The sequence below is a fragment of the Symsagittifera roscoffensis genome, chromosome 3, assembly GCF_963678635.1.
Source record: "Symsagittifera roscoffensis chromosome 3, txSymRosc1.1, whole genome shotgun sequence".
Lineage (NCBI taxonomy): Eukaryota > Metazoa > Xenacoelomorpha > Acoela > Convolutidae > Symsagittifera > Symsagittifera roscoffensis.
The window spans coordinates 69,536,370-69,605,159 of NC_087064.1; the positions used below are offsets into that span (position 1 = coordinate 69,536,370).

Genomic DNA, 68,790 nt, shown 5'->3' on the forward strand with positions numbered 1-68,790 from the left:
CGCTTTGTGACCACACTCCTATTTTTAATAAGAGGTACTCAAGGGTGAGTAACTCTTTAAAATAACCAAACTAAAACAAAACGCTTTTGTGAAAACGACTAACTAAAATCATGATTAAAAAATTGAATTAACATAATTTTATAGAATGTAAATCATTCTTTGCAGTATATAGATCAATACACAACAACAAAGACGAACATCCAAAGACTAGATGATCCCATCACACTCGAACAAAAGAATGGCTAAGCACAACCGACATGCCGTCCACAATCACAACTCAACGGATTTAGAGTACGACTTGACTTCGCAGAAAAGGACTTCATTGAACTAGAACAATGACCACCTCGATGTTCAAGTATACGTACAGATCCGAGTTACAAGGCATCCCTTCCACACACGATCTTCACGCCATTCCCAGACGAGGTTGCACACAAAATAAGTTCTCTATATAATACAGAAAAACCTGTCATAGCAAACCATTTTGAAATCGGATAGCAAACCATAACTATAACAATATAACCCGGCCATCGGAAACATCAGTAGACAATTATCTGCGGCGCAGTATGAGGGACGTCATTGATAGAATAAAAGAGCTTACAATCCAAAACAAAACAACTCAAATATAAGTACATGAGATTGAATTAGTGCAGTTTATTTGAGAGTTTTTTGCGCCAAATCATAATAAAACTACTGGAGAGGGCGTGCTAGATTCATGCTCAACGACGATCCGGTTTAAGAAAAAAGCCAGTTATCAGGGGCTGATTTAGTGGGGGGCGGGGGGGGGGGGTTTCGGGCGGTTTAAGGCGGACGCTTACTTTCTTGTACTATTTTGAAATATCCATTTTTGACGACGGTCCCTAAATTTTATTAAGGACGCCTTTTTTGGCTGTTTTTTCAAAATTTTCTGCGGCGCAGAAAATTTGGCCAAAACAGGGACTTTTTAGTGCTTTAGGAGAGCTCGAAAAATCAATTTGGTCGACCCAAAAAAAACGTCGACAAAATTTTCGAAAATTTTTTGAAACTCCGCCAACCCTTCTCGAGAAAATCCTCGATCCGCCCGTGCCAGTTATATCACAAAACGCTCACGACTCTGAACTGTAAGCGTGTAACGCTTTTCAATAAAAAGATTTTATTATGTACTGTTTTTTTGCAATAACTCTAATTTTAATGATAAAAAATAAACTTCAATGCTACAATGATAAAAAATAACCTTATTATAATAAGAAATAACACTGAAATAAAGTTGAAAAATATAATTATTGAAATTTGACATCTTTTTTATCTCCAGATCTTCACGGCTACAGTTTTATCTTCTGTCAGACTGACTAAAATGATGAAAAACATGGCGTCAAGTCGCTTAAAACTTGCTCGTTTCTCAAAATTGATTCAAATTACTTTCGAATCCCGAAAACGAAGTTTGTTGCCAATTCATGAGTTTTAATAGATAGTCTGCCACTCACAGAAACTACTTTTAATGTGCTAAAACAATATGCACATTAAAACTCGTTTCCTAGAGCTCGCTTAAAATTGTTCAATTTTACTACACTTTTTCAAGCTTCGAACACTTTTCAATCAGATTAGGACGTTTTATTGTCAAAGGAAAGGACCAACATAGAAACTGTCCAAACCATCCCGGAAAACTGATTGTGCCCCAGCTTAAGAACTACAAGCACGTTTTTTTGGCTGGGTAAGGTTTCCTTAACCTCGAGCAGGGAAAACCTTATGCTTTGGTATCTTTATAAACGACATATTTGGTGGATTAATTAGCAATTTGCATCTTTTTACAGTCTTGAGAGCAGTGAAAGGCATTGCAATTTAAGTTCACTTCAACTCCTGATTGGACACTGTTCGAAACATGATTCGAACTTGTTCGACTGTGTGTACCCTGATAGCCCAGCCATCGGAAAAGTCAGTAGATTTTTATCTGCGGCGCAGTATATTGGATGACATTCATAGAATGAAAAAAAATTTACAATCCAAATTGATATAATGTAATAAAAGTACATGAGATTTAATCAGTTCCGAATACAGTGCTGATTTAAATTAACCGGACAAAACGAGCTAAACTTGAAATTTAAAACGCGTTTTTCTCTAATTGGGTTGAGTTTAGGTGAAAAATTATGAAGACAAAACTTGCTTAAAATTTTAGCAAAATTTAATATGGTGTAATTTGTTTTGCGAAATTCGGGCCCAACATTTTACCCCAAAAATGGGTCATTTTGGTTTTTCGTAGTTAATCAAAAATTACGCCAAAAACACCCAATCGATCACAGACTTAGTTATATCAAAGTGAGCCCCTTGTGTAGCCCCACAAAGTTCAAGAAGGGTATATTCTTCAGAAAAATTGCAAACTGTTTAAAAATAGTTTTTAAATAAAAAAGTTGGTATTTTATAAAGTAAAAACGACCTTTTTTGTCTATCAAACAAAAATAAATTAACTTAAACAATGTTTTGGAGAATATACCCTTCTTAAAGTTTGTTGGGCTACGTAAGGGGCTCACTTTGGTAGATATAATTATGTCTGAGATCAACCGGGTATTTTTGGCGTAATTTTTGATTAACTAAGAAAAGCCAAAATGACCCATTTTTGTGGTAAAATTTTGGGCCCGAATTTCGCAAAACAAATAACACCATATTAATTCTGCTAAAATTTTAAGCAAGTTTTGTCTTCATAAGTTTTCACCTAAACTCAACCCAATTAGAGAAAAACGCGTTTTAAATTTCAAGTTTAACACGTTTTGTCCGGTTAATTTAAATCAGCACTGTATTTACCCCAAAAAATGTTTATGATATAGGTTTGATGTTTGGTTATTCGCATTTTGATAGCAAGAAAAAATTTAAAACTCAAGCTCGCAAATTCAAACTTTTCTGTCAATGTCATTTCTTTTCTGAAATTTTTTAAAAAGTTATTTAGGTTAGGCGCTTCTTGAACGCAGAGTTTTTTCGGGTTTAGTGTGGAAAGATACATTCATGTTTTTAAGTTGATGAACATTTGTAAAACATTCAGAGGATAATTTTTCAGCCAATCAAAGTCATATTCAATTAATTTTTATAGCGAGAAATTCTATAGATTAAAATACAAGGCGCTACTCCAAATGCAGATTATTTGAGAGATTAATGACCGTTTACGTGGTTAAACTTTCTGAAGAGGGCGTGCTTGATTCATGATCATCGACGTTCTGCGCTAAAAAAACACCAGGAATATCAGAAGCCGTTTTTGTCTCTGAACTCTCAAGCTCGAAACGCTTTTCAAATAAAATATTCCATTAAGTGTTGATTTTGCATTAGAGCAACAATGATTTTGCCTGGATTCAATGTGTTTTTTTGTCACTATTCAGCTATGTTTTCAGTTTCATCAATACTAAAGTCTGATCGATCTTTTAAAACTTTCAATCAATTTTTGTCTTCATCGAGGTTACTTTCTTCGAGATTTTCAGTTTTTACCGCTACGATACTTCTTCTATTTGACTTCAGCTTCAATCAAAAGTTTTTTGTAAGAAACTCAACTTGAAAAAAGTAAACCGCTTTAGCTAGTTCGAGATGTAACTATAAAAACATAATTTTGGCCCAAAAATCTTTATCATACAGCTTTTGTTTATAGTTTTTCATGTTTTTTAGCAGAAATTTTTTTCTCTTTTTTGCTTGCTTATTACAAAAAATTTGTCGATATCGTAATCAATAAGAAATCAAGCCAGAGAGTTTTTCTTTTTGAGTAGTAATAAATTTTCATGTTGTTAGATAACTAAGTCTTTTCCATCATTTGGTCGCAGCATCATGAGAGGCGATGCTTAAGATATATCTGGTTTCTTTATAACTGTGAGACTGGTTTCGGCTGCAATAAAAAAAAACATGGCGTCTACTCGCATAAAATGTGCTCGTTTATCAGAAAAGTCCGAAATACTGTAGATTCCCAAAGTAGGGGTTTCTTGACTATATCAGGAGTTTTTAGTTGACAATCTGCAATTTACTGAAACTATTCTTAATGTACTTGAAACATTATAAAACTCAAAACAGCTGCTTCAAACTTCTGACACTCTTGCATCAGGTTAAAAAGTTTAATTAAAAAGTATATGAGAAAGGACCAGCATAGGAGCTGTTCCGAACATCTGAAAAGCAACTGTTCGTCTCGAGTACTGTAAAATATATTTGGATTTTCAATGCATGTCTTTGTGGCTAAAAAGGTGAATCCATGTTGAAGTTTAATTGTGTTTAAAAAAACTTTTTCGACCAAAAACAATCAAGTTATTATGCTTGAGTTCAGCTCCAGCTTTTTCCTAGCTTCAACTCTTAACTGTTCTAACTTGCTTGCTCCCGCTCACTCAAAATTAAGTACTTTGCTGATTTAATTTACTTGCGGAACACACTATGAATTGCGGGATCCAATTAAAAATGTTGATTCTCCCTACGAATTTATGGAATCCATTGCGGATTCGGTAATAATTTGCTTTACTCGATCGTTGCAGTGATCCGCGAAACAAAAATGAGCCCACTAAATTTACGTTACAAGCATTTGTTAAGAGTTTTCTAATGATTTGGTAGTTCCATCTGCAATTTTTGACATATTTGAAAGCTTATAGCTGAATCCAGAGACATACATAACAAACTGAGCAAATTATGAGAGCATAGTTTGGCCTAGTAATGATTTTTTGCCCGTCTATCAAAATTTCAAACCAACTAAGTTTTATTTCGAAGTGTCGAGAAAAATAGGTTAAAAAATGAAGCTTCTGAGAACAATTTACAAGGAAGAGTTGATCTTCATTTTATTTTAAGTTAAAGAAACGCTATCGTTTTAAAAATAATGAAGCCATTGGTAGTTTGTTCTGGGCTACTGTTTGCTCCTTTACTTCATACGCACAAGAACTACAAAAATCTAAAGGCAAAACTGACCAGAGTCGAATTTGTTTTTTTTGTCGATTTTTTTTCTTGACAAAAAAATTGTAGTCGGATCTTTTTGTCTTTTGCAGTACCTGATTTACGGCTGAAAAGTTTTTTTAATGTACCTGCCATTTTTAATCAAACTCGAAACAAATCATGAAATTTTGGCCAGTTTGAAAACAACTGATGATAACAATTTTTATTTATCAACTGCAGCCAAATGATTATCACAAACTGCGCTGATTATAACTATCAAATCGGCATCCAATTGCGTCGTCATTTATGTTTTGTTATCTCATAAGTAATGACACGTGGTTAGTTAACTTTGTTGTTAGTATTTGTAAGTTCTCTGATATGGGTGACTATAGTGATGTCGTTTCTCGGCTAGAGTCGTGTTGTGTTGTGTTGCTTGATTGAATTAGAAATTGAGTCTACAATTGAAAACAATTGAATCTAAGGATTCGACCCACTGACCACCCAACTGGTCCCCACTTTAGTACTATTATAGTAAAACGTTTTTTAAAAATTCTGCTGATCGACCCTGAAAACCCTTTGGCGCCAATTTATACTACTATTAAAACGCAATTGTTTGACTTAAAACCTTCCAAAAAGTGCCTAAAAGCGTCTTTTTTGGCCCGTTTTTTCAAGATTTGCCTCCAGCGCAAAAAGTTTAGTCAAATTAGGGCTTTAGTGTGACAAGGGAGAGTTCAGTAAATCAATTTAGTCGATCTAAAAAAAAGATCAAAAAAGTTCTTTTTTAAAATCCGCCCCTACCCCTGAGAAAATGCGACATTCACTCCTGATTATATTTCTAGTATATTTACAATTTTCGCAAAACCAAAATTATTAATTGCCTTTGAACATTCAAGAAATTCTCTGCCGAAATTTTTTTAAAATCGTTATTACTGAACTATCCTGAATCTACTGAGCCGAAAACAATTTCTTATTTTTTATAATTGATCAAAAAGATAATCATCATTAATTGTTAACATTGTAGACTCATCAACCGATTTGCTTTTTATGCAGCTTCAGTAAGGTCTGGGCTGAGTCTGCTGGCCGAATATCTTGAGTCGCTTGTAGACCAGCGGCATCTTCAGTCTCTTCTGGCTCGGTTCAAATTCTTCTTCGTAAGTTGGATATACCCATTCTACGCCCCCATATGATGACTCTCTCTTCCCAATCCCTCTGTACATGCGCTTGTTGTCCTCGGGGTCTGAAAAAAAGAAAGGAATAAAATTAGCGCAGGTATCTGTTGGCTTCGTGTAGTAGCTAGAACATAGTTAGAACATAGTTGAAAGTAGAGAGGGAAAAAGAGCCCGGCCTGAGGGCACGAAGTGCCCGAGTGCGGCTCTTTTGCCCGAGGCCATCTTCAACTATGTTCTAACTGTTGATGAGTATGTTTTTTTGCTCTTTCTCTTTGTTTTTGGTTTTTCAATTGTTATAATCGTGCTTCTTTCAAAAAAAGAGCCCGGTAAATTGTGAAAAGTGTGCGAAACTATGCAAATGATTTCTTTTTTCGTTGATGCGTTCCAATATTTCATTTTTCATTCATGCCTTGTCGTGAAAGAACACGTGTGAAAGAGCAAAAACATACTGTTCTCTGTTAAACGCCCCAAAAACTGATTTTTGCCGTTGATTAAAACATTCAATCTTAATAAAAGATGAAACTCAATCTTCGATTTCGTTTTTTTTGCGACGAAAAAAGAAAAGTCAGCATTCAAAAAGACACCACTTTTGCTTGCTTCTAGAAATGAAAAAGCATAGAGTCGGAAAAGATTTGATTTTAAAAAATTGGAGAAAACCTCACAGTGGACGTCCTAGATTGCATTTTACCGTTTTTTATTTTGCATTTTTGTCATAATCTGAGAACGATAAAAACTATCAAAAACTTCCTGGACGAGGGTAACTTTTATGCTTTAAACTTTGAATTCTTTTTCTTTTTGTTCCGACTTTCGATACGAAAGTAACGGAATATTTGTGCTCGGGGTGGGTTTTTTTTTTCTTCAGACAAATTTCGACTTTTTAACTAGCCATTTTTGACGGAATTTTTCTATATCATTCGAAAGGTATTGTTGTCTTGAGCTCAAATTTGAAAAGATATTTCACCTGTGATCATTTTTCGTAAAGTTATGGGGGTTTAAAGATTGCCATTTTGGCCAATTTGGGACAATTAACGCGCGATATATTTCGCGCTATTAACGCGTAAGCGGAGAGTTAATCCGTCTTAGAAATCGTTTCAAATTGGTTAAAAGAAGCTTATTCGCCATAATTGGTTTGTTACAAGGAGCAAAATTTATCCTTTTGTACTTTATATGGCGTGTGGGGGGATGATTTTCATAAAAAATTTCAAATTTTAGAGAAAAAAAATTTTCATTTTATTTTTTCTTACATTTAATTTTTTAATGTTATTACTGCTCCATAAACCTTAAAAGGCAGTCAGAACATTCAGGGCTTTGCCCTGATACGAGCAGTCTTGTTATGTTTTCAATTGTATTTTTTAAAATCTGTCATGAATTTTTCTTTTTAATTCTGAAAAATTTACTCTCATTCTAGAATATTCTAGATTTTTTAGAACATCTTACTGACCAAATCTGGAAGATGAGACGGTTGCAGCGAGGAGGATCATCACTGCTACGAATAGCCACATGGCTGAACAGAAGTTCACAGGAGAGGACATCACTGATGAAGAGAGTGTCGTCGGCTTCATGGCTTTTAGGCTCTCTGCAAAATTGGCTGAATTTTGATGCAAATTGCTCTTTTTTGTTGCTTTTTTGAAGCTAGTGAGAGATTTCGAGAACTGTAAACTCTATTTCAGTTCTTTGACTTTAGACAACTTCTGAAGCAGATTTCTAAAATATGAAATTTGGAAATTTTATAAGGAATCTTTTAAGATGCATTTAAGGAAATGATCCTGACTTTCTTTAATTTTGTTTTTCAGATTTGAAACCAACTCCTGTTTTTAAAAATCAATCCCTTGCTCGATGTTCCTAAATTCAAGTTTTAGCACGGCTTCTCTGTCTCCCCTTTCCGTTTTTGCTAAGTTATTGCGCACGACTATCAAATTGTGATGAAGTCAAGAGTTGCATAAGCTATTTGGAAAAATTGTTTCGGTATGAAACAACAGAAAAACCAGGTTGTTTAATATACAACGCTCCAAGTTTTCGCAACTAAGCCATTTATGGCCGGGAACCTAATCTTGTCAGTCAAAACGCGTTTCATGTTTTGTTTCCTATTCATGCTTAAAATAAACAATAATAATTTATCTATTTTGCTAATGAATACAGCTAGTAACAAACCTTCAATCATTATAAATGCAGCAAACTCTATAACTGCAAAACGAAATTCCGTTTAAAAATCTTAAGTTTATGCTTTGAATAAGCTTGTTACGAACTCAGCGATCAACGTGTATCTCAGTTTCAGTGCTTGCAGTTTTCAGTAAAAAAAATTTTGGGGCTCTTAATAAACAAAAAAGAAATAAGTTACTCATTAAAGATGCACGGGTAAAGTTTGATACTTTTAATAGAAAATAGAATGCTCAAGAATTGTAAAACCCGTATCGAACTTTTCTCACAATTTCACGTCTGATCATACAATTGTCAGACACTAGCTTTTTCCAGCTCTGTGCATATCTCTTTTACATGTGATCACTTCTGCCGTTTGCATACTATACCTGAGTCATACATGACTGTACCTGAACAGATATGACATGACTATAACTGGTCAGACATGACTATACCTGGTCAGACATGACTATACCTGGTCAAATATGACTATACCTGGTCAGATATGACTATACCTGAGTCAGACATGACTATACCTGGTCAGACATGACTATACCTGGTCAGACATGACTATACCTGGTCAGACATGGCTATACCTGCTTCAGGTCTGATCATGTAGAAAACTTAGCGCCATGTAACGGCAGTAATACAGATGGTTATAATGTAGTCCACTGTAGTCTTACGATAAAATTACAAGCCGGCAGGGTATTTTGATAAAGCAAAGAATCATAATGACTGCCTATTTTTAACTATTTACCTTGATCTTGTATGAATTGTTTCGGGAGCGACCTAGCTCCCAATCCAATCGGATAGTTTAAAAAAGTCCAAGCTGTTGTTTCTTTGTTGTGTCTGAGGCATGTAGAAAAAAGATCTTTTGTTTCAGTTATCGCTTCTCGGTCTTTTGGCTAAGATCATGTGTGGTATCTGTTTTTGTTAGCTTAATATCTGGCATGCTGGGCATTGCCTGGCACCAATATAAAACTGATTTTTGCTTCTCGATTTAACACCGAAACTTGCTTCGGTTGACTCATGGATTGCCCCGGTCTTATGCTAACATAATGATATGACTGCTTCAGGTCTTATCATGCAACTTCAGGCATGATTATGTCTGGTCCAGGTATGATCATGTAAAGTCAGGTATGATAATGTCTGCTTCAGGTTTGATCATGTTAAGTCGGTTTTGATCATGTAAAGTCAGCTATGATCATGTCTGGTCCAGTTATGATCATGATAAGTCAGATCTGAAATATGCCTGGGACAGGCCTGATCATACCTGGGCCAGACGTGAAGCAGACATGATCATACCTGACTTTTTCCATAGTTATCATATCTGTACACGTCTGATTCAGACATGTACAGCGAAAAAAGAGACATGCCACAGGACTGATACAGATCTCAAAATTGTATGAATTTTCGATGTCCAGATGTGATTTTAACAAAAAAGTTCAGTACGGGAAGTCACTTGATTCCATTTTAGCCACATTTTGCTTTTTTCTTCCCCAATTTTTGAGCAAATTTTAAGCCAATATCGCTCCTAACTTTCGAATGAACAACAATTAAAGGTTTTCGGATAAGCAAAATGAAATAACAATTAAAAGTTTTCGGTTGAATCCTAAAATTTAGGGTTAGGAGGAGTTTGATAACTCGCACGCACGCATCCACACACAAACGGTTACATATACACTGACACATACGAATTTCTCTATTTTTTGTTTTGTTTTGTTTGCACAATTTTCTCGGTTTTGAAGCTTCAGACAAGCATCTGTATGATTGGAATATTTGGTCAACTTGAAATTTTTATGCAACTGTTTTGATTTTTTTTAAATATGTCATTTTGCATGTTTTTTTTGCAAGGAAAATGTGAAAACTTAACTAAAAAATATCTAAATAATTTAACAAAAAATAAGTAAATACAGAAAAGTTGGTTTAATGGTAGAACTAAATTGCTCTGCAAACGGAGAAAATGGGACTATTCGAGATCAAAACCTAATAGCTTGATATTTCTTTTATTTACTTTCTTAATGCGGATTTGATTAGCAAAAACGTATCATTGTAGATTTTTAGGCATTTATTTCAATAATTTTGGTTTCAAAAAAATCACTTAAACAAAACTTGGATTGATGATCAGCAAATAACAAAGAGCGTTTTGAAATGAGTAGTCAACGCATTGAAAAACAGTAAAATCAAATTTGCAGTTTTTGACTAGCAAAAAAAGATTTTATCAGATACAATTTTCTTGCAAAAATAATTTAGATTAATAACAATAAAATTAGATTAAATAAGAAATGAAATACTCCTCTCTACCCTGACTAAAATCGGGAAAACGAAACATTCAGAAACGTGTTTCTTTACAACTATAAGTACAGTGCTGATTTAAATTATCTGGACACAACAAACAAAATTTGCTAAATCAATCCCATTTTTCTCAATTTGTGTTTAGATTACACAAAAGGTGAACAAAACAAAAATTGCATAAAGTTTCAACAGAACTAATATGGTGCATTTTTTTTCTCCGAAATACCGAACCAGCATTTTACACCAAAACAATGTCATTTTAGTTTTTGTTAGTCAGTCAAAAAACAAGCTGAAACTACCATGTTTATTGATAAGAAAATATTATCAAAAGAAACCTCTTACACAGATCAACAAAGCTTTGGAAGGGGAATTCTGTCAAAAATTTGCAAAAAAAAAACTATTGAAATTTGTTTTTACCCAAAGACTTTGATTTGTATAAAGTAAATATGATCTTTTATTCTCATATAAACATTTCTGAAAGTTGTACCCTTCTAACTTTTTGTTGAGCTGTGTAGAAGATTTCTTTTGACATAAATGTTTTATCAATTAACTTGGTAGTTTCAAAGTAATTCTTGATCAGCTAAAAATCCAAAATGACCTTTCAACTTTAGTTCTTTTATTTGCTGACAAAACTGCACCATAATATTTCTTGTGAAGTTCTCAACAACTTTTGTTCTCTCCACTTTTTGTCTAATCCTAACCAAATTTGAGAAAAAAGCGCTTAAATTTTTCAATGTTATTTGTTGTGTCCGGTTAATTTAAATCAGCACTGTATTTTGAAATAGCTTTAAGAGTTCTAACCATAACTCAAAAGTGGTCATATTTGACATCACACTCGAAATAATTCACGCACGTTTCGTGGTACAGGACATTTTGAAATGAAAAATCCAATTTTGCGCTCAATTCCTTTACATCCCCAGGCTCAGTCGCAAAAAGTGGTATTTTTATCCCTTCAACTTAAAATTACATAAGTTTTAAACCATGCCCTTATCAAAGTGATTTTTCCGAAGCTTAGTAAGTTCAAAAATTGAGTGTAAAAAGGTTTAAAAGTAATTTTTTTTATCAATTTAAGTTTAAACATTTGTTGTTATTTCAGCAGGAATTACTTCAGGATTTTTTAATGTTCAGAAATCTGGAAAACGAAAAATTTCAAAATTGTTGAAAGTCACACGACTATCACAAAAACTTTTCATTTTTCAAATTTCCTAAAATTACTCTTCGAATCATTTTTTGGAACTGACAATCTAAAAAACTTTAATTCAAAAACAAATAAAAATTTAATATTTTCATTGAAATGAAAAGAAGTCAAATGGCAAAACTTCTGAAAAAACTTTCTAGTTTTGTTATCAGTAAACGATAAACTCAAAAAACTTAAGTAAAAATATCAAAAATCTGAAAAAAACCTAAATTATCTAGGCTAAGAGTGAAAAAGTAGATTGAAGTTTTTTCAAATTTGACAAGAAAAAATGGGACAAAAATTATTTTCAACATATTTATCAGAATTGCATAAAAACTATTTTCAAAGAAGAAAAATTTTACGCTACCTCATTTTTTTTAATTTCAAAATTTCTATTTAAATTTCATAAGCACATACATAATTAATTTTTTGACAGAAAAATGTAAGACTTTCAAATGCCAGAAAAGCAAAATTCATATGTTATACTAGTTTTTGCTGTTGGCGCGATCATCAAAAAATACTTGCCAGATATGCGTTCAGTGATATTTTGGTAGGCAATAATTAATCAAAATAAATTAAGACTAAAATCAAAAACAAACCAATTTTTTTCAGACAAAGCGCTTCTGTTTTCTAAACAGTCTATCAAATTAAGTGGATTGTTAACACAAGGTAATTGATTTTCCATTTGCTTTGATTGCCTTTCAGCTTGGTTAATTTTTTTCAGTTAAACTACATATGGACTAATTGGAATATACTTCAAAAATCATTTGGCACACTAGAATCAATTACGTTTTTAAGCTGAGAGTTATTTTTGTCCTGCAGTAACATAATGTCAGTATGATAACAGAAATCAGTGCTAGAACAAAAAAAACATTTTGACAGTTATATCTATGGTTACTAAGCAACTACCACAGAAATTTCCGACCTGTTTTATTGCAAAGTCCAATGAAATACAGGGATAGCCGGTTACTATGCAAGTAGCACAGATAGTTTTGACCTTAGTCTTAAAAATTTAAATTTTAGTAGCTTTTTGCTTGGTGAACAAAAAATCTGAACAAAAAATTAGAGCCTAGGCATATTCGGCAGTCAGTTTATAAAAAAAATTGGAAAAAGAATTCAACGCTTAAATTAAGCTATTAAAACAAGCTATTGTAAGCCTGCTGGCTTACTCGAAAAAAGATAAAAAATCAAAAATTCCAAACCGATTTTTCTCCACACAGAGAAGTTTTTAAAAACTTTTTACTGAGCTATTTATCACTCAACTCTCAACTATGTATCACTGAACTCTTTCCGATGATAACGCGTGGTAGCTGATTTTGCATGGAAAACAAAAAATGGAAAAAAAAAAGAAAAAAATTAAGCAGATTCGAGTTGTCGGAACAATTATAAATATAAACTTAGCCGAGTACGCGCCGACATAAGTCAAATCGAAGAATTCTTAGAAGCCTCCAAATTGTATAAATCAAATAAAAAAAAATAAAAGTCAATAAAAATTCTTCAGTAAGATGAAGCGCGACTCAACTTGATAATCCTTGCTCGCAATTTGTCTAACACGCTTTGTTGTCACAGGGATTTTTTCAATCCTAATCGAATCACGAGTGAAAAGGATTTCAGATATGTATATCAATCGAACTATTGTTACAATTTGTGTAAAACACGCACACTAATACTAAGTTTTTTTCTACCTTAAGTGGTTTGAATAGTTATGTGGAAAATCAATTTCGACTTAATTCGTTTTTTTTTAAATTACTTGGAGGAGGAAGGGTCCGATAGATGTGTTTTTTCTTCAATTTAAACGTGTGCCATGAAATTGTCACGGTGTTTTGTGGTATCTGGTAATTGAACGGATTATTATGTTACCAAATTTTACCTTTTAATCATATGAACTCTATGAGATAATTGATTGTAAGTAAAAAGCTTCTGCTCTAGCTATTTTGCAGTTTTTTTCTAAAAGAATTGAACAATTTTTTTGCCACTTTTTTAACGTATCTTCAAACTGAGTTTTTCTGTTTTTTTTCTTTTGTGTGGCATTTTTTTCTTATAGTAATTAAGAGATTTTTTTCTGATGAAAAGACTGCTTCGAATATTTTGCAAAGCACTATGATGTAGTGCACTATGATGTAGTGTTCGCTCTAAAAAAATCTATGCATTTTTTAAAAATTTTTGTTTGAAAACCATCCCGCTTCACGCTATGTCAAGTACAAAGTGATTAATTCGGCATCTATCAAAGTATTAAATAAATCAAGTAGCATGCCCGTACCTAGGGGATTTTCTGTGCAAGATCTGAAATTTTTTATTTCTTACACAAGTTGATTCTCAGATCTTAAATTATTTATTTCAGATCTTGATAAGAAATTAAATTTTTTAGATCTGAAATAACCTTGAAAAACAAAAATTCAGATCTGAAATCAGTTCTGAAAAATCCTTTGTTAAATTATAATTTATGCATTTCGAGCAAAAAATGGATTTTTTTTTATTTTTTGATGTTTCTGCAATACACAATTATGTTTAGATTAACTAGCGGTCAGAAAACTTCCCAATATTTTTGCAAACAGTTTGACAAATATTTTCACAAACAGTTTCCGAATATTTTCACAAACAAACTTCCTGCTCAACTGTGTTAAAAAGTTTTTAAAAACTGTTAGAAAACTGTTTTTAAAATTTTTGTTTTTTATGCGCTACTTATGCGTTTCCAATGTTTACCTTTTAATTGGGTTAACTTGCTTCGGCAGTCTCCAGCTTGAGACTTTGCTGAGTACCTGCTGGTAGCTAGCAGAAGCTAAGAAAAATCAAAAATAGCAAAAACTGTGTCCGAATCATTGATTTTTCAGATCTGAAGTAACCAAGAAAAAACAAAATTTCAGACCTGAAATTAGATCTGAAATAACCAATCCTTAAAGTATCCAAGCGTTATTTAAACATTTCACAACCTATTTCAGACCTGAAAATTAGATCTGAAAATTTCAGATCTGTTTCAGAAAACTTACTGGATACGGAGGCCCCAATATATTTGGAACAATTTCTAAGATTAACTGAACCTCCACTAACGCGTTAAGATTATAAACTAAATCCCTTGTGTTGATTACCGCATGTGTTGATTACCTCAAAACTGAAACCCGTCATAAAATTTCAAAAAATGATCACAGGTAACATATTCATGTTTCAAATTGAACTCAAGGCAACAATATCTTTCGAGTTATAATTCAAAAACCCGTCAAAAAACTCTAAATAAAAAATATAAACTTATGTGAAAAAAAAAACACCCCGAACACAAATGTTCCCTCATTGTCTTCCGATTACAATCTAAATTCAATCTAAATAAATTATAACGGTTTTAGCCAAGGATTCATTTGTATCATTTTTTCATTACCTTTGAACTCGTCGCAAAGGATTTTCACGATGATAGGTTCGTTTTTTAAGGTGCACAATTTATTTTGCGAACTAACATTACTCCAACGACATGCACATTCCTCGTGATGAGTTCAATACAAAAGTTTTGAAATAAATTCACTCATGAAATATTAATTACTTTTTACTTAGATTGATGTTGTTATCTAAAACATAACCATAATCACTCAAAAAATTATAATCATTTAAACCTTAAATTTTTTAGATAAATCTTTCCTTATGGTAATGTTTTAGATGAAGAAAGAAAGAAACATGATTGGTGAGAGGGTATGAGTTTTTGAGAAGCAATGAACTTTTTTATGAGTTTGATAAAAACAACTTTAAAATATTTTACTAACTATTTTTTGTATTTTTCATTCAATTATTTTTAAAACTTAAAAAAGTTGTTACTGCAGATTGTTGGGAATGAACGACGTTTGTTCTTTTTTATCAGTCGTTAATTTATTATATATTATTAGTTATACATCATTGAGACGTGTATAGCTTGGAAATAAATCTTGCTGCCCCAAGTAGTTTATTTCATATAAGTGAAAGAAAATGTACTGCATTGATAATTGATAATCTTGTAGAAAAGTAGTTGTTGCAGTCTGCTCCTTTGTTTCAGGAGGTAGAAGCTCGGTCCGTTGTTTAGGTTTTGATCTGGTGTAAGCTTGAATACTCGTTGGTATTGATAAGACTTATTGAGACATGGAGGTAAGTTTTCAAAATTTCTTATTATTTTTGGGTTGTGTTTAGATCTTAGACCTTAGGTCTATTTTGACTTTACTAAATCTAAATTAGCTGATGTCTTGCTCGACCCTCTTGGTCGCACAAGATGAGTTATGTCCGGGGTGGCTCACTCATAGAGTAATTTCAGATAAGGTGCACCGTCTGTTTGTCACGCTATCTTATTTTCGGTCGGATAGATTCGTGCAACTTCTTTGTCTAATACCAATCTTAATCTTACTCTTATATTTCCTAGTCTCAATAAGTCTAGTGTATAGTGGTATTTGCGAGGTAAGATATCGAAAACTCTGCTAGAGAAGAGCAACTGTTTGTTAAGTTATTTTTCTTCTGTTCTGTTGCTGAAACTATGAATAGTTTCAGCCTTACAAATTATTGTAAGTGTTAGTTATGTATTATGATTGGTTAGTTAGAAATCTTTTACAGAGATAGTTCTATCAATAAAATACTTGGGTTTAATTACTTGTTTACTTGACTTTACTTGAAATGTTAGCCTGCAATGAATTAAGAAAGTCGAGAAATAAACAAAAATTTCATGCGAAGTATGAAAAAAAGTTGCGAAACCTAGTACGTTGCAATGAAACTAACCAGCAACTGGATTGATTTTGATGCAAGTTTATTTATTTCATCTACAATGTATCAAAAAATCGATTTTAATTTATTATGATCAGTTATAAAAGATAACATTGACGTTTTAAGTGGAATATAATTCATTATCTTGCAATTTTAAAATATTGCCTCCAAAAAAATACAAAATATTTTATAATGATCCACGATAGGGGGCGCGGGTTCCGGACCAGTTTTGCACCGCACAAAAACAAAATTTCATTGAAATTTTCTGGTAAGAAATACACAATTTTCACAAAACTGATTTTCACAAATTGGACAAAAAAAAACGATTTATAAAAAAAATGAGTTTCCGATGGGGAACACTATGAATAGTCAAGTAATTATAAGTGATTTTTCGACAAAGGAGTTCGTCGTATACAATTCAAAAATGCCTGAAAAAATGACGCTTTTAATTCTTCTACTTTCTGCCTAAAGATGATGTGGAACAGCGGCGTAAGTGTTTTTTAGCCAAGAACGCTTGTAGAGGGCAAATTTGTTGTCCTATTAACGCTTTTTTTCATAAGGCGACATTTCGTAACAGGCGACAATTCGAAACAAGCGACAATTGGTAAGAAGCGACAATTCGTAACAAGCGACAATTGGTAAGAGGCGACAATTGGTAAGAAGCGACAATTCGTAACAATAGATTAAGCGAGAAACACTGGTTCACTTTGCCAATGCCTTGTTACGATTGGTTGTCCGATTGAAAATTGTCGCCGTAACTCGTTTTTCACGTGATTTGGATTCTCAAAAAAAAATCTTCAGAAATGGAATGAGAAAAAGGCTCTGAATTTTTCTGTTTTTCAAGCTATCATTGACGAGATTTTTTTTTATATCTCTCTTGCTGTTTTTTCACCTACTTCAATGGCTAATTAACGAAAACCAACTAAATATTAAGAAAAAAATCTGATTTTTCTTCAAAAAGTTCGGAGGCCTAACGGGCTATCCTTGTCAGCCAATGCATTTTTAAAAAATAACTACTAAGTATAACTGGATGTAAAAGTGATCTTAAACTCACCGTTTTTTATGATACACACGAGATCATAAAGTGAACTTGAAAAATTCTGCGCCCAAAAATAGGTCACTGACAACTGGCAATTTGGGATAAAAATAATGCTAATGGACACAATTTTTAAGAGATGACCAGCTGTAAACTACTTTTTGAGCTAATAAACACACTTTTGCAGCCAAATTATTTAATTCTACGAAGACATTTTACTGATGGCCGAATTAGAGTCAGACTGGGCTTCCTGTAGGATGTAGAGAGGGTTTGAATAAATTATGGGGGATTGTGAAGAACGGAAGCTATGTCAGTCTATAAGGAGTGATGAAGAACTACTTGTGCTGATCTGACCAGGCTAATTTAGATCTACTTTACTATCCTCGGATCCACTTAACAAGTGCAGATCCCCCCTCCCCCCTATGGTGTCTACTAAACAATTATTGCCACCCCTATAATAAAAGCAAATTAGCACCAAATCGTTGTATCTAAAATTCGATTTTTACTGCATATACTAACTTAAATCTACTTAACAATTCCCCCTTTCTTGGAACGGGTAATTGTTTTGAAGATACCAAACTCTTTGGCCTTATTTGATAATTCTTGTTGGCTACTAACTTTTTCCCGATTTAATTTTTGCCGGGGGACGCTTAAAAAAACTTCGTTACAGGATACGCAAATAGACGCATTTTTTGAATGATGCATTGATAACTAAGACTGTCTAAGTTACTTATTCAACATGCGTAATAGTAAAATTTGAATTTTCTTTAACGCTTACAAGAACTCGGAAAGCAAGAAACAGAATGAAAAAATCAAAAAACGTTAAAAACGAGTGCTAAAAACGATCCAAATAAAGATGTTTTATTACTCGTCTTCAGTCTGAATTTCAATCAGTGTCAGCGCAAAATTATAGTAAGCTTATTGAAACACTTCACTATCAGCATATCAAGATTTGAATTGCATATATTATACTGATTAGACCATCAATTGAACCGTTTTCAAGAATGCGAAAACCGTTCTCAAACTAAAATGAGATTTGAACGTCAATTAGTAGTTAAATGTGATTTTAAAAAATATATATATTTCTTCCGGCAGTTACAAACGTATTAACAATGTTAACCATAATTGTTGTATTCGTCTATGATCATACAAGCAAACCAAAATACCTCTCGCAATTTTTTTTTGTATTTTTTAATAATGAGTTTAGATAAGTTGCCTTTCGAGAAATTTTACTAATTCAAATTATTTGCGTGTTTGACAGGTGCTATTACTTTTAATTTTCAGAAACGCTCTTGAATCGATATCATCGTAAGAAAATTTTTTTTGAGGTAAATCCTCATATTTGTTTTTGAAAAAAGATATCTTAAATCTAAAAAAAGCTCATATCAAGGCAAAACCTTGAATGCTAGCAATGGCATTTGATCAGTTTGCCCGAATTTGGTTTAAAAATTCGCTGATTAAAAAAGTTGAAAATTTTTCCATTCTGAATGTTAACTGCAAAGCGTTAGATTTTGCTTTATTAACGCATCTATTAGCTAGCCTCAATTCAATCTGGAACGGTTTCTCAGCTGGATAAACTCGCCATGATACATAATGATACACAACTATTGGGAACAAGATTGCTCGTATATCAGGACAAAACCCTGAATGATCCGACTGCCCCCTAACCAATATTAATTAATTGTTGGCAGAAAACAAATTGAAAACCAACAATTTTAAATAATATCAAACAACAAGTGTGAGTTTGAGTAGTACAAAAATAATACGAATGATTAGCTTGCCTCAAATCAAATTGCAACAATTTTGTAGTGTAGAATTATTCGGCTCAGATCAATAAATAGCGCATTGCCTTCAGCATCACAAATGAAATTTTAACAGCGCGCATAAATTAATCCGAAGCATGGCCAAATTGGTACTTTCAACCCCCGAGAACTTTTCAAAAATAATTGAAGTAAAATATCATTTTTTTAACTATGGGAATTGAATTTTTTAATTCAAGAAAAAACTATTATTTCGATCATCGAAATATGACTGATTAAAAAAAGTACCCAAAGCATAAATATTCCGTAATTCCTGGAAAGCCCGAACAAAAAATGGAGTCACAAAACTACACAAAAGGTATCTGCCTTTTATGGTTTAAAATGATAATAGTTCAAACCCACTCTTTTATCAAAATGGAAACTATTGTCTTAAATTTGAGCGCAAGGCATCGATGTGTTTCTGATGGTGGAAAAAAAAACTCGTAACAACCTCAAAAATTGGTGCTCGTATTAGATTAAAGTCCCAAATAATGCAACCGCATTTTTTCTTGTTTTGAAAGATTAGAAGGCTATGGCACAAAATGCTTGGCAAATCTTCTGTTTTTTTGAAAATACTCCCCCCATATACTATTTAAATGTCAAGTACACAATTGAATAATGACAGCTTTTGGATATAATTAGAAACAAAATTTCTGTTACAATTTGTTTTCAGCATTTTTTTACCCAGTTATAGGACCAAATGAACAGCATTAAAAACTTGCCTTGATTGAATTTTTTTACGCTTTTTAAGCCAGATTATTCCCCTATCAAGAAATGATTACAGCTGAAATAATTTGTTAAAATTATGGTAATATTAGGGTATTTATAACTCTCACATTGTACGGAAGATCTTTCAAATGTTTTTGACAAGTCAAAACTGGCTTAATTCATAAACCAGTTCAAGCATGAATAATCCTTTATTTTCTTCGAAAATCACAACAATGTATTAACCTAGCATGGCATAATCTACCTAGGCGTCACAAAGTAGGTAATTCGAAGGCGCAAAAAACAACCAAACAAGAGATTTTTTCGCTTTAAATCCGTTGATAATCAATCAAAACCAAAACGAAAATTCTACAAGCTAGCGTAAATACCAAACTGCAAAAAAAAACAAGACGCAATAATTAATTTGATAAGAACTATTTCATTTTAAAAATATTTTTTAAATCCAAAAAAAGTTTCACTAGACAAAAGTTTCTGCTCTATTTCATTTTAGCGTACGATCAACCATTGTGTTTTGAATTTCCGTCTCCTTCAGCTTGTTAATTTTCCTTGAACTGTTATTTATGGCCAATTTAAAAATTTTTGGGTTTAAAAATTGATGAACACGTTGCAAAACAAAATGTTTTATTTTTTTTTTAAATTTCAGTTTATCCCCCTCACGCCAAAATAAACTACAAAAAGATGTACTTAGAGTTTTGTATCCTGATATTTCGAACAAATGACTTGCCTCAATTCAATTTAGCGAACTCATTAATGCGCCGCTTGCGCGTGATATAAGATTGCAAGATAAAAATGTCTCCAGGCAGCAATACCTTTCAAGTGGAATGTAAACGTTTTTTCAAAATATTGTAAATTGACTGAAAAAAACATCCCAAACATTCTAAAAATTGGAACATAAGTACCTAGTCTCTATTGGCAAAAATAGAGTAAAGTTTTTGTTTAAAAAGAAACTTGATATACGTAAGAACTTGCAGAAATCAACCAATACTGAAAACAGAAAATAACAAAATATCTATTTCCGATCAGATAACATTTTTTTGATAGTCACCTTTTTCATCGATGATATCATTAGAAAGTGCAACGAAAAATTAAAAAAATTAGCACACATGATGACACTTAACTAATGTAACTGTCATGTATGCTTGTTTGTTATGGTAAGGGTATAGCATTCATTAATGTTTAACCGTTGATTTAGTTATTCATAAGGGTGACAAGTTTACGAAGCAACATAAAGGGGGAAAGTTAAGAGATTCAAAACTGGATGAAAAGGCTCAAAAAGATACAGGGAAACTTCCAGTTTTCGTTCATAACGAAGTTGTAACAAATGTCGATCGCGATAACAATACCAGATGCTGACACGCAATCAGTACACAGAGGCGAAGCGGAGCTTCGCCTTATTTTTGATGGAAATAAAGCATCAGTAAAACATCAGAAGCACAAAAAAATTTAATCTCCGAAAAAGAGATGAGAAATACAAGCACTAGCACTAAATAGGCTTTCAATATTTTCCGAGCTTTCGCTGAGCCAAAACCTTTGGTTGTACAAAAATTAATCCGAAAAGCCAAAGAAAATTGTTGACGTGAAAAACTTGAAAAAAAATTCAACAATTTTTTTGGACCTACTAAAAACTCAATCTTAGAAAACCCGACCAGCAAAACATCCACCATCAAAATTTTTTTTTATTTTGCTGCAAAATTATTGAATTTTCAAGACAACAATTTCCTTTGGCTTTTTTTGAATCATTTGTCTTCAACACGTGGTTAATTCGTAAACAAAAAAGCCAAAGAATTTTTTAGATTTAAAAAGTATGAAAAAATCAAATCAACCGTTTTTTTGGAAATACGAAAAAAATCAATCTCAAAAAGAAAATGCAAAACACAATCACTAGCATTAAACACGTTTTTAGTATTTATCGTGGGTTCACTAAGCTGACCACCAGTGCTTAAAAACCAATTGATCCAGAAACAAAAAAATGCTCATGACGAAAATTATTAAATTTTCATGACAAAAATTACTTTGGATTTTTTTCGAATAATTTGGCTTCATTACGTTGTTTAAAAACTAATTGATTGGAAAACAAAAAAAGCCGAAAAAAATTTTAAATATAAAAAGAAACTTGAAAAACCAAACGTTTTTTTGGAAATATGAAACGTTCAATCTCATAAAAAATATGATGAACACAATCACTAGCATTAAACAAGCTTTTAGTATTTATCGATAGTTCACTAAGCCCACCATAAGTGACAACAATTTCCTTTAGCGTTTTTTGTTTTTGATTCAATTGGTGTCTAATCACTTTTGGTCGGCTTAGTGAACCCTCGATAATTACTAAAAGCTTGTTCAATGCTAGTGATAATCTTTTGTTTGAGATTGGACTTTTCGTATTTTTAAAAAATGTTTGATTTTTTCAAGTTTTTAAATCTACAATATTTTTTGATTTTTTTAATTACAATCAATTGGCTTCTAACCACGTGTTGAAGCCAAATGATTCGAAAAAAAACATCCACCTTCAATAAACTGATTTTTAATTTTTCTCGATCTTTCGCAACAAAATTATTGAGTTTTTTTTACGATAATTTCCTTTGGCATTTTTGTTCGAATCGTTTGGCTTCAATACTTAGTTTGAAACCAATGAATTTGAAAACAAAACCAAAAAAATATTTGTCGTAAAAAACCAAACGTTTTTCGGAAAAACGAAAAATTCAATCTCAGGAAAATAGACGAGATACGCAAACACTAACATTAGAAGAGCTTTCATTCTTTTAGATTTTCTTAATTGATACAAATGGGTATCCTCAATTGATCCAGAAACAAAAAACACGAAAGAAAAATGTGGACATAAAGTTTTTTTCGATTTTTTGCTAAGCCAAAAACCCGTGGTTATACATCAATTGATCCAAAAAACAAAAAATGCAAAAAAATAAGGTTTACAAAAATTTTGACAATATCAACACTTTTTTGGAAAAACTAAAAATTCAATCATAAAAAAACCGACGAGAGACCAAGCACCAGCATTAAGCCAGCTTTCAATTTTTTTAAAATAATTTAAATTTACTTTTTGAACGACATAATTTTTTTTGGCATTTCTTTTAAACTAATTGGCTTCAACACATGGATAGAAGCCATTTAATTCGTAAGCAAAAAAGCCAAAGATAATTTTAGATAGAAAAAACTTTAAAATCAACCGTTTTTTGAAAATACCAAAAATTCAATCTCAAAAAAAGATGAAAAACAATCACTAGCCTTAAACAAGCTTTTAGTGTTTATTGAGGGTTCACTAAACCGACCACAAGTGGTTGGGCACCAAATGATCCAAAAACAAAAAGCGCTATAGGAAACGGTTGTCATAGAAAGTTAGGGTAATTAAAACTTTGAATTTTAAATATTACACTACCAACCGACTTAATTATTTGAAAACAATACTAATCAATTTTCAAGCGTAAACCGATGGAAATTTTCAAAGAAGCAACAAAAAATGAGCTGAAACCATTAGAACAGAACAAAACGTCTGAACGATAAAAATAACAAATCAGAAGCGGAAAACTAACTTCGCAGGTAAACTAAAGTTTGAAAATTACAGGAACTAATCAACGATATTTGAGACTACGACAAAAAAGGCATACGGCGCAAAAAAACTGTGGTGTGGCAACTAAGCCAACAAACCTTAAGCCGACAAACTGTAGTCCAGTTAATCAATTTCTTTGAAAAAAGACCCTGAAAAAAACAAGATCCGGCGCGACTGAAACTCGATACCCAGACCATCGGCTGCAACTGCAGTCGCATTGCCTCCAGGCCAAGTGAAAAATGGAAGTTGCAAATGTCTAGTTCACGATTACAAGTATATTTCCCGTTCTTGTAAGTGCATTAACAATCAGAGGAACCAAAACCCAAGCAGTGCTAGAGCAATGCAGTGCTAGAGTGCTAAGGAAAGATGTGCTAAATTTTCGAAAGTTATTAATTACATCATTTGGAGGTTTCTAGAAGAATAAATTGAAATCATTAAAAATGAAATTCATTAAATTAGGTTTTTTCAGTGCTTTCAATTTTACGAGACTCAAAGTTTGGCAAAAAAGTAATAAAAATTTGAAAACTATAACCTTCTCCGAGAAAAATTTCAACAGCAACATTAAATTCAATAAATATAAAGTTTCCAATGCAAATCAGCTAGGAATTTCGGCGTGAATTATTGTCTAGAATTATTGGCTAAGATTATTGGCTTGGATTATCGGCTAGAGTTAATGGTTCAGATTATAGGCTAGAAATATCGTCTAGAATTATTGGCTAGAATTATCGGGTAAGATTATCGATAGGATTATTAATGAGAAAAATCAGCTATAAATATCGATTAGAACTATTGGCTAGAAATATTGGCTAGGATAATCGGCAAGGGTTATCCTCAAGAATTGTCGGCAAATATAAACTGCTACTATTATCGGCTAGAGTTTTTAGCTGGAAAAATTAGCCCGGTTTATCGGTTAGCTTTATTGCCTACAATTATTGTTTGCTTTGATTATCGGCATGATTTATTGGCTAGTATTACTGGCTAAGTTTATCGGCTAGAATTATCATCTAGAGTAATCGGTTACGATTATCGGCTAGTGTTATTGACTAGGTTAATCGGGTAGGATTATCGGCTTGGGCAATCTGTTAGGATTATCGGCTGAGATAATCGGCTAGAATTATCGGCTAGAAACATCGGTTAGGGTAAGCTGTCGAATTTATTGGTTAGAATTTTTGCCCAGGATCATCGGCTGGGACTTTCAGCCAGTATTATTGGCTAAAATTAACAGTTAGAGTTATTGATTAGAATTTTGGCTAGGGTTCTTGTCTAGGATTATCGGCTAGGATTATTCGCTAAGATTAGCGGCTAGGATTATTGGCTAGGTTTATCACCTATGATTATTGGCTAAGATTAGCGGCTAGGATTATTGACAAAAATATTGGCTCAAGTTATTGGCTAGGATTATTGGCTAGAGTTTTTGGCTAGAGTAAACGGTTAAGGTTATCGGCTAGTGTTATTGACTTGAAATATCAGTTAGGTTTATCGCATGGATGATTGGCTGGGGTTATCAGCTAAGATAATTGGCTAAAAATATTGGCTAGAAATATCGGTAAGGGTAATTTGTTACCTTAATTGGCTAAGATTATCGACCAGGATTATCGGCTAGGATTATAGGCTAGGATTATATGCTAGGATTGTTGGTTAAGATTATCGGGTAGGATAATTGGCTAAGTTTTTAGGTTAGGATAACCGGCTAGAATTATCGGCTAGCATTATCGGCTAAGATAATTCGCTAAGGTTTTTGGCTAGGAGTATAAGCTAGTATTGCTGGCTGAAAATATTAGCAAGGGTTATTGGCTTAAGTTTTCGGCTGGATTCATTAACTAGAATTATCGGCTGGGATTATCGGCTAGAATCATCGGCTAGAAGTCTCGGGTAAGAATATTGGCTACGATTATCGGTTAGAGTTATTGGCTAGAATTATCTGTTCAGATTATCGGCTACGATTATTGGCTGAGATTATTGGCTAGGATTATCGACCAGGATTATCAGCTAGGATTATAGGCTAGGCTTATAAGCTAGGATTGTTGGTTAAGATTATCGGGTAGGATAATTGGCTAGGTTTTTCGGCTAGGATAACCGGCTAGAACTATTGGTTAGCATTATCGGCTATGATTATTGGCTAAGGTTTTTGGCTAGGATTATTGGCTAGACTTTTGGCTAGGAGAATAAGCTATGATTGATGGCTGAAATTATCGGCTAGGATTATTGGCTAGTATTATTGACTAGAATTGTTGGCTAGGGTTATCGGATGGAACAGTAAGCTAGTATTTATCGGCCAGGATTATCGGCCAGGATTATTGGCTTGAATTTTCGGCTAAGATTTTAAGATTTACGGCTAGATTTAACAAACTAGAAATATTGGTTAGGATTATTGGCGCGGGTCGATGGCTAAGTTATTGGCTAGGGATATTGACTAAAATCAACAGCTAGAGTTATTGTTTAGATTTTAGGCTAGGGTTTTTGTCTTGGATTATCGGCTAAGTTTGGTGAGAAGATTTATCGGCTAAAATTATTGAATAGGAAAATCGGCTAGCGTTATTGGCTGTCATTGTTGGCTAGGATTATTGGACTAGATTATCGGCTAGGATTATTGACTAGAACTATCAGCCAGGATCGTCTAGAGTTATTGCCTATAACCATTGGTTAAGTTTATCGGCTACAATTTTTGGCTAGGATGATCGACCAGGCTTATCGGCTAGGATTATAGGCTAGGATTATAAGCTAGGATTGTTGGTTAGGATTATCGGTTAGCATTATCGGCTGTGATTGTTGGCTAACGTTTTTGCATAGGATTATCGGCTAGAGATTATTGGCTAGGATGATCGACCAGGCTTATCGGCTAGGATTATAGGCTAGGATTATAAGCTAGGATTGTTGGTTAGGATTATCGGTTAGCATTATCGGCTGTGATTGTTGGCTAACGTTTTTGCATAGGATTATCGGCTAGACTTTTGGCTAGGATTATAAGCTAGGATTGCTGGCTGAAATTATTGGCTAGGATTATTGGCTAGTATTGTTGGCTAGAATTATTGGCTTAAGTTTTCGGCTGGATTTATTAACTAGAACTATCGGTTAGGATTATCGGCAAGGGTTGATGGCTAAGTTATTGGCTAGGATTATTGCCTAGATTTTCGGCTAGGACTGTAAGCTAGGATTGCTAGCCTAGGTTCTCCGCTAAGATTATCGGCTAGGATTATTGGCTCGGCTTTTTGGCTAAGATTTTCGGCTAGATTTTTTGACAAGAATTATTGGTTAGGATTATCGGCAAGGGTTGATGGCTAAGTTTTTGGCTAGGAGTATCGAGTTGGATTATCTATTAGGGTTATCGGTTACGATCATAAGCTAGGATTGTTTGCTTAGATTATCGGCTATGATTGTCGGCTAGTCTTATCGGCTAGGATTATCTTCTAGAATTCTCGGTTACGGTTATCGGCTAGAATTGTCGGTTAAGATTATCGGCTAACAGTTATTGGTTGAGGTTATTGGCTAGGATTATCGGCTAGTAGTTTTGGTTAGGATTATCGGCTACGGTTATTGGCTAAGTTATTGGCCAGGATTATCGGCTAGAATTGTGACTAGGATATTCGGCTAGAAATTATCGGTTTGAGAAGCGAGGGAAGAAAATGGAGCAAAGAAAAGGAGGCTTCTCTGCAAGTGGGACAAATTTTTCAGAACGGAGTTATCAACTTAAAATCAAACGACAAAAAAAACAAAAGTTTACTAAAAAAGAGCTAGGGCGTGGGGTTGGATTACGACAGGACTGACCCTAAGTTTACTGCATTTTTGAAATCTTAATGTAATTAAGTTTGTTGAACCATCTTAAATCACATTTATCATTAAGAAAAAAAAATTGCTAATTGCCTGAAAAAATGGCTTCTCTCTTGCTTATTAAAAAATAAATAAGCCTTATGAAGCATTTCTAACAGATTTACTTTGATTGATGGTATTTCTATCACTTACCTGTCGCGTATAGCTTGTTTTTTCCCCAAAAAACTGATTCGAAAGAAATCGAGGAGTGGGAAGGTCTCCAAATTAATTGGCACCATTTCTATTTCAGACGCCTTTTTACAATTATTTGTCAGCGAATAAATTATACATTATGCCTTCAAAAAAGCTCTTGGTCATCGCTTCTAAAATGATGTTAAATTTTCCATTTACAAATTTGCTGAAATTTCTATAAATTCATTTATTTAATTAGTAACATCTTAGTAAAAGATATTGTTCGTTTTTGGTCATAAGATGCAATGATTAAAAAAAAAACACTTTGGCCCGGAAAAAAACCAATATGCAGAAAATGAAATAACTGTGTAAAGAGCCTTTTCATAATTTTTTATCTCGCCAATCTAAGTTTTTTTGATGATTTAAAAAAGTTCCAGAGAGCTAAAGGAAAAATTAAATTCCATAAAAAAGAACACCGCCGTCTGAATTTGTGATGAAAAAGTTATTCTAAAGGCAAGTTTTATTTAAAACCTTTAGTAAAAATTAATGTTATACTGTTCTTGAGCTTCGGTTGGCATTTTTAAAATTTCCGATTAATACCTTACCTGATGGGAATGAATCACCGACCTAATTCCGGTAAAGCAGAAAAAATTTCCGAAATTATTGGCTTTTTAAGGATACTTAGAGATCAATTGTTTGTTAGTAAAGCGACTAAACCTTCTATACCGATCGATCTATTGGCTTTATTGTTTTTTGCCCACTTTTTCAGCGAAACCAAACAAAAACTACCTTTTCTACAATTGGCAGATTGCCCATTTATGTTGTGAGTGTATATGTTCCCTTTTAGTTAATTATTATTTACTTTTTTTGATCAGTTTTTAGTTAAATTTTAAATCAGTTTCTAACGAACCTTAGTTTTTTTATGATTAAGTTTGCTTTGAAGTGATTCGAGTCTTTGAAGTAATTCGCTAATTGCGGATTTTTCCCGAAATCTGACAAAAATGGAGCCTTTTTGAAAATAAATTGATGTTGAACAACAGGAAATTTGTAAATTTAAGATAAAAAATGATAAAAACTTAATTGAAAGTAAAAGGATAAAAGCAATCAAAAATAATGAAAATGTTTTTCTATCACTGATTGCTTTGAAAAAAAAACTTCAATTGGTGAGGACAAAAAAATTTATGAATCAATTAGCTAATATTTCTGCAAGAACAATCAGCTTTGCTGAAAAAACACAAAGAACTTTTAAATATACAAATTATGGACAGCTTTTTTGAGTTCCTAAGTCCTAGAGAGTTTTCCCACCGCAGCTGTTTGACAAAAAAAGGAAATGATAGCGTGGGAATTTTTAAAATGAGATTTTCTGTCTTGATATCACACAAAGCTTAAAAATCCTTCAAAAATATTTTAAAAGTAAAAAAACCACAACGACTAATAGTCGAAATTTAAAATAGAAGCTGGTATCAATCACCAAAAAGCGGAAACAGATTTTAAAATTCTTTCAAGTTGTTTCTTCTTTTTTGCTCCTAATTTTTTTAAAGAGACACAAACTGGAGTTTGTGATGGGAAAACCAGCCAAATTCTATCCTGCGCTGGTCAAGTCCTCTAAAATTAAAAAAAAAATTTGTAGCGTTTTGAAGCAAAAACTACAAAATTGTTGCAAAAAAACTGATAAAAAACGGGAAAAATGTTGGTTTGTGGGTTTATAAGGCAAACTTTGAAGATTTCTGTACTTAATTTTTTGGTCAAAAAAGTTTAAAATGTAACCTACCTTTTCCTGCTCCCTGTCAATCAATATCTTTTGTAAAATCATATTTGAAAAATGACCTGCAAAAAGTGCCTCAAATGACAGTTATGATGATCATTGCAAAGAAAAAATGGTCCATGTGATCAATGATCCTCCGAAAACGGGTTGAGGTGCTCGACTTATGTTTCGACTTTGAAAATCGACAAGATGCAGTTTTTCGACTATTTATAACATGCAAAATGACAAAACTTAGTCGATTTTGGTCGAAAAGTCAAGTCATAGGTCAACCACAGTCAAAGCGTACCCAATTTTGATTGAGAATGTCGAAGCAAAGATCAACCACAGTCGAAAAATATCTGATTTTGGTCGAGGGAGTCAAACATGCCAATTTTGGCTGAGAAATTTGAAACACGACTGAATAGTGTCAACCAAATACGAAAAATTTATGATTGATCGTGTTTGCTTTGAAGTGATTCGAGTCTTTGAAGTAGTTCGCTAGGTAAGGAATTTTCCCAAAATCTGACAAAAATGGAGCCTTTTTACAAGAAAAAGTTGATGTTGAACAACAGGAAATTTGTAAATTTAAGATAAGAAGAGAAAGAAACTTAATTGAAAATAAAATGATAAAAGCAATCAAAAATAACGAAAAAACTTTTCTATCACTGAGTGGTTGCGAAAAAAATTCAATTGTTGAAAACAAAAAAATTAAAGAATCAATTTTCTAATATTTCTGCAAGAAAATTCAAATTTGCTGAAAAAACACAAAGAACTTTTAAATATACATATAATGGACAGCTTTTTTGCGTTCCTAAGTCTTACAGAGGTTTACCACCGCAGCTGGTGTTGACAACAAAAAGGAAATGATAGCGTGGGGTTTTAAAAAATGAGATGTTCTGTCTTCATATCATACAAAGCTTAAGAATCCTCTGAAAAACTTGACAGGTAAATGAAACCACAACGATTAACAGTGAAAAAATAAAATAGAAGCTGGTATCAATCACCAAAAAGCGGAAACAAATTTGAAAATTCTTTCAATTTTTCTCTTATTTTTTGCTCCTAATTTTTTTTTAAGAGCCACAAAGTGGAGTTTGTGATGGGAAAACCAGGCAAATTCTATCCTGCGCTGATCAAATCCTCTAAAATTAAAAAAAAAATTTTGTAGCGTTTTGAAGCAAAAACTACATGATTGTTGCAAAAAAAAACAGATAAAAACGGGAAAAATATTGGTTTGTTGGTTTATAAGGCAAAATTTGAATGTTTCTGAACTTAATTTTTTGGTCAAAAAATTTTAAAATGTAATTTTCATGCCAGAAACTTCCCTTTTTCCCCTCCCTGTCAATTAATATCTCTTGTAAAAGTCATATTTCAAAACAGACCGGCAAAAAGTGCCCTAAGTGACGGTTATGATGATCATTGCAAGTTATCCTCAGAAAACGGGTTGAGGTGCTCGACTTATGTTTCGACTTTGAAAATCGACAAGATACAGTTTTTCGACCATTCATAACATGCAAAACGTCAAAACTTAGTAGATTTTGGCCAAAAAAGTCTAGACATAGGCCAACCACAGTCGAAGCGTACCCAATTTTGTTTGAGAATGTCGAAGCAAAGATCAACCACAGTCGAAACTTATCTGATTTTGATCGAGGGAGTCAAAGATGAAAGTTTGGCCGAGAAATGTGAAACACATCTGAACAGTGTCTGCCAAATACGAACAATTTTTTGTTGAGTCGAGAAAGTCGAAGCACACAAAAATTTGTTCGAGAAAGTCGAAAAATACTCGAAGTTAGTCGAAGAGGTCGAAACATACAAAAATTGGCCGAGAACGTCAAAAAACTTAAAGATAGTCAAGAAAGCGGATACGACCAAAATTTAGTCAAAACGGTCGAAACATGCCATTTTTTGATCGAAAACGTCGAAATATAAATCATGCTCTTTGACTCGGTAACTGAAAAACAAAAAATAAAATTAAAAAATTTAATTTGAAGAAAACTCAAATTTTTTGAGATAATTGTTTGTAGTTTTTTTGAAGGAGAAATTTTGGCCCACCAAAATTTTTATGCTTTGAATTTTTACCTATTTGAACAATTAAAATACCAACTAGTCCAGAAACCGTTGAGTGAATTTTATTTATCGATTGATTTTGTCTGCATAGCCAAAAGTTCGGATCGTTTTTGTTCGACACTGAGTAACTTTTGGACTTGTTTAGAAGCAGAATTGGATCAACTATACATTCCTTGCCCTAAATGATTGACCGTAGAATATTCTATCTAGCCACGTTTTAAGTTTGAAAACTTAATTCTGCAAAAAGTACGCATGTCGAAAGACGGACTAATGAAAGAAGCATTTGCGATTCTTATGTGAGATTGCATTTGATTGCTGTTTTTTACCTAAATTAATACTCAATCTTTCAAAAACTTTTTTAAAATACCTACAAAACAACCTTATCTCATTGTTCCATCCTGCGACTTCCTGATTTGGTCAGAACAATGAAAACGATCATGGCTTTAAAGGACGGCAATATGCCTCGCCTAGCAAAGAAAACCACATCTTTTTAACGAATCCCTTTTGCTACCTTAGAGCGAATTGCCACCCGTATAAGGGAACAAGACTGCTCGTATCAGGGCAAAGCCCTCAATGTTCCCACTGCCGTTTAAGGTTTATGGAGCAGCAATAACATAGAAAAAATAAATGTAATAAAATAAAATGAAAAATTTTTTATGAAAACCATCCCCCCACACGCCATATAAAATACAAAAGAATAAATTTTGCTCCTTGTAACAAATCAATTATGGCAATTAAGCTTCTTTCTACCAATTTGGAACGATTTCTAAGACGGACTAAATCTTCGCTCACGCGTTAATAGCGCGAAACACATCGCGCGTTAATTGTCCCAAATTGGCCAAAATCGCAGTTTTTAAACCCCCATAACTTTGCGAAAGTTGATCCCAGTTGAAATATCTTTTCAAATTTGAGCTCAAGATAACAATACTTTTTGAATGATATTTAAAAATTCCGTCAAAAATGGTTAGTTAAAAAGTCGAAACTTGTCTGAAGAAAAAAAAACCCACCTCGAGCACAAATATTCCGTTACTTTCGTATCGAAAGTCGGAAAAATAATTCAACAATTACGCATATACAAGTTTTGTATGTACCTAAAAATGAATCTTCTCCCCTTCCCCTTTGCATTGTAAAAGGGAGGAATTAATTGAAGGTATCCAAATAGGATCAAGTTAACACCCTACCTACCCCCTCCATATAATGGACCAAGTTAAGTTCTCCCAGCGTTTAGATTGAACTAAATTAGCTAAGCGCTGCGTGTAAAATGCTCAATTTTAATTGGCTGAAGTTTCCAAATCAGAACCAAGTTAACATCTTACCTTCTAACCGGATTTAGGGGAGAGGATGTTAACTTGGTCCTCCAAATAACCTAGAAGACAACGATAATTACTAAAACAAGTAGCAGATAGCAGTACATCAATAGGAAGTGAGTTACAACTTCGTGGGTATCGCGACATCTCGCAACAAAAGACAACTGCAAAAAAGACAACTTGAAAAATTGAAGGAATACCCGACAACTCGTAATTTAAGTTTGAAATCTAGTTTTAAAGGCGGCACTATCAAGTAGTGACCGCTTTGTTTGATGGGAAAAAGTGGTGTTATAGGACATGCATCAGTGTTTGTCGTTAATCTAGATTGTTGTCAAAGAGATTGTTGTCAAAGATCTAGATTGTTGTCAGAGATTTGTTCAAATAGGGGGCTAGGAAATCAGACATCAATATCTGAATTTAGACAATAACTTTTTCTTTCTCTCGGTTCCTAGCTCGGAAAATATAAAAACAGAGAGCAAAAACGAAAAGCGAAGATAACGTTTTAAGTTATCAAACCATTTAGATTTTTCTGCAGAATATTTCCAGAGAACTAAATGAAATTAGCAACGCCATTTAAACTAGACCAATTGAAGATCTTCCACCCCAGTGTTCAATTCAAATTAAATTAGCATAGCGCTCTATGTAAAGTGCTGTGATGTAAAATGCTATATTCTGAGTGGCTGAAAATTTGAACTCAGAACCAAGTTAACATCCTCCCCCTAAACGTGTTGGTTGGGGGGGGGGGGGGGAGGGGGGAGGTTAACTTGGCTTACACCACAGAGGTTTTTAAGGCTGTACGATTTAAGTTATGAAGTTTTGGCGCTGTGTCGTCAAGTGTTAAACACCGTCGACTGCAGCCAATTAAGGGTCTAGCGGGCCTACGGGGAAAATATCGAACAGAACATACACAACAGGCTTCTGACATGCGTCTTTTCACTTGAAAAAAATTAACGTCGAATTAGAGGAGCAAAAATATTTTATTTGAAACAAAAAGCTTTCACTTAAAAAGCTGAAGACTAAACAAATATCAGTTTAAAAGTTCAAAATTTTTTGAAAACGCGCAGGTTATCACATACTCACCGAATTGATTGGAAAGATACCGCACCTCAGTTTGGGCGGCAATCAAAATGAAAAATGAGGTCTATCATAAAAGTGAAATAATTTGAAATATTTTTCGATCGAAAATTTCCGAAGATATAGCTATCAAAAAAATGTCAGGCATATTTCAAATCCAGTTGGTTTTCAAAAGCTCTTCAAAAGAAATTAAGTTAGAGATCAACCTCAGAAAAACTGATAAGACTATCTTAAGAGCTATCTTACCTACTTAAGTAGCTTCGGGCTCCAAACAAGAATATCCGGTCGCTCTGCAAGTAGCGCAAAAAGTTGTGATCACGGTAATAAATGCAAAAAAGTGATTTTTTTTCGATCTAAAAGTTTTGTCATATTTTTCAAAGAAGGCGTTGATAGAGAATTAAGAAATTGTATTAAAACGCGCTCAAATATAAAATTTCTCCGATTTTCAGTGGCTGGAACAAAAAGAGTTCATTTTAAAATTAGAGTTGAGATAAAAATGCGATGAAGTCCTGACAAGACGATGTCAATGCAAAAGCGAAACCTAACGACACATGTTTTTATTAAGACTTCTTATTTGACTTAGATCTGTAGACAGCAATCAGCAGTACCTCAATGAAATTTTTGAGTTATGAAATTCAACCAAAACTTGAAAACGAATGTTTTGTAAGCGACTCAAAAATTTCTAACGATTAGAAACTTTTGAGTCGCTTTCAAAACATTCGTTTTCAAGTTTTGGTTTTTCAAAATAAGTGCATATGATACCCTAGGTGCCCAAAGAAGCAAATCAGTGTCCTCTGGCTGATAAAAATATTAATTTGTATAATAGTAGCAAAGAGGTACTTTTTGGGTGGTGGGGTTGTCAAATCCGTTGAAAGGGTCCAACATTATTTTTGTTTGTTATACTTTGAGAAAAAAATCTACACTATCCTAGTCGATCAAGGGAGGTTATCTTGCAAGATCTTAACTCTGGAAATTAACTCTGGAAAAAAGCACTCTTCCGACCAGATTTGTTTTAGAAGCAGAATCTTACTTTCAACGGCTCTAACACGATGCTTCTCTTGGCTACTAGCGAGCAACTTTGATATATCCAAAATAGCTTGGCAAAAATTCAAGCTAGGTTGGGTTTTCTTGTCAGCAATGGATGCAAAATTCTTCAATAACGCTTATATAAGCAAAAAAGTTAGGCTTGTTCTGAATCAAACTTCTAGCTAAATTTGTAAAATATGTAAAACTTTTTTTTGACACTTACTGACTTACCGTAGTTTTCACTATTATAATAAAATTTTAATAAGAAACTAAAACTGAACGACAAAAAACAATTGTAATTTTAATTCCTGAAGTTTCCATCAAAAGACACCATCAAACGACACCATCAAAACTTTCACTGACGGCTTTTTTGCAGGCTGAAAGGCGCTCTAACTTACTTGAAACGCTTTTAATCATCTCTTAGAAATACGTGGGTTCTTTCAACCCCTTCAATTAGCTTTGGCATGAAATGGTTTGATTAAATATATTAGAGTGGAAAAAAATCACTTATCTTTGTAGAGAAAAAAGTAAGCTGAGTCGTTAGCTTTACTTGGTTTTACTCGGAGTTTCAGAAGTAAGAAAGAGTGAATGTATTCAAGTCGATTTTTTTGAAAATTTAAAAGAATATAACAATATTATTGAGCTAAATCTGACGAATTTTACAAATAAAAAAAAGGGCAGAAGTGACATTTAGCGCTCTTTTTGAACAGTTAAAAAATGTTGATTAAAAACTCCCATTTTTGCCATTTTTTGCAAGCTCTCTTCTCTCAAACTATATTGGTATATTGGCACCAAATATTCGGATAGGAAACAATTAAATTCGATGATGTTCCAGAAGAGTACCAAACTAAAGGGTGGCTAGGTTGTCGAATCTCTGAGAATAAGCGTAACACGACAACTCGCAACAAACGACAGCCCGCATGCAATGACACATTCACAATGTACTCACAGCCTCAGTCTTGACTCACAATGTACTCACAGCCTCAGTCATTGCGTTGCGGTTTTCCACGAGAGGGTAATATTTTATACAAAATCTAGAGTCGGCGAGTTTAAACCATAAGTCTAAGGATTTTACATTAATTTAAGATGATTTTTAAACGTTGCGAGTTGTCTTTTGTTACAAGTTGCCTTTTTTGAGAGCCAGAAATGAAGCAGCCAAATGTCCAAATTCTCCTTTGACGCAGACCCCATTAGTCTAAACCGTCAATCTTTTGAAAGACGCAACTATAATCGAAATGATTTCACTGATGAAAAAGCAACAAACTGAGAAAATATATTACGGAAATTTTTGCATCGTGGAAACAGTTAATCAAAACAGTCAAAATTTATATTACGACTGCTACTATATCGATGATGCCACTTTCCCGGAAGGTGACTTTTTACCAGAGCGACGTTTTACCAGCAAATTTTAAAAAAAATGGGCTTGTTACGAGACTTGATAAACACATTTGGTAGAAAGAGTTGATGACACCGTTTAGTCTGAGTAAATACAAAAACGCGCTCGCTTTTAAGAAAAAATTGCTCGGACCATTTGAAAAATGGGGAGGAATTTTGTACTCCGGTGTGTTTTAGCTTTTATTTTTTTCCACGCAAAATCAGGTACCATAAAAAATCATTGGAATGGGTCCAGTGATATATCATATCAAAGCCTATTCAGTCGTAATCCGACGGAATTAAGAATTTTTTTTAAGAAAACTTTTTGTGCCTAGTTTCAATTTTACACAAATAAAATTAGTTTTTGGAATTTTTTAGCGCCATTTGCGCCATTTGAGGAATCGAAGTCTTCAAAAGTTTAAAACTTGTTTGCAAAAAAAAACATTTTGAAGAATTTTTGAAAAATTTTTATGATTTTTTCGAGCAAATAAAGTGAGCTAGCAGGCTTATTTAATTTCAATTTGAGCAGTTTACAATGACTTTTTGTGCCCAAACTTAATTTTTGCACAGCCATTTACGCCATTTTTAACGCCATTTACACTATTTGAGGAATCGAAATCTTCAAAGTTTTAATAGTAATAAAAGTTGTTAGCATAAAAAAACAGTCAAAAATTTTTATGATCTTTTTGGAAATTTTTGTTCGCTTTTCTAGTCAGTTTTCTAAAAAAATATATTTCGTCCATTTTGCTTATTTTGCCCATTTTGCTTTTCTTTCGTCCATTTTGTTTTTCTTACTATTGCTGTCGAATAAACCTAAGCTCTAGTTTTTTTTGGTCAGAACTTTTTATCACACCAGGTAGAAAGAAATTACCCTAATTTGAAATAAAGTTTGTTGTATTTTCTAAGACTATGGTCGGAACATTTTGTTCTACTTGCAAAGCAGCCGGCTATTCTTGTTGTTATTTATAATTACTCGCTACCCTTAAGCAAACAGTCCAAAATTTAGAAAACAAAAACAACTCGTATAGATCAAAACATATAGGTAAACCAAAACAAAATTGACAATTTTTCAATGAAAAATTTTTTGAAAAAAAAAGAGATAAATGGCATTTCTATCGGTGCAGACAGTAAAAGTTTCAGAATACAGTGCGTCTTTGTAAAAAAAATTGACATGTTCTGCATTCATTTTATGGGTTTTTTGTGAATGTTTTTGTTAATGACAAAACCACCTACAGTGCTGATTTAAAATATCCAGAAAAAGAACTCATTTTTTGAAAAAATTGGGTTATTTTTAGACAAAAAAGATGAGGACAAAAGTTCCTTAATATTTTAGCAAAATTGCAATTGCACTTTTTATATATCGAAATTCGGGCCCAAAATGCTAACCCAAAAGCTGATAGTTTTTGAGGTTTTAGTTAATCAAAATTTATTCTAAAACTACTGATTCGATTTCTGACAATTTATACTAAAAAGAAAATTTTTGAAGGCCAGCACAGTTTAAGAATGGTATAATATCTATAAAAATGTCCAAAAAGTTCAAAAATAGTCCAAAAAGTCCAAAAATTAAAAAAAAAACGTAATTTTTTATAGTGAAAATGACATTTTTTGTCTTCCAAACGAAAAAATACTGACCTAACTATACTGAGAAAGTTAGAAGTTGCTTAAACTTTGTTCGGCTGCGTAGAAAGAACATTTTTCAGCAATTGAATCTACAGTTTTTTCGTAAATTTTGATTGACTAAATAAACTCAAAAATTATCTTTTTTTTCGGTAAGAACTTGAACCTGATTGTAGCAAAACAAATTCAACTACATTAATTCTGCTATACTCTAAGCACGCTTTGTCTTCATCATGTTGTCTACAGTCACCCGCATTTGAAGAAAATGCGGTTTAAAAAGTTTTATTGTTTTGTCTGAGTAATTTAAATCAAAACTTTGAGTAATTTAAATTAGCCCTGTTTTATATATACGTTAAAGCCTAACTTCTAAAAAATCAAAAAGTGAGTTTATCCAAATAAATCAAATACATATACTTACCGATGGTTTCTGAGTTGGGGTTGCCAAATATGACTAAATTGACAATTTGCTATAAATTTTGCGTGTTTATTAGCTTTGCTTCCAAATTCATAAATCAGACAGAGATGATAATTCCGATCCAAAAAAAGAAGCAGTTTTTTGTTTCAGTAGGTAAAAAACTGTGAATTGTGAAATGAACTTGCCAACGGTGCCCAACTTTTATGCTAATCAGGATCAAAACCCAATCATAGAGTTATATCTAGCTCGACTAGTTAGTTATTACAGACTGGGCTTAAAAGTGCCAGCGACTAATTAAGTCGACAACAATCAGTCACTGAAGATTGTCAGCCAAGATCTTCAAAGAATGTCAGCTTTAATTGACTTTAACATCGCTTGTCAAAACATACAACTGGTGCTGCACCCACAACCCTTCAAATAACCACTGATAAAAATTGCAAGCCAGGAATATTACAATTTATAAGATTATATTTGTTAACTTGCGTTGTCATTGGTTCGATGCGATTTAATGATCCATCAATTTAAAACAGATCAGTTTATCATTAATTATCTTACATTTTCACCGTTTTCAGCAGTTCTGAAAATGCATAATTGGAATAAATTGCTGACGCACAAAACAATTTTTTGATAGGTTGTTATTAAAAAACTGCGTTCCTCCATTAAATGAGACTGGCTGCCAAAAACTAGTTCTTAAAGAAGACAAGATTAATTTTGGTTGGAAAGATCGATTTCATTGTAAGATTAAGTAAGCATAGGGTCACCTCATGTGGTAAAAGGGTTTTATTCAAATGAAATGCTTGAGTTTCACTCAATGGAAAAGTGACACATTGAAATAAAAGTATTTGTCGGACGAAACACAAAACGAAGACGTGTAAGCAAAATGAAGATGATCAAGGTACTTTTAACTCAGTATGTTTATTAATGTCTTTTCTCGAAAAGAAAGAATTTTGAAAACTTTTCGAAAATATTAAGTCCGTTATTTTCAGCCCTCTAAAAGTTTTTTGGGTTTTCGACCCATTTTAGGTAAAATTTTCTGAGCTTTAGATTAATCTTGCAAAAAAGAGGAAAATGTTTTCGCAGTTATTATAATATTTGATTAAAAAATTCCCTTTCACTGGCTCGCGCTCTCCGAGGCAAAATGCCACTTAACTGTCTTTCGTCTTCATCAAAGATGCTTTAGAAAATGGATTTCGTAACACTGGCCGGAAATTCGTCCGCTAAAACTGGCCGATTATGTGCACGATAAAAAAAAAGACAAGGACGCCTAGCAAAATTGACAAGGGATGAACGGCGGAGCCTCACGCAAACCAAAAAAAAACTACCCAACCTTCGCAGCTGAAGAAGCCGTCAAAAGTTTAGAAAGAAAAAAAATATATCAAAATCTTTTCCAGAGCAGTTCTGAAGCAATTGAAGAAAGCTAGGCTTGACAAAATGAAGCGAATAATTAAGCCCTTTTTAAAAAAGAACACAAAATTTTTTAAAAAATGAAAAAAAAAATTGAGTTAAATTCTACTTTTGATAATGGCGTCTTTGCGAATTTGATAATGAATATTTATGATAACGCCTTAACTGCCGACGAGTGTCAGTTCTACCTGCACTGTAACACTCAAAAAAACTGGACAAAACGAGAAATGCGGATCAAAGTTCCAGTACCGAAGTGTTATGATCTGGGGTGCACTGTCGGAAAAAAGACTGTATTTGACAATTGTTGAGGAGGGCAATATCGACGACCGAAAGTACTGTTTGGTCCACCAAGACTTCTTGTCATAGGCCAACGCGCTTTTCCCAACAAGTTGGAGTTGGGTTCTCCAACAAGATGGTGCTAGAGCGCATACATCAAATTTCACAAAAGAATGGTGCCAGGACGATAATGTAGTCTTAAGTCAGTGACCTGCAAACTCCCTCGCTTTTTCGCCAATTGACAGTTATAGGAAGTAATTGAAAGATAAGGTAGAGATGAAGGCCCCAGAAACGAAACAACAACTCAACTCAGAAATTCAGGCAGGTGCTGGTCGGTAAAAACGGGAAACAGAAGTCTGTTTGATGAAATCTCTGCACAAAAGATTTGAGTTCTGTGTAGTCTCAGAAGGAGACAAGATTAACTATAAAAAAAATTTTTGTCTATCTCCTTACCAAAATTCATGTTTTTAGTGTTATTAGTTGCCGAGAAATTTTTGTTCATAAAAATTTTATGTCGCGGGGTATACAAAAAAGTTGATACGAGAAAACAATCTGATTTAAAATTTGATGTGACGTAGTAAAAACGAGTAATTAATTTGAGTTTCCTTTTCATTTTCCTTCCAACTAAATTCTACAACCACTTTTTAAAAATCTTGGTTGTTCCGACTATCGGCAGACTATTTGCGACGCATTATAGAGTGATGGGAAGATTTGTGCTTGTTTCATTTCTTCAAATAAACTTCTAGTTCTTAACTAGCCAATTTTCAACAAATTTGCTATAGCATCCGCATTTTTTTGGTTATCGTCTTTGGAAATTTTAGTAAAGTTTGTAAAATGACCGTTCGGTAAGATATTTCGTACTATTACTCGCGAGATAGTTCGTACTGTAACTGCAAAATCGGCTACTTAATCCGCTCAAAATAAATTGCATTTGAGTTGAATCATAACTTTTAGTATGAACGAGGCGTTAACAGACAATACGGACATCACTTTGTACTTTGCTTAGCTTGTGTGGGAGTTTACCGAAAAAAATCAATATTAATTTCTTTTTTTGAAATTTTTATCAAATTTTTAACTACATTATTCAAAAGTTTTTTCAAATACAATAAAGGGCTGCCAAAACCGGCATACGAGAATATTTAAATTTTTGCAAATTTTCACGGCCAGAGGAATTGGCATCTGTAAATTGAAACTTTACTTCTTTGAGTTCAATCTGGAGGCGTTTTTTCAATATGAAGAGAAAAACTTGGTTTTGAAAACCAATTTACTCAAACCAATCATTCGGAAAAACAGTTGTCTAAGATGTAACGTGTTTTCCAGGAGTCTACTTTACTTTGAATTGTAACAGAACTGTAAGAAAACAATACAGCTGCGACCACAAATCCAACATTAGTCGCAAATAAATACAGTGGGTGAAGTCTTTTTTAGAAACTGAGTTTCCCATCATTACGCTCACAAGTAGCTTTGGCTTACTAAAGAAATTTTGAAAACGAACGCTGAACAAATGGAAATTGTGTCTAATTAAAACACGCAGTGAAAGGAGAAAAAGTTTTTTTTCTCAGTTTTTGTCGCAATTTATTGAATTTCAATGAAGTAAAATTTACGCTCACAAAAATTAGTCACCAGAAACTCGCTTTTTTTCTATTTTCCCCACTTTTTTCAACAAAAGAGTTTGTCAGCTTTCCCAAACCGAAACCTATTTTCTTCTGCCATAAATCAAGATATTCAAATCAGTTTGTAGATACAAAAAAAGTCGTAATGGCAATGAATATATTCAAAAACCGAACAAGATTACTTGTTTCAGGGCCTAGCCTTGATATTCCGACTGCCTTCTAAGATCTATGAAGCAGTATAACTTAAAAAAAATTAATTGTAAAAAAATAAAATGGAATTTTTTTGTCTAAAATTTGAGATTTGTTTTTGCGAAAAGGATCCAATCAGGCGCCATATAACATACAAAGTGATAGCTTTCACTCCTATTAACAAATCAATTATGGCAAATAAGCTTCTTTCAACCAATTTGGAACGATAACTAGGACGGATTAAATCTCCGCTTACGCGTTAATAGCGCGAAATATATTGCGCGTTAATTGTCCCAAATTGGCCAAAATGGCAATATTTAAACCCCCATAACTTTACGAAAAATAATCACAGGTGAAATATCTTTTCAAACTCAAGCTCAGGACAACAAAATCTTTTGAATGATATTTGTAAAATTTGTCAAAAATGGCTAGTTAAAAAGTCAAATTTTGTTTGAAGAAAAAAAACCGAGCACAAATCTTCCGTTAGATTCTTTACGAAAGTTCGAACAATAAAAAAAGTCGTAAGGTTTCACTTTCCGTAGACTGCATGATGATTTTTCCAGATGTTCCAACTGTGGAATAGAGTGCTGAATATTTGTGTTCGGGGTGTGTTTTTTCTCTCTTGGCAAAAAGTCTCTCATGAGTTTTTAAGTGGCCCATCTGGCGGCATTTTTAATATTATCTCAAAGCTATTGATGTCTTAAGCTCGATTTTTGAAAAAAACTAATCAACTCGAGATTAGTTTTTGCAAAGTTATGAGATTTTAAAAATTGCCAGTTTGGCCAACTTGTGATATTTAAGTTGCGATGTAAACCGTTCTATTAACGCGTTAGCGGCAATTTAACCCTGCTCAGAAATTTTTCAAAATTAATTTTTTCTTTTTTCGAAGTAAATGGAATGTTTATGCTCGGTATTTTTTTATTCAGACAATTTTCATCGATCGAAACAATAATTTTCAACAAACTTTTTTATATCCAATTAAATATATTGACTTCCTGAATTCAAATGTAAAAATTTATTTCATCTCCGACTTTTTTTGTAAAATTTGCCAATTTTGCCATGTTCTGGACTAAATTTTGTGCGCTTTGAAAAGTTTATTATTCATGTTGCTGAGAGCGTAACGCAAACTATTTATGAGTGGCGAATTATCCCGCACAACAGAAGTGTTCCAATTGAATTGAGGATAGCTAATTGGTCATATTAATTTCGTTTTACAGTTTGATATTGACTATAATCTATAAGTTTTCTTAGCTTACTTAAGAAATTTTGAAAACGACCGGTGAACAAATGGAAATTGTGTCTAATCAAAATACGCAGTGAAAGGAGAAATAATTTTTTCTTTCAGTTTTTGTCGCAATTTTTTGAATTTCAATGAAATGAAATTTACGCTCACAAAATTTATTCCCAATAAAATCGGTTATTCCCAATAAACTCAATAAACTTTGTCATCTTTCACAAACCGAAACCTATTTTCTACTGCCAATAATCAAGATATTCAAATCATATTGAAGGTACAAAAAAAAAGTAATGGCAATGAACATTTTTAAAAACTGAACCAGATTGCTTGTTTCGGGGCCTAGCCCTGATATTCCGACTGCCTTTTAAGATCTCTGAAGCAGTAAAATCATTTAAAAATTTAATTTGAATAAAATAAAAAGAAATTTTTTTTTCTACTTTTGAGATTTGTTTTTGCGAAAAGCATCCCCTCGGGCGCTATATAACATACAAAGTGATAGCTTTCACTCCTATTAACAAATCAGTTATGGCAAATAAGCTTCTTCAACCAATTTGGAACGCTTTTTAAGACGAATTAAATCTTCGCATACGCGTTAAGAGCGCGAAATCTATCGCGCGTTAATTGTCCCAAATTGGCCAAAATGGCAATAGTTAAACTCCCATAACTTTACAAAAAAAATGATGACAGGTGAAATGTCTTTTCAAACTTAAGCTCAGGACAACAAAATTTTGTGAATGATATAAAAAAAAACCGTCAAAAATGGCTAGTTAAAAAGTCGAAATTTGTCTGAAGTAAAAAAATCCACACCGAGCACAAATATTCCGTTAGTTTTTTTTACAACGTAGTTTAAACGAGTAACTAACATGAGTTTCCTTTTCATTTTCCTTCCAACTAAATTCTACAACCACTTTTTTAAAATCTTGATTGCTCCGACTATAGGCAGACTATTTCCGACGCATTATAAAGTGATGGGAAGATTTGTGCTTGTTTCATTTCTTCAAATAAACTTTGAGTTCTTAACTAGAAAATTTTAACACATTTTTCATAGCATCCGCATTTTTTTGGTTATTGTCTTTGAAAAAGTTTGTAAATTGACCTTTCGGTAAGATATTTCGTACTATTACTCGCGAGATAGTTCGTACTGTTATTGCTAAATCGACTCTTTAATCCGCTCAAAATAAATTGCCTTTGAATTGAGTCATAACTTTTAGTATGAATGAGGCGTTAACAGACGTTACGGACATCCTTTTGCACTTTGCTTAGCTTGTATGGGAGTTTACCGAAAAAAGTCAATAACAATTTAATTTTTTGAAGTTTTTATCAAATTTTTAACTAATTTTTTCAAAAGTTTTTTTCAAGTATAATAAAGGGCTGCCAAAACATTCAAGGTTTCACCAGCATACGAGAATGTTTAATGTTTTGCAAATTTTAACGGCCAGAGGAATTGGCATCTTTAAGTTGAAACTTTACTTCTTTGAGTTCAATCTTGAGGCGTTTTTTCAATCTGAAAAAAATAACTGATTTCAAAAACCAATTTGCTCAAACCAATCATTCGGAAAAACAGTTGTCTAAGATGTAACGTGTTTTCCAGGAGTAAGTTTTACTTTGAATTGAAATCGAACTGTGAGAAAAAAAAACAGCTGCAACCACAAATCCAACAATAGTCGCAAATATTTACAGTGGGTTTGGTTTATTAGAAGTTGAGTTTCTCATCATTACGCTCACAAGGACCTTTGGCTTACTTAAGAAGTTTTGAAAACGAACGGCGAACAAATGGAAATTAGGCTTAATCAATATACGCAGTGAAAGGAGAAAAGTTCAATGAAATAAAAATTACGCTCACAAAAAGTCACAATAAACTCGCTTTTTTTCTATTTTCCCCACTTTTTTCAACAAAAGAGTTTGTCATCTTTCACAAACCGAAACCTATTTTCTACTGCCATAAATCAAGATATTCAAATCAATTTGTAGATACAAAAAAGTCGTAATGGCATCTGACATTTTTCAAAAACCGAACAAGCTTGCTTGTTTCAAGGCCTAGCCCTGATATTCCGACTGCCTTTTAAGATCTATGAAGCAGTAATAACTATGAAGAAATTAATTTTAATAAACATTATAAAGATTTTAATGAGATTTTTTTCTTCTAAAACTTGAGATTTGTTTTTGCAAAAAGCATCCCCTCAGGCGCCATATAACATACAAAGTGATAGCTTTCACTCCTATTAACAAATCAATTATGGCAAATAAGCTTCTTTCAGCCGATTTGGAACGATTTCTAGGACGGATTAAATCTCCGCTTACGCGTTAATAGCGCAAAATATATCGCATGTTAATTGTCCCAAATTGGCCAAAATGGCAATATTTAATCCACCGTAACTTTACAAAAAATGATCACAGGTAAAATATCTTTTCAAACTCAAGCTCAGGACATCAAAATCTTTTGAATGATATTAAAACGTTTTGTCAAAAATGGCTAGTTAAAAAGTCGAATTTTGTCTGAAGAAAAAAAAACCGAGCACGAATCTTCCGTTAGATTCTTTACGAAAGTCTACGGTTCCACTTTCCGTAGACTGAACGATGATTTTTCCAGATGTCCCAACTGTAGAATATAGTGACTGAATAGTTGTGTTCAGGGTGTGTTTTTTTCTTTTGGCAAAAATTCTCTCTTGAGTTTTTAAGTGGCCCATCTGACGGCATTTTTAATATTATTTCTAAGCTATTGATGTCCTAGGCTCGAATTTTAAAAAAAAGAATTAACTCGCGATTAATTTTTGCAAAACTAAGAGATTTGAAAAATTGTCAGTTTGGCCAATTTGTGATTATTAAGTTGCAATGTCAACCGTTCTATTAACGCGTTAGCGGCAATTTAACCCTGCTCAGAAATTGTTCAAAAAACACTTTTTCGACTTTCGAAGAAAACGGAATGTTTATGCTCGGTGTTTATTTTTATTCAGTCAATTTTCATCGATCAAAACAATAGTTATCAACAAATTTTTTTAAAATCCCATTAAAAACATTGACTTCTTGAATTCAAACGTAAAATTATTTTTCACTTCCGGTTATTTTTTATAAAGTTTGCCAATTTTGCCATGTTCTGGACTAAATTATGTGCGCTTTGGAAAGTTTATTCATGTTCCGCTTTGAAAACTTTAATCATTAAACAGTTTGAGAGAGTCATTCATAAAATTTTTGAAAACTAAGAAGAAAATACTTGTTTTTGTAAATTTTATCAATTTCCAAAATTGAACACTATTCTATAGGTGTTCAAGGGCAGTCAAAGCATTCGGGACGTTCTTGGATAGAGCAGTTCTGTACTCAACAATACTCGGCAAATATACAACAGAAAATTTGTAGCCGGAATTACTGGGAAAAGGTAAATGGGTAAAACGCAACAATGAAAAACTCAGTGTGTAAAACAAAACTGTCTGAAATAGATTCACATGCACAGCAAAATTATCACTGTAACATACAAAATGAACGGAATTGCCACTATAACATACAAAGTGATAGCTTTCACCTCTATTACTAAATCAATTATGGCAAATAAGCTTCTTTCAACCATTTTGGAACGATTTCTAAGACGGAATAAATCTCCGCTTACGCGTATATAGCGCGAAACAGATCGCGCGTTAATTTTCCCAAATTGGCCAAAATAGCAATATTTAAACCCCCATAATTTTACAAAAAATGATCACAGGTGAAATATCTTTTCAAACTCAAGCTCGGGACAATAAACTCTTTTGAATGATACTTAAAAAATTCCGTCAAAAATGGCTAGTTAAAAAGTCGAATTTTGTCTGAAGAAAAAAAACCGAGCACAAATATTCCGTTAGATTTTTTACGAAAGTCCGAGCAATAAAAAATGTCGTAAAGTTTCACTTTCCGTAGACTAAATGATGACTTTTCCAGATGTTCCAAATGTGGAATAGAGTGCTGAATATTTGTGTTCGGGGTGTGTTTTTTCTCTCTTGGCAAAAAGTCTCTCATGAGTTTTTAAATGGCCCATCTGGCGGCATTTTTAATATTATCTCAAAGCAATTGATGTCTTAAGCTCGATTTTTGAAAAAAACTAATCAACTCGAGATTAGTTTTTGCAAAATTGCCAGTTTGGCCAACTTGTGATATTTAAGTTGCGATGTAAACCATTCTATTAACGCGTTAGTGGTAATTTAACCCTGCTCGGAAATTGTTCAGAATTAATTTTTCCGACTTTCGAAGTAAACTGAATGTTTATGCTCGGAACTTTTTTTATTCAGTCAACTTTCATCAACAAACTTTCAAGAAACAATAATTTTCAACTAAATTTTTTTATAGCCCATTGAAAATATTGACTTTCTGAGTTCAAATGTAACAAGATATTTCATCCCCGAATTTTTTTTATTAAGTTCGCCAATTTTGCCATGTTTGGGACTAAATTATGTGCGCTTTGAAAAGTTTATTCATGTTGCTGAGAGCGTAACGCAAATTATTTATGAGTGGCGAATTATCCCGCACAACAGAAGTGTTCCAATTGAATTGAGGATAGCTAATTGGTCATATTAATTTCGTATTACACTTTGATATTTACTAAATTGTATGGGTTTTCAAAATTTTCTTTTACCGAAACTTATTCGATACGAACTATGGAACAGTCGGAACAAAAGCTAGACATAGTAGCAGTAGCCTCACATGCTGTAGGTTTGAGTCGTCCTCCTGCCTATGTATTAATATACTAAAAAAGGGGGTTATATCCAATTTTAAGTTCTTTTTTATTTTCTAATTCGGTTCAGCCATGATTAAGACTGACCGCCGAAAAGAGCAATTTGTCACAAGGACATTACCGACCGGTTCTTGCAGCTAGCTTGCGCCAATTTGTCACGTTAGAAGCCGATGATTCGTGAATTTATGAACTTGTTTTACAGCAACTTTTGGATGAAAGCTATCAATATTGCCGATGAATTTTGTATTGCCGAGAATACGAATTTAAAATTGATTTTTTGGTTTTAAATTCATCCTACGGAGATTTAGCTTGCACATTTTGGCGCCCCACAAGGGACCGTGTTTTGTATTGCGACACAAGGGACACGCGATCCGACTGACGGACAGAAACGCGACACTGCTAAGCAAATATTCATCCGAGACGTCGCGAATGAGCTCGAAACATTTATAACTTCAGTCGCTAATTTATCTTTCGCTAGTACCTCTCCATGCTGCTTCTGAATAGCTCAAAGGGAGGACCGCAAGGTGGACCAGGATCCCAACTGTTCGGCAGTGACTAGCAAGGACCCTCAAAGAGAGATTTTAGTTCATCGGCAACTGCAAGTAAAAATTACGCAAGTAGCAATGTGAAATTGACAGTGTATTATATTGCTGAACTGTTTTTGAACAGATGTCTGGAAAACACCTCAAGTGGTTGACTAAGAGTGTGATTAACCGTGTTTAGACTAGGACTGTAGTGATAAAAATTCCAAGACAACAGTAGACGTTTTGTGCGAGTACAATTCAACTGCAAAGGCTTTGTGTAAGTTAGAGTAGTGATTGCTGAACATTTTCTCTGCGACTGACCGAGGGCTTGACAACCCGAAACCAGTGACCGCCCGATCTCTAAAACTGTAAGAATCGATTAGTTTTGTGAAACATTCTATTTGTCCTATAAGTTTATATACGATGTACAATATGTTCAAAATTTACCCGCAAACTAGCCCCCGGTAATTTTTCTCAAAACTCAAAATTTTTGGACAGTTCCGTTGAACTGAAATATCTTACATTCGTTACTTAGACAATTTACTTGACATTTTTTTCTCGATACCAAAAAATTTTGGATAAATGTGAACGGAATATTAATCCGTGAAATCGGAACATAGACAAGAGGTACTGGACTAGTTTTGTAGTGGTTTATGACTCGAACCCGCTGATCAAAATTTTTCGAAAAATTTTGGGAAAAAAAGTTTAAAAAAATTGCCAAAAAATCCTCAAAACATCCCCAGAATTCTGCGAAACTGTGCTGTAACATGACACAAGTGTTCAAGGGCAGTCAAAGCATTCAGGACGTTCTTGGACAGAGCAGTTCTGTACTCAACAATACTCGGCAAATATACAACAGAAAATTACTGGGAAATGGTAAATGGGTAAAACGCAACAATGAAAAACTCAGTGTGTAAAACAAAACTGTCTGAAATAGATTCACATGCACAGCGAAATTATCACTGTAACATACAAAGTGAACGGAATTGTCACTATAACAAACAAAGTGATAACTATCACTCCTATTACTAAATCAATTATGGCAAATAAGTTTCTTTCAACCAATTTGGAACGATTTCTAAGACGGAATTTACTAAATTGTATGGGTTTTCAAAATTTTGTTTTACCGAAACTTATTCGATACGAACTATGGAACAGTCGGAACAAAAGCTAGACATAGTAGCAGTAGCCTCACATGCTGTAGGTTTGAGTCGTCCTCCTGCCTATGTATTAATATACTAAAAAAGGGGGTTATATCCAATTTTAAGTTCTTTTTTATTTTCTAATTCGGTTCAGCCATGATTAAGACTGACCGCCAAAAAGAGCAATTTGTCACAAGGACATTACCGACCGGTTCTTGCAGCTAGCTTGCGCCAATTTGTCACGTTGGAAGCCGATGATTCGTGATTTTATGAACTTGTTTTACAGCAAATTTTGGATGAAAGCTATCAATATTGCCGATGAATTTTGTATTGCCGAGAATACGAATTTAAAATTGATTTTTTGGTTTTAAATTCATCCTACGGAGATTTAGCTTGCACATTTTGGCGCCCCACAAGGGACCGTGTTTTGTATTGCGACACAAGGGACACGCAATCCGACTGACGGACAGAAACGCGACACTGCTAAGCAAATATTCATCCGAGACGTCGCGAATGAGCTCGAAACATTTATAACTTCAGTCGCTAATTTATCTTTCGCCAGTACCTCTCCATGCTGCCTCTGAATAGCTCAAAGGGAGGACCGCAAGGTGGACCAGGATCCCAACTGTTCGGCAGTGACTAGCAAGGACCCTCAAAGAGAGATTTTAGTTCATCGGCAACTGCAAGTAAAAATTACGCAAGTAGCAATGTGAAATTGACAGTGTATTATATTGCTGAACTGTTTTTGAACAGATGTCTGGAAAACACCTCAAGTGGTTGACTAAGAGTGTGATTAAACGTGTTTGGACTAGGACTGTAGTGATAAAAATTCCAAGACATCAGTAGACGTGTTGTGCGAGTACAATTCAACTGCAAAGGCTTTGTGTAAGTTAGAGTAGTGATTTCTCTGCGACTGACCGAAGGCTTGACAACCCGAAACCAGTGACCGCCCAATCTCTAAAACAGTAAGAATCGATTAGTTTTGTGAAACATTCTATTTGTCCTATAAGTTTATATACGATGTACAATATGTTCAAAACTTACCCGCAAACTAGCCCCCGGTAATTTTTCTCAAAACTCAAAATTTTTGGACAGTTCCGTTGAACTGAAATATCTTACATTCGTTACTTAGACAATTTACTTGACATTTTTTCTCGATACCAAAAAATTTTGGATAAATGTGAACGGAATATTAATCCGTGAAATCGGAACATAGACAAGAGGTACTGGACTAGTTTTGTAGTGGTTTATGACTCGAACCCGCTGATCAAAATTTTTCGAAAAATTTTGGGAAAAAAAGTTTAAAAAAATTGCCAAAAATTCTCAAAACATCCCCAGAATTCTGCGAAACTGTGCTGTAACATGACACCAATCTTTTGTGAAGTGGTCTGGTAGCGAAATATCAGGCAAATTAAGTTGAAATTTTTCATCCCCAGGTCTTTTCCGAGTGTGTTGTTGGAACTTAACCAATTTGCCTGACCCCCACCCACCTTTGGTGAAACTTAAAGCCAGTTTGCTTCAAGTAAACCAAAGCCGTTTTAGTCCTTCCGATTATTGACTTCGTTGCGCGACAGTAATGTTAAGTGGTCAGGTACGGTTATATTAAATGAGTTAAGTTGAATTTTTTCATCCTCAGGTTTACTCCTCCGTGCGTGTTGTTGGAGTTCAACCGACCTACTTAATTTTCCAACCCCATTGGTACTAAAGCGTAACGCAGCCATCGCATAGGTCCCTTAAGTTTATGGTATTCCTTCTAGGAGCTATTTCCTCAGATCACGCGCTCCGAAAACTTCCCGCTCCGTCCCAGAAGCGCGTCAAAGTTACTTGCTTTACAAAGCCAGGTTTAAATTTGAACTTTAACGCTAGGGACTCTCAGAAAACAATACAGTACTACCTTCATCACTGCTTGTCGCACCGTAACGACCTTGTAATTTGGCACGACGTCATTAATAACTCGATAAGTAGGCACCACAGCAACAATAATCCCAAGCTCAGTAATGAGCAACATATCAATTTGTTATTAACGTATAGGACAAATATTTGTGCGATCGTATACTGTAGACGGAACGGAACCGAGTATATAGAGAAAAATTAGTTTCAACAGGTATTTTCGTTCTGAACGTCGTCAAAGACTTTATCTCTAAGCGTAACGCTAAAGACCAGGTACTAATTGAGAAGTACAAAGAGCTTCACTACCCTCATTTTCTTGAGTTAAAGACTCTCTTCCTTCTAAGGCGTTATAGCCCTAATGTTAACATCCTTAAGACTCGTAAGAAGCGGAACCGCTTACCACTCAAAGCTCGAAAAGCTATAAAAAATAGGCTCTAGGCAGAAGCTTTGAGACGTCAAGTTCCCCCATCTTGTATCTAACATTGATAAATTAATGCAGATTTAATCACGTACCAAAACATTATCTCATTTTATTAATTATTTTCTCTTTGGTGAGCATCCGTAAAACATTGTCAATTTGTGAAAAACGTGGACGCAAAATTCCAAAGTAAGATACGCAAGTTATTTGAAACTCGTCTAAATCTAGAAAATGAGCTGCTTAAAGGTCACTCATTATTACTTGAGTACATTGAGAATAATAGTCGCGCCAGAAAAAATGATAATGCTGTTTACAAATGAAAAATTGCTTTGGAAAAGGCTGTCGACGTCAATGAGCAATTAATTAGGTTAGCGGGAAAAACGGAAAACCCTGAAAAATTCATTGCTCAGCAAGACCTTTGGCTTAAGAAAGTAACCAAAATGAACAATAAAGTAATGCATGAAGCTCAGAGTTACAATATGAGCCTTGAACCTTCGTCATTCCCAGCACCCGGCATTACAGGGAGCAAGGGATATTTACAACAAACTAGGTCTGAGACATCCTCATGCTCGCACAAAACAAGAGATTCAGAAGCACCAGTATCTGAAAACAGGTCTAAGGTCTCTAATAAGTCTAAGGATAAGACAGCTTGACTCACAAAATTCTGATAAATCTGCTTCCACTCGTCATATGGCGACTGTTCGCACTATGTCATCAAGTGAGAAACGGCATGAGTTAGCTTTAGTAAAACGACGCCATGAGGAGCTGGAAAGGCAGTATCGAATATCTATAAGGCTTAAAGAGCAAGCGAACCATCTGAAGTTCGAACAAAGTCAGCTGGAACTAAAGCAATTAGCTGAAAGTCATAAAAAGCAACTATTTGAAATGGAAATGAAAGCGTTTGAACTTGAGGACAGTTCATCTGAGGTTACCAATAAGGTAGCGGAAAGTAACTCGACAAGAGTAAAACAACCTATTTCAATAGTAGCAACCGATCGGACTAACGATTGGGTAGACTCTGTTAGTTCACAAGCACCTCCTGATGTTGCTAGTGCGCCAGATTTGCTGGCCTTCACTCCTGTACCAATTTCGTCAGAACCGACCAATTCCGCCAAACTCGCTCATGCAATTCACACCAGTAATGGTCATAACCATGGGTACACAGCATTGAGTGACGCCGGAATCCATAGTCATGGACATCGGGTTATGCCTCAATTTGGCAGTGCAAGCCTTTTGCCATTGCAAGCTTCTGCTCCAACTGTTTCAGTCCCAGTTAACAATATGCATTCTAGTGCACGCGTGTCTGGTGCATACGTGTTACCACCACCGTCTGATGTTCCTTTACAGTCCATGAGTTCAAACATAACTAATATTGGTTTTGCTAACGGGCAACCGGAATCGCTACCTGTCCCAATATTTCAAGCACAACCCGGTTCTGGTTTTTGTTTCTTTGTCACCTGCATTCGCTGGTGGTGACTTCTAATCTTCTGGAGTAAACCCACCGCCGGTTTTCCTTTCGGCACCTCATTGCCAAGCAGCGCCAGTTCATACGCAACATAGTGTTCCCTTTGTACCGCTCACTGTGTCACCCAATATCAACGATTATTACACAAGTGGTGCAAACTTATGGCGATCGGCAGCTAAAACTCCAATAGTCACGCCTGTTTAGTGTTGCAATGCTGGAAGAATTTTTCAAATGTGACAACTGTTGTCCCACCGTGTAACACCGCCGCCCCGTATACTAGTGGTGGGACTGTGTATTTCGATAGTCCCCCAGTTCATCCCCAACATGTTCCGCATTTTTTCAATTATACTAATACTGGTTATCAGCCAGTCAACGAAGACTATGCACAGTCTTCCACTTATCCGAACCAAGGTTGTTCATCGGATCGACCTCTCTCCGCTCTTGAACTGGCGGAATTATTAATGCATAGCCGCTAAGATCATCTTACTGAGTGGAAGTTAGCCCAGTTTGACGGCAACCCTTTAAACTGGCACGAATGGTTTGGTCAGTTTAAGTCCACCGTTGATTCCGTTGTTCTCACAGATGATACGAAAATGACATACTTAAAAACACTCGTCACAGGCAAAGCAAAAACTGCATTTGCGGAATTTAGTTATAGTGGTGTTATGTACAAAGATGCACTGGCCACCTTGCAACGGAAGTTTGGGCAACCACACGCTATTGTTGGCGCGCATCTTAATAAGCTGAGTAACTTTCCACCACTTAAGATGCACAATTCGGAAAATTTTATCAGTTTCTCTTCTGCCATATCTGGCCTCGTAGCAGTTTTCAAACCATTGTCATTCAACGATGATCTAAAGAGTGTTAACCTGTTAAACCAAGCTGTTACTAAACTTCCGCCTAACCTCCAGGAAGCTTGGTCAAGGCATACAGTTAGGCATAATTGGCAGGGACCAACACTCTTAGACTTTAATATCTGGTTGAAAGAAAAGGTCGAGGGGCATGAAAGATTACGTGTACTTAACTCTGAGGCAAGAAACGAGGAACCAATTAAGGCAAAAACCACCAAAGTTTGTGCAGCAAACAACAAGGTAACTAGTAAAGCACAGGATAATTGTAAGTTTCCGCCGTGCCATTTGTGTAAGGGTAGTCACGCATTGTGGAATTGTGCCGTTTTCAAGGAAAAAAATGCTACTCAGCAAAGCAAAATACGTAGTTGAACAGAAATTTTGCTTCGCTTGCCTCAATGGCAATCATAGTTTCCGGCAATGTTCTTGAGCTAAAAAAATGCCCGAAGCCAGAGTGCGATAGCACACATAATGTCTTGCTCCATGGAGCCGAAAAATATTTACTCGGAAGGAAAATTCAAATGTCTCAAATAAGGCTTGAACAAACAAATCCAAGGAGAATACAAACACTTCCACCCATGCCGCTGTTAGTAATGAACCTGACATTGAATCATCTAAAGGGTTGTTGCCAATTGCAACACTTGGTGTATCCTCGGATGTAACCAGTCTCCTGACGTTGGTTCTTTGTGATAGTGCATCGACTCACTATTCGGTGTCTTCGTCACTCGTTAACCGTCTCGCCTTAGTAGGGAGCCCGTTAACTTGTCAATTAGTGGTTTCAATTCAACCACCGTCGTTGAGACTCAGAGGGTCAAGTTTACAGTTTCCTCCGAGCCAAATTATAATGACTTTGTATTTTTCTCTGTGTGCATATGTTAAAGAAAATATTCGGATTGGTTCCGAGTTAATCAATACTGCTGATTTGCAGAATAAATATCCACAATTAGCACCTATTAAGCCCACTCAATATACTCATGAGGATGTTGAAGTTATTATAAGACAAGACTACTACCACGCCGTTAGACCCATTGAGTTCATCTTGGGAGATGATAAAAACTCACCGTATTCTGTTCGCCTACCGATAGGTTGGGTCATAAGTGGTCCGTTGCAGCCGTCCATTGTTTCTACTTTTTCGTGCTTCAAGTGTGTTGTCGAAGATTCTTCTCTGACCGACCAGATAAAATCCTGGTTTGAATTGGAATCTTATGGTGCTTTCAAACAAGTCGATGCCCATTCCGCCGCGGATAAACATGCTTTATCCATCCTAAATTCTGAAACCGTTCACAATGGCGAAAGATACATTGTTTTGTGCCTATGCTTTGGATTGATAGTAATGTCAGTCTACCAAACAACTATTACTCGTCACTCGCCCAATTTAAAACATTGGAGAGAAGGTTCAGTAAAGACCCTGAACTGCACGAAAGATACGCAGACACAATTAGAGAGAACATTAGGAAAGGCTATGTCGTTACCGTCGAACTGCATGATCCACGTAAGCGTTCCGATCGCGAGTGGTATCTTCCGCCCCATCCCGTCGTAAATCCGAATAAGCCGGGTAAGGTGCGCCGAGTCCTTAATGGGGCTTCTAAGTTTCACGGCACATCCTTAAATAAGTCCTTATTGGTGGGTCCGGACCTACTCCAAACTTTAATTTTTGTACTTTTGCGATTCCGTCAATACAAGTACGTCTCCGCGGATATAGAGGGTATGTTCCTCCAGGTAGGAGTCCTCGTCCGCGATCAAATTTCACTCCGTTTTTTGTGGCGGGAGGTTACCATTTCAGATGTGGTAGTTCATCAGTACACTCGCCATATATTCGGCGCACGGGATTCGCCTACGTGCGCCAATTTTGCGTTGCGAAAAACACCAACTGATAATATGTCCACATACCCTGAGGCCGCCTCAGTCGTAAATGAAAAATTTTACATGGACAATTACTTGAATTCGTTCCAGAACAATACCCATGCAATTAAAGTTAGCCGCGATTTGGTTTCGTAACTAAAATTGAGAGGATTTAATTTGACTAAATTTGTCAGTAATGCTGATGAAATCACTTCAGCAATGAACCCCGAAGATTGCGAAACCTCGTCTTCACCCATCAAGGAAATTTGTAACGGTGCCGAACAATCAGCGCACGTCTTAGGTCTTAATTGGGACCATGTGAAAGACACATTGGTTGTTAGCAGAGGCGTAGATCGTCCTCTCGAAAAGGCAATAACTCAACGAACCGTCTTGAGTTTCGTCTTTTCTGTGTTTGACCCTGTTGGGTTAGTAGCGCCTTACACAGTTGGAGCCCGTCTTTTGCTTTAAGATATTTTGAAAATCAGTGTCCAAAGTTGGGACGATGAATTGCCGGAAGAGATAAGAGATAAATTTCTGGAGTAGCACTCCGGTCTCCCTCTCTTAGGGCAATTGACTATTCCCCGTTGTTACTTCACAGAGCCTGTGGATCAAATTGAGCTCCACATGTTCGGTGATAGCTCGCAGGACGTTTTCTGTGCGGTTGGGTTTTTGCGTGCGCGAATCGAGTTCGCACAAAACTCAAATATCCTTTATCTTTGGCAAAGCTCGGGTTGCGCCCAGGTAAGCGCTATCTATACCGAAGCTAGAGCTTCAAGCTGCTCTTCTCGCCACACGACTGAAAGATGACATAATGACAGCCCTTTTTGTCAGCATTAACCATATGGACAGATAGTACAACAGTGTTGCAGTGGCTAAACTCCGCTGAAAAATTACCTGTATTCGTCGCTAATCGTGTCGGCGAAATCCTCGAATCAACCACTATTGATAAGTGGCACCATAATCTGAGCGGCAATAATCCAGCTGATACCGGCACGCGGAGGACTTTTTTGGAAGCCCTCAAGGATAGCAGCTGGGTTATTGGTCCGAGCATTCTCGAGACTACTGACTGGCCGTTTATACCCGACGAACGTGTGATCAATAAAATTCGTTTGAAGGGTCCTTCTTGTGATGTTGATAATTGCTTGGAGACATCATCTTCCTTCGTCACCGATGTCACATCCATCATACATCCTGAACATGGGTTCAATTGGGAAAAGTTCAGTTTCTTTACGAGATAAAAAAGAGTAGTCGCTTTTATGATGAGGATGCTGCCTTCACACAAGCATTTTCGTGGTAAAGACTTACGAATCACCGACCTCGCTGAACTTGATATTGGAGAAAGCAAACTGATTCATCTTTGGAATCCTTCCCCGTTGAGTTAAAAACACTCACCGCTGGCAAACTTAATAAGAATAGTAGTAAAATTGCCACATGCTCTCCGTTTGTTGGTCCCGCTGGTATCATTCGTTCCACCGGACGGATCGTGCGCTTAGTGGATACCTAGTTTGATACTAAGCACCCAATATTACTCGTCCACCGACATACCCTAGTTCGTTTGTTGGCCCGCAGCCTCCATCATAAGCGTTTTCATCAAGGTTTAGATTCCATACTCTCCGTTTTAAATATGAAATATGCAATACTTGGGTTGCGTCGACTACTTCGGTCTAACGAAAATCAATGTGTAACATGCCGTAAACGCAAAGCAAGTACCATCCAGCCTATTATGTCCAATTTACCTGTCGAACGACTCGGATATAAGCAACCACCTTTTAATCATACGGTTGTGGATTGTTTTGGACCGCTTTACGTTCCGGTTCGCAGAAGCACTGAAAAATGATGGGGATTTTTTTTCACTTGCCTCACCACCAGGGCTGTACACCTTGAGATTGTACCATCTCTGGACACTAGTTCTTAAGTCATGGGCAGTAAACGGTTCATTGCGCGTCGTGCTACGCTAAGCACAATCTGGTCGGATAACGGTACGATCTTTGTTGGTCCGGAGAAGGAAATACTTGCCTGCATCAAGAGCTGGAATGGCATGGCTCCGATCATTTTTGAACACAAAGGTGTTGCTTGGCAATTCGACCCTCCAAGCGCACCCCATCATGGCGGCTCCTGGGAGCGCCTCGTCCGAAGCGTGAAGCGCGTGCTTTACTACATACTAGGCAGTAGCTGAGTCACCGAAGAGGTGTTAGGAACAACATTCTGCCTAGTTGAGCAGACTTTGAATTCGAGGCCAATCACTCCCGTTAGTACTGATTCACGTGAGTTAGAAACGTTAACCTGAAACCACTTTTTGCTTGGACAACATGCCACAAGCTTTCCTTCGCTTTTACCTGGGGAGCACTTCAACCACAGGAAAAGGTACGTGCGAGCGCAGTCGTATGCTAACGCTATTTGGTCTCGTTGGCTTCGCGAATTTGTTCCCTCGCTGAATATCACACTCAATCTGACTCCACTCTTAAGACAGGCGATTTCGTGTGGGTGATTGAGCCGGATAGTCCGCGTGGGTACTACCCCTTTGCCCGAGTCGTCAAGTTTTACTACGGAAAGGAATATCACACTCAATCTGACTCCACTCTTAAGACAGGCGATTTCGTGTGGGTGATTGAGCCGGATAGTCCGCGTAGGTAATACCCCCTTGCCCGAGTCGTCAAGTTTTACTACGGAAAGGACGGTTGCGCCCGATCCGCCCTAGTTAAGACCGCAACCCGTGAAGTCACTCGGCCGACCGTTAAGCTCGCCCCGGTTCTGTCTTCTTCAGGGGGGCTCGCTCCGGTTCTCTCTTCTTCAGAGGGGGGGGGGGGAGGATGTTGCAATGACGTAGGTTCGAGTCCCCCTCCTGCCCATTTATTAATATACTAAAAAAGGGGGTTATATCTTATTTTAACTGTTTTTGGTTCCAATTCGGTTCAGCCTTGATTAAGACTGACCGCCAAAAAGAGCAATTTGTCTGAAGGACATTACCAACCGGTTCTTGTTGCTAGCTTGCGCCAATTTGTGTCGCTGGAAGCTGATGATTGGTGAATTTATGAACTTGTTTTACAGCAAAATTTGGATGAAAATTATCGGAATTGCCGATGAATTTTGTGCTGCCGAGAACGAATTTATTATTGATTTTTCGGTTTTAAATTCATCCTACGGAGATTTAGTCTTGTTTGAAGCTTTCTAGTTGTTCTAATTAATACGTTACCATATACTTATGATAAGAAACTTTATTCTTTAAATAGTTTGAGAGAGTCATTCGTAAAACTGAGAAGAGAATACTGAGAAGAGAATTGTTTTTTTTTTTAAATTTTATTAATTTCCAAAGTTGAACACTGTTCTATAGGTGTTCAAGGGCAGTCAAAGCATTCAGGACGTTCATGGATAGAGCAGTTTTGTATTCAACAAAACTCGGCAAATATCACACAGAAAATTTGTAGCCGAAATTCCTGGGAACTGGTAAATGGGTAAAACGCAACAATGAAAAATTCAGTGGGTAAAACGAAACTGTCTGAAATAGATTCACATGCAGAGCGGATTGTCAAAAAGAACTGTTCACAAAAGTCAAAGTTCTACCCCGGTTAAAGGTTTTTTTTTGTAGGCTCACCTAACTTTTTTCTTGCATCTGTTCAAAATATCCCAAATAAATGAGGAAAAATTGTGGGGAACTCCGCCTTTTCCAGCTTCTCACGGTTGAATTTTTTTTGAAAGGGTAATAAATCAAACTCTTAGCAGACTAAAAACCACTTATCAATTTGTTTGAAATATATGTCTGAATATGAAGTCGAGCAGTCCATATGTTCATTCGCGGTTAAATGACAAGCAGACGGGTCTGATCTAGGCAGTGAACTTAATTGCCAGTTAGGTCAGAACGTAAAACAAACTAAATTAAATATTGGGTAACTTTTAAGCAAATGCTTCAGACTGAGTATCTAATTTTCATGCCAATTTGCGTTCACTTTCTTAGTTACCCGTCAAACTGCTTTCCATTTAGTTGTCTCACTGGTTGTTAGCTTGTGTTACCTTCTCACTTAACCAAAAAGTATATTCACCCATCAACCCCCCTGCAAGTTCAACCCGCGTGCTTGTCATTCACCCATTGAGGAAGAAAAAAAATTTCCGATTTTCGAAAATTTTGATTAATGAAAATGGTCTGATTTGAGAAAAAACAAGACTGCTCGTATCAGGGCGAAGCCCTGAATGTTCCGACTGCCTTTTAAGTTTTATGGAGCAGCAGTAATAACATAAAAAAATTAAATGAAATAAAATAAAATGAAAAAAAATTTTTCGAAAATTTGAAAATTTTAATGAAAATCATCCCCCACACGCCATATAAAGTACAAAAAGAGAGATTTCGTTCCTTGTAACAAATCAATTATGGCAAATAAGCTTCGTTCAACCAATTTGGAACGATTTATAAGACGGATTAAATCTCCTCTTACGCGTTAATAGCGCGAATTATATCGCGTGTTAATTGTCCCAAATTGGTCAAAATGGCCAAAATGGCAATCTTTAAACCCTCATAACTTTACGAAAAATAATCACAGGTAAAATATCTTTTCAAATTTTAGCTCAGGACAACAATACCTTTTGAATGATATAAAAAAAATTCCGTCAAAAATGGCTAGTTAAAAAGTCGAAATTTGTCTGAAGAAAAAAAAAACCCACCCCGAGCACAAATATTTCGTCACTTTCGTATCGAAAGTCGGAACAATAACCCGATCAAAATTTTTGAAGCTTCGTTAGTTGCTTCGAAAATTTGAAGCACAACGAAAATAAAGATTTTTGTTCAACAACAAAGAGCAAATCAATTTGCATCCACAGGCAGCTAATAATAAAGGCAACAAATATGCAAACTATTGAAATAGCGAAATAAAACTAAACTTAGAAAAGTAAATAGATAAAAACTATGCAACAAAAAACAACTTCTGACTGAGTTATCTATTCCAATACCTTTTCCGATTTTGAGAATTCGAGACTTCTATTTGTCTCTTTCGATTTGATTCTTTTGGACGTCAATTAAAACTAACGACAGATGTTAATGAAATCTTTCCTGTTGAAACAGTCATGGGTGAATGTAAAACGTCAATTTGTTACCAAAAATGATTATAATGGAGAAACTTAAATCAATTTAATTTTTTTATTTTCAAACAGTTTTTTTGGATCATTTTCGGAATACTCACGTAAATCATTGGAGCACTCAACAGATCTTAATACTACCTATATTTCTGAAGAAAAACTTATGAATAAATAAAAAAAATTCACCAAGTTATTTTTCAAATGCGAGTTTATCCGGCGAAGAGGCAAAGCTTAGGCAAAGATCGACTGCTATCAGATATTAAAAATTGCAACAAGACTACTCGTATCAGTGAACAGCGTTTGCTGTTCCGGATGCCCCCTAATTTGTCTGAGGCACTCATTATTAAAAGCAAAACTGATAAAACAATCACTGAAAAAATGACCCGCAATGTCAAGCACGAAGATATTTCTATTTCGTATGAAGTCAGTATTTTGACCAATTAGCAGGCCTATCATCAGTTTGAAAACAGGGAGCACCAATTACGCCAATTAAAGAAACTTTTAAAAGCGCCCTAACTTTGCGCGAAAAGATCGCGTATTAAACCAATTCTTTAAATTTTGAGTTCTCAATTAACTTTTTCAAATTATCAATTTTTTTCAGACGGCAGATGAATTATACCAAAAAAAACATTAGTTCAAGCAAAAAAAATTTCCAAGCACAAATGATGTATATCACTTTCCGATGGCAGGGACAAAATGCGGTGTTTTAGTTTTATGACCTAAAATGAATACATTTATTTTTGGGCCATAAAAGTAAAAACCTCCTATAGTTGTTCCGACCTTCGCAAAATAATAGACACTATTTGTGCTAAAAGACTTTCTCTTTTTGAGGTAAAATGTAAAAACCGTCTGAAAAACAAAGAATACCCTGAACTCGAATTATAAAAAAATCTATTCGGTATGCGAAATACATCGTGCAAAGTTTTGCAGGTTTGAAAGTTGGTAATTTTTCTAACGTGGCGTTAGTGCGCCATGTTTTCATTTTATGCGCTGTTAAGAAGTCAATTTAGCCCGACTCAAACACTATTCCAATTTGAATTAAGGTCGGTTTGTTGATCAAAATACTGCATCTATCTTCGAAATATATCTTCGTCCTTGTAGTTAGGGGTCGATTTTAATTTCAGGCATCAAAAGAAACCGTTAGTTGTTTAAACATCTTTTAAAATGAACTTCAAAAAGTTTTGCACAACAGTACTTTTCTTACTGCGGAAACTTGTAGTTTGCGGTTAAACATTTCCTCAAGAGTGTTCAGCTCACTATAACACCGAGGAAGATTTTTCTAATTAAAAACTGGTGCTGAAAAAAACTCTATTTAAGTTTTGGGTTAGTATAGTTACCACTGCTATAATTTTTAAGCAATATAATTAATATTATACTGATTTGAAACAAATTATATACAGACTATCTATAGATTATATGCAGATTAAGTACAAATTATACACAGATTATCTACAGATAATATATAGTTTATATTCAGATTACAAACAGCTTTATTTTCTAATGATTGTAACTTGAATTGAAGCCGATTTTCTATAAAGAAAATACAGTTTTTCTAGAACCAAAAATCTGATTGTTTCAACGATAAAACGCACTCGTTTTTGACGAAAAAAGAATTGATTCTATCCGTATAGAATTGGCTATCGTTCACAAAATGGTTGTAGATAAACCAATTCTATGCTTAAATTATTATCTAGCCTTTTTTATGTAATAAATTTTTATCCAATTTTGTCACTGCGGGAAGCTCTTTGCACCCAGTAATTAAAATGGTTAGTGTAGAAAAACAAAGAACATCCTCTCACTCAGTAGCGGAAAAACAAAAACAAGATTGCTCGTATCAGGGCGAAGCCCTGAATGTTTCCACTGCCTTTTAAGGTTTTATGGAGCAGTAATAACATCAAAAAATTAAATGTAATAAAAATAAAGCGAAAGTATATTTTTCTAAAATTTGAAATTTGTTTATGAAAATCATCCCCCACACGCCATATAAAGTACAAAAAGATAGATTTCGCTCATTGTAACGAATCAATTACCGCAAATAAGCTTCTTTCAACCAATTTGGAACAATTTTAAGACGGATTAACTCTCCGCTTACACGTTAATAGCGCGAAATTAGTTGTCCCAAATTGGCCAAAATGGCAATTTTTTAACCCCCATAACTTTACGAAAAAAAATCACAGGTGAAATATCTTTTCTTCAAATTTGAGCTCCAGACAAATATAGCTTTCGAATGATGAAAAAAAGTTCCGTCAAAAATCGCTAGTTAAGAAGACGAAATTTGTCTGAAGAAAAAAAACCCACCCCGAGCACAAATATTCCGTTACTTTCGTATCGAAAGTCGGAACAAAAAGATTAATTCAGTAACATAAACGAGTTAGCTCAATGCTTAGAATAAAACGTGGTCAATTTTTGAGATTACATAGTTGAAACAAAATTGCAAAGGCTTGCGAATTAGCGCTCCGAATTTTGAAGAAAAAATAAAATTTTTGTGTTTGGCTTTCTTTTTCTCCAGAAAAGTTTTGACTTTTATCTAGAAAAATTGAAAATTCGACTGAGTTTTTTCTCGTTCCCCAAATATTGTTGGTTCTGAGCTCAAATTTAAAAATTTCTTTCATCTTTGATCATTTTTCATAAAATTTTGGGGTTGCAAATGTTGCCACTTTGGCCAAATTGAGATAATTAACGCGCGATATATATCGTGCTAATGACGCGTAAGCGGAGGTTTAATCAGACTTAGGAATTCTTCCATTCTAATTCGAGACATGCTTTTTGGTTTGCTTAATATTTTGCCAAGTACGCAACTTTATTTTTTTGTACTTTACATAAGTTGTGATAATTATTTTCAAATAAACAGTTCTTTCAGAAAAACTTTTAATTTTTTTTTACTTTTTATATTCATTTCGCTGATTTTATCATTTTTTCTAATTTATTCGTTTTTTAAAAAGAAACATTTTCTGGGTAGGCCTTAAAAGGCAGTCGGAACATTTAGGGCTTTGCCCTGATACGGGAAGTCTCTTTGTAAAAAAGATTTAACCGATTTGAGAGACTTAGGATTCTGCCATTACAAAGTATAAATTATAAATAATAAGGCGTAAAAAAAGTTTATAATTATAGAAATTTGATAACAATAAAAGCTTTTTTTCTACATGATATCAAGGTTTTAAGCAAAACTATTTTTTATTCAAAAACTTCATTTAGTCTATCGAAGCTGTTCTCCTCATTTTTATCCAGTAATAAAACAGATTTGATAAAATCTGAAACCAAAACTAAAACTTTTAAACAAAAAGCTGATTTTAAAACTTTTTAAAATTAAGAAAAACGAGATCTACTTAACAACCCACCCCCCTATGGTATCTTTTAAAAATCTACCCCCCCCCCAAATGAATAAATACAATAAACCAGCGCTAGAACTTTGTACTCAAAGTTATAATTTTGCTGCATTCTGATTGGTCAAAAATTCGATTATTTGTTCTACTTAACAATCCCTTTTCTGAAAAGGGAGGGAGATTGTTAAGTAGATCCAAAAATGTTATGACCGCATAGAAGAGAATTACAACAACTTGATATGTCGGTCTGAATTAACGAGGAATCAATATCAATCGTATAGCGACACTCTACTAATGAAATGTTTGAATCACTTAGAAATAGGACAGAGATTGAAGATATGAGGTAACGATTTAGAAGACAAAGAAACTAAAAAAAAAACATCTCTTTTGAAAAAACGAGAAACATATTAGCTTTTTCTGGAATAGCCAAATTTGGGCGGCAAAGGTAGCCGGGTTCAGGTACTTGACTCATAACTCGACCGAAACGGTCAAATGATGTCTGTTTTGACTTTTTGGGCCAAACATTTTCAACTTTTTTTTGTGTATTTTCAACTTTTGGTGTCGAACCATGTCCGTTTTTGACTTTGTTGAATTTACCGGGCATTGTTCGACTTTGAAAGAATTGGTACGAATTTAGCGGACATTGTTCGACTTCGCTCAAGTTTGTTTGAATTTAGCGGAAATTGTTAGTCTTTGATCGAATTTGTTCGACTTAAGCGGAAATTAGTCGAATTTGTAAGAGTTTGTTCGATATACAAGACTTTTTTGGCAAAATGATTGACTTTGTTCAAAAGTGTCGACTTTCAATCTACCTTTTAACATAAATGATCACGCTCTCATTGGGGTAAAACCCTCTTTCTCGACTGCTCGACTATTCCTTTTACTGGATTCAAATAATTTTGCTTGCAATTAAATAATTTTTTTTTATAGTTTGAGGTTTGTTTTGTGATAATCATCCTCTCACACGCCATTTAAAAAACGAAGTGTTGAATTTTCCCCGTAGTAACAACTCAATTATGACAAATAAGCTTCCTTCAACCAATTTGGAACAATTTCTCGACGGATTATATCTCCGCTCACGCCATAATAGCGCGAAACATATTGCGCGTTAATTGTCGCAAATTGGCCAAAATTGCAGTCTTTAAAACCCCATAACTTTACAAAAATTGATCAAAAAAGTGAAATATCTTTTAAATTAAAGCTCAGGACAACAAAAACTTTTGAATGATATAAAAAAAAAATCCCGTCAAAAACGGCTTGTTAAAAAGTCGAAATTTGTGTGAAGAAAAAAGAACCACCCCGAGCACAAATATTCGGTTACTTTCGTTGCAAAAATTAGATTAAAAGGAGAAAATATCGTGAACAAAAGGTAATGTTTTAAATAACCAAGTGATTGAGACTGTTTATCATTAATTTCAGAAAAAAGTCTTAGGTTAATTATTGGAGCAGGAAAAACCCATAGCTAAGTATGGAGCTAAGGAAAGAACAAAAGAATATGATATTACGATCTAAGAAAAAGAAAACTGAGTCGGTGAGTTAAAATTTTAAAGTGTTAAAATTTCATTTTTAATGAGCCGAAAAAGAATCTCGATGAATTACAAAATTGTAACCAGAGCTCAAAAGGGGATTTTTTGCCCAGATAACGGAGCAGACAATCAAATATCGGTTTTCTCTATAGATCATTTGTTATGAAAAACAGATGACTGAGGCAATTCAACAAAATAAAATATAAAAACGACCCAAACTGAAAAGAGGACCTTGATTTTCGTGGAAATCACTTTTCACATTAGAAAAATCGTTTTTTTAACCACTGATGTTGTGGCTACTTTAGGTCGATATTCAATTTTCTAAATCTAATTTCTCAACTTTTTTCCCTAGCTTTTTTAGTGCTGACTTCAACTTTGCTTATATATTGAGTTATTTAACGTTAGTTATATTGTACGTTATATTGAGTTATATTCAAAACTACCATTCATTTGAACTTAACTCTTTAAATTAACCATAATGTGTATGCCACATAGTATAAACGATAGTTGTGGTCTTAGTAAGTAAAACTTTAGTCTCAATCGAGAGCTGCTGATACTCTTGCGGTGCTGCGAATCTATATATAAGAAACGTTGACATTTTATTTTGCATTAGCATATGTACGATTATAATGCATCCAATCGAAAACTTTAAAATTGATTTGGATTGCTCCATGTAAAAGTGTTTTTGATATTTGTAAATACAATTATATAAAAAAAATTAGATTGGGCAATCCAGTTTTTCTATGTGACAGACTTCACTCAGCTTTCCTTTTCATTTGCCCAAAATGCGTTATTTAATCCAATTAGCTGGCCGCAATTCATTTTTTGAAATCTTTTTGTGCTGCATTATTTTTTTCCTCGTTATGTTTGACGGAGGAACTAGAAAAATTTACATATGCCTTGAGTTTGGAAATCGGCTAGAAAAAACGCATCGACTTCAAAAAGCTAGCATTTTGCATAATTGGATATTGCATATTAGCTTAAAATTACATGCATTTTATTTTTTCCTCCCATTTATGCTATAAGGTCAATTAAGATATATTAGTTTGTAACGACAATCTTCTTAAGTCTCGTCTGATTTGCTAATGTAGTTAAAAATATTGTTCCGGTTTTCGAAGAAATCGGAATATTTATGCTCGGTTTGCTTTTTAGTTTATTCAGTCAAATTTTGCCGCTCGAAATAATAGTTTTCAACAAAAATCTTTATACCCTATTATAGATATCAACTTCCTGAGTTCAATTTCAAAAATATATTTTACCTCTGATTATTTTTTGTAAAGTTCTGAGGATTTAAAAATTGCCAAATTGGCCATGTTCTGGAATAAATTATGCGCACTTAGAAGAGTTTATGCATATTTCTGAGAGCGTAACGCAAATTAATTATGCGTTGCGAATTATCCCGCATAACAAAATCGTTCCAAATGAAATTGAGGCTAGCTATTTGGTCGTATTAATTTCGTTTTACGCCTTGATTTTGACTAAAACGTATAGGTTTTCAATATTTTCTTATCCCAAAAACTATTCGATACGAATTAAGGGACAGTCGGAACATTCAGGTCTTTGCCCTGATATACGAGCAGTCTTGTTTGAAGCTTTCTGGTTCTTCTAAATAATAAATTACCATATGCTTATGATAAGAAACTTTATTTATTGAATAGTATAAGAGAGATATTCATAAAATTTTTAAAAACTAAGAAGAAAATAGTTGTTTTTGTAAATTTTATCAATTTCCAACCTTGAACACTATTTTATATGTGTTAAAGGGCAGTTGAAGCATTCAGGACAATCTTGAATAAAGCAGTTTTGTATTAAACGATACTCGGCAAATATCACACCGAAAGTTTATAACCGGAATTCCTGGGAACTGGTAAATGGGTAAAACACAACAAAAAAAATCAGTGGGTAAAACAAAACTGTCAAAAACAATCAGTGGGTAAAACAAAAGTGTCGTAAACTCACCTAACTTTTTTCTTGCATCTGTTCGAAATATCCCAAATAAATGAGGAAAAATTGTGGGGAACTCCGCCTTTTTCAGCTTCTCACGGTTGATTTTTTTGGAAAGGGTATTAAATCGAATTCTTAGCTGCTAAAAACAACTTATCAAATTTTGTTGATGTATATGTCTGAATTTGAAGTCGAGTTGTCCATATCTGTCGTATTGATTTCATACGACTCAACATTTTACACTTTGATATTGTCCAAAATTAATAGGTTTTCAAAATTTGTATCCCAAAAACTATTCGCTAGGAGTTAAGGGACAGTCGGAACATTCAGGGCTTTGTCCTGATATACGAGCGTTCGTGTTCATTTTAGGGATTCCTCGATTAAAAAAAAATATTTTTGGAGTACGCAAAACCAATTATTTGTCAGCTATTTCTTAATTGCCGTCTAACCATGAACTTGATGATTATAAGAACAAGAAGAAGACTTACTGGCATTAGTTTACATCAATTAAGAACAACAAGGCAAAACAGAAACTTTCATTAAAAAAACAAAAAAATTTTTAAATTCACTCAAAAGGAGTTCCAATTAGAACTTCAAGGCTTTGAAAAAACTAACATTTCTATATGAAATAAGAAATTATATGAGAAAATTGAGTAAACAGAAGAGCTCTCGAATATTTTATGGCAAAAGAAATCAAAAACAAAACTTTATCAGTATGCATAGTTTCACTGCTTCAAAAAACACCATCAGTTTTTTTTGTTGTCCAAAAATTAATCGCTGTTTTCTTTTGCATACAGTAAAAACCTGAAAATTGAAACATCGATTGAATCAGAAGACAATTTGTTAATGAATTATTCTGAATTCTTAGAAAAAATATCTTTTTTGATCAAGACATCTGTATAATAGATACAGGAATTGGTCAATCAGAATTGTGTATTTACCAATCTGAAAAAAATGACACCATCTGAAAAAACAATAACCAAATCAGGGCGTCGAATTCAAAATAAGTAGAAAAAAAGTGTTAGGCAAGTAAGATTACTGCCGTTAAGATGTCCATACCTATTGATCGGTCATCAAAAAAACGCCTACAAAGTTTTTCCTCTTAAAATATATATCGCTTAAAATCAAACGATTCATTTTATATGTTTTAACATTGATTTGTTGTCTCAATGGCATGTTTGTTGTTAAGGTTTCTTCATCCTCTTTATCTAGCACCAATTAGGAGACCTAACAACTCGCATGCGTGCCGCATAGCATGCGCAATTAAACTGATTGCTCAGTTTGATACGGCACGCATCAGTTTGAGCTTCAGTTGCAAACGTGAGAAAATAACCTAAATCTAATTACGCTAATAGCCATCCGCATGCGAAG

The 68,790-nt window shown here is 34.4% G+C and overlaps 1 protein-coding gene and 1 pseudogene across 11 annotated transcripts; one reads left to right on the top strand and one right to left on the bottom strand.

Annotated features, from left to right (window-relative positions):
- Positions 1 to 5,059: 5,059 nt before the first annotated feature.
- Positions 5,060 to 60,582, bottom strand: LOC134841478 (uncharacterized). Of its 11 annotated transcripts, none has more exons than XM_063857497.1 (4): positions 60,501 to 60,582; positions 7,462 to 7,724; positions 5,883 to 6,088; positions 5,060 to 5,306 (listed from the first exon to the last, which is right to left on the bottom strand). In XM_063857497.1, exons 2-3 carry the CDS (start codon positions 7,580 to 7,582, stop codon positions 5,904 to 5,906), a joined length of 306 nt encoding a protein of 101 aa, XP_063713567.1. In that variant the 5' UTR covers positions 7,583 to 7,724; positions 60,501 to 60,582; the 3' UTR covers positions 5,060 to 5,306; positions 5,883 to 5,903. The 11 variants fall into 11 exon arrangements, with proteins under 11 accessions (XP_063713567.1, XP_063713558.1, XP_063713559.1 ...); XM_063857488.1 differs by lacking the exon at positions 60,501 to 60,582 and adding an exon at positions 38,019 to 38,389; XM_063857489.1 differs by lacking the exon at positions 60,501 to 60,582 and adding an exon at positions 38,019 to 38,387 and having other exon boundaries at positions 5,060 to 5,283.
- LOC134843006 (U2 spliceosomal RNA) lies at positions 9,042 to 9,209 on the top strand (annotated as a pseudogene).
- Positions 60,583 to 68,790: the final 8,208 nt, after the last annotated feature.

Bases quoted from the DNA above. Each gene is read 5' to 3' on its own strand.
- LOC134841478 (XM_063857497.1), bottom strand. From the start codon at position 7,582: ATGAAGCCGACGACACTCTCTTCATCAGTGATGTCCTCTCCTGTGAAC. The intron at 6,089-7,461 runs GTCAGTAAGATG...TCTTTTTTTCAG, and splicing joins CGTCTCATCTTCCAGATTTG to ACCCCGAGGACAACAAGCGC.